Source organism: Protomyctophum bolini (genome assembly GCF_963924005.1).
Source record: "Protomyctophum bolini genome assembly, chromosome: 23".
Classification (NCBI taxonomy): Eukaryota; Metazoa; Chordata; class Actinopteri; order Myctophiformes; family Myctophidae; genus Protomyctophum; species Protomyctophum bolini.
Window position 1 is genome coordinate 11,782,124 of NC_137884.1, and position 67,249 is coordinate 11,849,372.

Genomic DNA, 67,249 nt, shown 5'->3' on the forward strand with positions numbered 1-67,249 from the left:
ATTTAGCAAAATTCAGGAGCTGTTCTCCTATACTATACTACAGTACATCCATCACTAGTGGACACTAATCTAGGCGCTGCTCATTCACATGAGATGTTCTGAATCTAGGCGCTGCTCATTCACATGAGATGTTCTGAATCTAGGCGCTGCTCATTCACATGAGATGTTCTGAATCTAGGCGCTGCTCATTCACATGAGATGTTCTGAATCTAGGCGCTGCTCATTCACATGAGATGTTCTGAATCTAGGCGCTGCTCATTCACATGAGATGTTCTGAATCTAGGCGCTGCTCATTCACATGAGATGTTCTGAGGCCACAAAGTTGCAGCAACCTTGACAACGGGCTTCTTGTCGCTCCAAGTCACTCAGTGTAGTCAGACTCTGTTCGCATTTGAAATTAATTGATGACTGCCGGTCACGCTTTGTCACCTGTCATTTTTTGTGTGAGTGCAGGGTTTAGTTGTATGACGGTGTCCTTGGTGCGGGATGCCGTTATATGACGCAGTAGGCCTATAAATGAGACATTACAGTGCCTGTGCTTTAAACTTTATATGGACTACAATTTCATGTCCGATATTTGTGTCAATTACGGTGTCTTCTCTCTGTCTCTTGTGCGGCTATTTGACTACCAGTTGTGGCAGTTGTTTTCCTACTGTTATCTTTCTGTGTATGACTGGCTAATGGGGTTACATAACATTACTACATTTTTTTTAAGGATCAAAAGAGTTTGACTTTTACTGTGGTAAGGGCAATACTACCCTCCAATTTAAGAATTAATTGTGTTATTCAAGGGCAAGGGCAGTCTAGTTGTATGTGTGAAAATAAGCTATTCTTTCAAATCCAGAAATAAGTAGTTTGGAGTTGCGGACTATTGTTTTACCAGGTTTGAAGAACCAGGACATGTATGAATCCACAACATCCTTTTATGTAGTATCATTCACCATGTGCAGTTTAATATTCAATGGAGCAACCATAAATTTGTCATGATAAATCCTAGCTTTGAAAGAATTATGCAGCTCATCAACATAGGTTGAACTGTCCCAACTCCAGCAATAGCATGCAGACAAAAGTTCCTACAATGAGTGGTGTTGCCCTTCAAAGAAACCAAGGTACTGAATTATTACATTTAAAATGACAATGCTTTGACAATATTTTGCTGTATGCCACTTTTTGTAAATATATAAAGAAAATTGGCCGTGTGTCTTGTCATTTGTTCAGTCCATTAAACTTCTACATCAAAAGCAAACCGTATTCTAGACTTTGACACTTTTATAGATTATCACTGCAGGTTTCAGTCAAAAATGCTACATGTCAGTTTTGAAAACGTCATAACATTCAAAGCTAACTGAATAGAAGGCTTACAAGTTGGTCTATAATATAGACCAACTTGTACATTTCCATTACATACATTCCAGAAGAGGATAAATTAATGCCAGAAATAATTGCCAAATGATTGCAATGGAAAATTGTGCAATATTAAAGTACCAAATGTTTAAATTATTTTGGGATGTCATGATTCCTAAATTGGTGAAATGAGGGGACCCAAACACAATTCCTGTCCTATTTCCTGAGGGGAGATGCAGGTTATCAATTAATCGAGAGGATTGGCTATTCATTCATGGAATCCAGACCTCATTTGTCTGTTAACTGCTTCAGTGAGCAAGGCGTAAACATATCAATATCCCAAAGAGAAAATCTCCCCCACTGACAAGTAACCTAAAGCAGTATAAGACTGAATCAAGTCCACGATCCCTCAGTTTATACATTTTGATTAAAATAAATGTACATGATCTGTTGCTGCACTATTGCAGTAGGTCTGCCTATGACAGCAATTTCCATTCATTGATATACAGTACAGTCGGCAATGAATGAAAAAGGAATTGATTAGTGCCTGGGTCCATTCACAACCCCAACCGCCCCTACTTTATCAAATTGGCGTGACCTATCGCTGTTGACGTCTGTTCACAGCTACGTAGTGCCTTGGGCCACAGAGGTTCCCCCCTCCACCCCACCCCAACAATATAAATAGGGGGTAAGCGATAACGAACACTGTTAGATTGTCTCTCGTCTACCATTTCAGACCAAACTACTCTTGTCCCTTTAGGAGCCGCCATCACAATGAAAGTAAGTATATTTACTTTATAGTCGAATTACTACACTTGCAAAAATGTTTTCACACCCCATGAAGCCTTGAATTCATGGATATTTTGGGGGTTTTGTCACATTCCTAATGTGATGCCCGGCGGAGTTTATCTGAGCAGCCACCCAGTCTGTGAATTATTTATTGGTTTAGGAATGTGTCAAAAACTAAAAACAATCTATAATTCAAGGCTTCGTGGCGTGTGTAATTGATAGAAAATAAAGTCTTTCTTTTGGGTGAACTTTAATAGGCTACTTCAATAGACCACCAAGTGCTAAACCATGCTTATAAATCAAACTACAGTTCACTGGGCAATATTAAATGTGCTGTGCTCTAGTGCTAAACTATTTAGCAAATGAATAATGCTGGGGAGAATATTGTGTAATTGGCTTAAATTGTGCAACAAATTATGGACGATGACACATTGACTATTAGACCAAATATAACTCGCAATATGTTCTCTTTCTGAATCCAATAGGGGTTGAGGACCATTACTTTAGCCTACACACTAACACTTTTACTACTGGCAACCTTTGTCTCACATTCGCTGAGCGCACCGAAGGTAAATATTATTTATCATTTTAAAAGTTCAGGATTTGCGGTTCATTTACAGGACATTTATTTTCAAAAATGTCATTGCAAATATTCAATATATAAGCTTGATTCTTTTTATTTCTGCTTCCAAATGAAAGGGCAGTTTCCAGCGGAGAAACTGGACTCCCCAGGCTATGCTGTACTTAAAGGGAACTCGTAAGTACCCTGCATCTGTTTAATTTACTGTGAACTTTTGTAGCACACGTCACTTGCTTGGTGGACAGAGTAGCCAAAAACTACTCGAGTAAATTATGACAAATAGTACAAATAGTGATCCAAATAATTACTTGCCGAGTTACTGCAAATCATACAATCTAATTTATTATAAATAAATAAATAAATAAATAAATGTATTAAGGATATGATCATATGCATTAATAAGCTACAAGCTTCTGCCTATGCATTTTCGGTTTAAAAGAAAAAAAAGATAAAGTAATGTCTCACTGAAAAAAGCGTATCGAAAAAATGATTAATTCATAAGTGCTTGTCAAGTACAAATAAACAACATTTGGCTGCCATCTCTGAGTGAATTAAACAATTGTATTAAAAGTAAAAGTAAATCATATTTGTTTTAAAGTAAAAAGGATTTGTTTATCGATATCGCCCCCTGAATTAAACGCTTGTATAACAAATGTATAGTCTATGGCAATACTGTATGTGATGTCATTTCAGAGGGACGAAGGTTTATCTCAGAGGACCGCAAAGAAGGAGATGTGTATGACACCTTACACTTAGGTAACAATGAGAATGTAATTTAGATAGCATAATATTTTAACAGGTGCTATAGGTTCACCGTTTACCACCCATGTTATGCTATAGTTGCAATGTATAGATTATTATTTTGATGGCATAATATGCCATCAAAATAATAAACAAGAATATTATTCTTGTTTAGACTGATGCTCTTCTTCTTGATCTACCTGGAATGCTAGTTTTACATCTTATGCATGCGATTACCTTGCTTATTGTAAGTCGCTCTGGATAAGACTGTCTGCTTAATTGTAGGTACAATATACCAATTTTCTTACAAACTATATAATTATACAATTGTGAACTCCTAACTGGAAGTCATCCTAATGAAATTGCGATACCATAAAACCCATTATCCTGAAAATGTATTGTTTCCATATGTCTCTCTCTGTTGAAGAGAAAAGATGTCACTACTCGTTAAAAGAACTGCTTTCTGCCATACTGTAGGCATGTTCATGAACGAACTACGGTCCATATTGTGTGGGTCTGTTGTAATTTGCATGTCTTTGCAGAGACTCGTAGTCAGAACACGGAGAGGCTGAGTGTCAATCAGGCCGCAACTGTGCTGCTCAATTTTCTGCAGCAGGTCAAGGAGGAAGGTAAGATGAAGGAACAACTCACAAATCATCACACGTTGAAATCTTGTATTTCCATATTATTATTATTTTTTTGTATTAATGCAGTACTTCGTTGTATAATAGTGTAGCTATTTTTGCTTTTGGGGAAGGGAAATGTTGAATGAAAGTGGGTAAGTGTGTTTGTGGGTTTTATACATATTGAACCAATGAAAAGCATGTGACTAAATAATAACTGCATTGGAAAACAGGTCCCCCATTTCCTGAAAGGTCAAATATTTGGACATATTGGTTCCACCCAACAGCGAAGAAAGTTATACGCACTCGATACAGAACAGCATCAGTATTGTCTATTCTGTGAATGGATACATGTACTTCTTCTATTACTCAAAGTGCCTCTCTCAGCTTTGAGACGCAGATGGCATGCTGATTTTGTTTGAATACTCTTCAAATACTGTTAGTAATTAGTAAGTATAGAATAATTAGCTTGTGGCTGATATAGTTTTATCTTATTTTCAAATGCAATTCAATGTCATTAGGTTGAAAATCAGTGATGTGGGGTTGCAACATTGCAATAGAGGAATAAAACATTTTCCTCTCTGTGTCTCTCTCTGTCTCTCCCCCCCCCCCCCCTCTCTCTTTCTCCCTCTAGCTGATGAGAGTCCTGATCAGGTGTTCTTCCAGGACCTGCCAATATGGAAAAGGGAGTACTTCTGAGAGACTCCATCCATCGTTGTTGTAAAAATCCTCTTCGCTTATGGATGTCAGAGACTCAGCTCCACATTGAAGGGAGAGAAGAAATGTGTTTTGTAAATATCACTTGGCTTGAAATGTATTGCATTGTTTTAATAAAATGGGTTTGAATTCAGGACAGCACCATGTGCCTGAGATTGCTTGATCACAGAAGAGGACTCATCGGCCGACAGCGTATTTGTACATTTACATTGTTTAAAGTAGTGGGATTCAAATTGGGGTCAAGTGACCCCCAGTGGTCTTTGAGGGGGTTCCAGGGGGTCCCCAGAAAACATTGACATCAGTTTAACTACTTTAAACATATACACACTATTTAAAATAGCCAGTCTGCAAGCTCACAACATGTTGCAATGCCACGTGTTGTGAGCATGTAGATGATATTGTCCCCAAATATTGAATAAATGACTGATTTGACTGACTGTACTCATATTTTATGGTCATAAAGTTTTATGTTTATAATGACATAAAGCTCTAATGCTATAAAGTATTCCAATACATGTATTTCATTGAAGGACATAATTGTTTACTTTAATTGACTGAATTTCAATCGTCCACCATCATACAAAATACTGTCACACAGGGCTGAGTAATCGTATCAATCATTTCTCTTCGTAGAAACAAACCATAGCTGAGAGAATGTTAAAACTGAATTTGTAAGGGACAATGTTGTCAGGCAATTGCCATGCAAGCCAGGCATTTGTTTCAAAGGAGAGAGATTGTAGCCTATGGCAGTGCTTTTCAAAGTGGGGTCCAGGGTTCCTTGATGGAGTTACAAATGGAGCCTTAATCAGACCAGTGTGTGTCCAGTGGAAACCTCGTATGAATCTGATCTCAGGTCAGAATGGGTTAAAAGCTTTGAGAACCACTTGTCTATGGCATAGGTTTGTATGTAGGTATCCAGAATCCTATTCTAGGTCCTAGTACTAGGACTGTTGGAACGGACAAACAACATGATCGCCAGGAATCAGCACTAGAAATGTTCAAAAGGGGAATTTAAAGGAGTATAGCTCAACGGGGTGTGTAATTTATATAAAATAAGTCATTGTTTTGGGGTGAAACCTCTATTTAATTAGGACAATTATTATTATTGAGTGAAAAGGCTTATTTTTGTGGCCTGGCTGGGAAGCTGGAAGCGGCTGTGTAAATATGGTGTTGTGGTTCAGGAAATGTGTAATTCACGAGGATCCTCACATTGATCCTGCCATCCCAAATGTTTTCATCACAGTATATGGCTCTGTGTGCATACATTGTACTTTTCCAGAAGGCGGCATAAACATTTGCTGTTCCGGTTTTCAGTTTCCCCAAGGCTTCGTTTGATTGGCTCAGATCGGCAGATTTGAACTGGAAAACAACACGCGACATCTTCACAGGTGTTTCCAGTTCCAAATCTGCCTAGAAATCAAGCCATCCAGGATACTGGTTAATCATGGCCATAAAACGTTTTGCGGTTATTATTTATCTTTATTTTTTGCAATTATTTTTGTTTCACAGAATCAAACGTTTCATGGTCACGATTCACCAGGATCGTGGATGGCTTGATTCTATAGGCTTAAAATAATTGATACAAATATTTTTGGAAATCTCTATGGGAACAGTTATAGTGGGGTCTGGATCGATGGAACCAGAAAATGTTCCACCACTGCTATGCCCTATATATAGGAAACTGAACCAGGGACCTCCTGGAAAAGGGAACTACAATGAATGCACAGAGCCTGAGTAGTACACAGTAAAATCCTCAGTGTTTATTTCATTCTGTGAAGTGTACAAATGGAACCAAATAACCCCATCTGGTTCCATTTGTACACGCCTCAGAGGTATAGTGTGTTCTGCAAAATGCCCAGAGAGATGCAGGTGGGGTGTGTACGGTATACACACCTGCCTGGCCTTAACGACTCGACGACTACGGCTCGTCCGGGCAGCTTGTCTTGGTGGCGGGAGACTTGATGTTCAGCCGGTCCCTCTCCGCCTCCTCGTCCTCGTCGTAGGACTCCTCCTCGTCGTCGCTGTGGTGCGGGGTGGAGTGGACCGAGGCACAGGGGGAGGGGGGCACGGAGTAGGGCCGGGGGTAGCGGAAGCCCTCCGTCTGTGGACGCAGCAAGCAAGAGATTGATTTTCAAGACCTTTATTCAATCTTTTTCCAGTACATGATAAACATGACAGTCAGGATGATTATAGCCACAGGGTGCCTATAAAATATTAGAGATTTAAAGGTATATTCAGTGATTTCACTTCATTCAAATATCACTTATTTTTTTCTTCGTTTTTGGATCGTCCTCCCTACTATAAAGTGTCCTGACCATATAAGGAGTTCCTCCCTGTCCCCAGTGAGCCCCAGCTGCGGTAAAAAAAAAAACCCTAGTTTCGGTTTGGGCTTTGGGTGGCAAAGCCTTCATCCAATAAGGATGAGAGGGGCCTTCCTCCAATCAATCGAGTGGGGCGGGCCTTGGTGCATGTGCTGTTGGTTTGTTGTAACTTGTACTTCCCCCACTGTAGAGCGTGTGCATGTGCACATCTTGTTACCGGGGCGGACCGGGTTTTTTCCAAATCAACTGAATCACTAAATGCTCCTTTAAAAACACAGAAGTGAAATAACATTTATTTTCTTTTTTTCCTTTCAAAAAACGAAAAAAAGCAATTTATAAGGTGCCATCAATAGTGACTGTGCATAATGCCTCTCCTACACAGTACACACCACACCTGTAGAAACCCCCAATGTCCCCCACCAGACTGTAATAGGCCTTTTCTACTTTAATGCGAGCTGCCATTATCCCCGTTGCCATCAACAGGGGATCAACTGACCCCAAACCCTGCACCTTATTCCTCCTCGTTTTCCAAATTGCCAACTTAACAGATCCGTATACGAAATTGACCAGTACTACACAGGTCTTCTCTTGCTGCTGTATTTTGGACCAAAGATAACATTTTCAAGAGAGAGAGAGAGAGAGGAGGCACGGTTGCTCATCGTGTACCAGGCATACGTCCTGTGTGCGTGTGTGTGTGCACATGCGTGCAAAATAAATATTGACTCCCACACAAATGCAATATCCCCTAACCCAGGGGTGTCCAAACCTTTTTCCAAGGGGGCCATATTAAACAATATTAAAACACCCAAAGGCCAACTACATGATGTACCTTCGGATTTAAACGATTCTATTTAACTATCATCATCAATATTTAATATCAATGGTGTGCTGTGAACAAAAAGTGTATCTCAGCCTTACCAAATGTAGCCAAACAAGGTAAATAATAATAATAATACAAGGAATAAGAAACACTGACAAATTATACTCTGGGAAATGCCCAGGTTAAAAAAATTGTAATGTCTTTAATGTGAACTGACTTTGATTTCTTATTGTATAAGTGGTAGGATATTGTTAGCATTCTTTTAACTAGGGGTAGATTATAATCTAGATTATAGTAAACCAGTGGAACGAAATTCCGTTTAATTATGCATTTTATGTTGAATGACAATAAAGATATCTATCTATTCTATCTACTTGTATTACTACGCTTTTGAGGGCCTATAATGTCCCCACAAGTATAGTAGAATTTGAGAAACAGACATTGCTCATTGACAACCTCAGTATGAGAGACAACATACTTATTCCCTGCAATGCATAAGTATGAGAGACAACGTATACATTTCCCCTGCCGTTCAACAGGGATCTGAATCAGAAGTCTGTCACTCATCCAAATGTTACGCTGTCAATTAAAGCCCTGTTAATAGGTCAGGATGATGATGGTTATCGCGGACCCTAATGTAGTTTAAAGCCCCCCCCCCCCCCCCCCCCCCGTGTACTGTGTCATGGGAGTGGTACGTTTTGGTATTAAACTGGTAACACACTATGCTTTGTACCGTGTACTGTGTCATGGGATGGGAGTGGTATTAAACTGGTAACACACTGTGCTCTGTACCGTGTACTGTGTCATGGGATGGGAGTGGTAAGTTTAGGTATTAAACTGGTAACACACTGTGCTCTGTACCGTGTACTGTGCCATGGGAGTGCTAACTGGTAACACACTGTGCTCTGTACCGTGTACTGTGTCATGGGGTGGGAGTGGTAAGTTTTGGTATTAAACTGGTAACACACTGTGCTCTGTACCGTGTACTGTGTCATGGGGTGGGAGTGGTAAGTTTTGGTATTAAACTGGTAACACACTGTGCTCTGTACCGTGTACTGTGTCATGGGGTGGGAGTGGTAAGTTTTGGTATTAAACTGGTAACACATTGTGCTCTGTACCGTGTACTGGGTCATGGGAGTGGTACGTTTTGGTATTAAACTGGTAACACACTGTGCTCTGTACCGTGTACTGTGCCATGGGGTCCGTCTTGAACTTGTCTGGGAAAGCTCTGCTGAGGGCCAGGCGGCGGGCGTGTACGTAGAACTGTCAATCACAAGCCGACGGATCAACCATGAAACGACATTGAAAACACAAGCGTTAGACACCAAGAAAACCAGGTGTGTCTCATTTATAACCCGATGAATGTACCATTCCCTATTCATTATCCCTTTAAGATTTAAAGCTGCGATACGGAACCTATTTTAATGAGTAAAAAATCTTAACCAATCTAATACAATATAACTATTAGGCCTGCAGTGCTTGGATGTGGTCTCCATACTCTTCCGTTGAGACATTTAGACCCTGGTGTCTGACCCTGGGAGAACACCTACTGGTCGACAAGTAGTACTGCCTGATGCTCATGAGAGCAAATATCTCCCTTGGCAATGTGGCCGGGGCCGGGGATTGCCTATTACATGAGTCATAGAAATTTGGTCTCTCATGCGATCCCAGGTTGCAACCGAAAACGTGTTTACAGAGGGATAAGATCGGCAGCATCGCATTGGAGCAGCAATATTCATTAATCTCATTTCTGGACACTTTTGATATTGTTATTGATTATAAGGAATATATTAGCTTGCAGTGGTGGAAATTAACATTTTCATTTACAGTACTGTACTTTTGTAGTATTTGTCCTTATTTCCAATTCCCAATACTTTTACTTCTACTCCACTACATCTCGGAGGCAAATATTGTACTTTTACTACACTACATTTATTTGACAGCTTTAGTTACTAGTTACTTTGTAGATCATTATTAAAAAACCAGCCCTATACATTTTGGTCCATTTGAAAATAGCGTATACTTGAGCTCAATGTGTCGCACCACGAGTCCGCGACGCATTGTGAGCTTGTAGATCGGCTATTTTCAAAAGAGTTTTATATGAAAACGTGAAATGAGACATGCTGCATAATGAGAACTTTCTACTTTTGGTACTTTAAGTACATTTTGTACACTTTACTGTTGTACTTTTTAGTTAGTTAGTTTTTATTTGCAGCAAAACATAAAATGACAGTTACAGTGCAAGTGTTCAGATACATCACCAGTATACAACACACAACATACAACATACAGTCCATTTATGAATGTCCATCATTATTAACATTGGTGTCGTTTTGTTGATCTCTATAATCAGTCCATTTCTCCCATTTTTCAACGAATAGTTCCTCTTCAATCAATCAATCAGATTTATTGTTACTTCCACAAATATACACTGGGCATACAGTTGTTGAGTTGTAGCCTCAACCCTCAATACATGGGTTAGTTTCTCCATTACAAATATCTCCTCCACAATGCTCAGCCACATCTCACAAGCTGGGGGTTCTGGTTTGTACCATAGTCTTGTAATAGCTTTTTTACTAGCCGCCAATAACACTTATCTTCTCCCTGCGTATTATCCTGTGCACCCAGATACAGCACAACACCAGTTACTGTTGTACTTTTACTCAAGTAAATTCTGAACTCCGGACTTTTATATTTCTATATTTCAGTATTGATTGCGACTGTAGGTCGCAGATTAATGAGCATTTGTGCCTGTCGTAGACATGCGCAGAACAAGTTCAGTCAGGGAACCTCAGTTCAGTCGCGCTGGCCGTTAATTGGGCCGTCGCAGCATCACATGATTCACTCAGCCAATCACACACTCACTCCATCTCATACCGGCTACTTTAACCGGAGGTTTTGCATTGCTTGCTGCTGCTATACTGTATACCCGTGCTGCTGTATACAAGTGCTCACCCACCTCCACCCCAGCTACCACCTGTCGTTTTGGATCTACTGTTTAGGTACGGGGGGGGATTCGGAGTCCCTATGGTCGGGACTGATGCGCTTGATCTGAGTACCGGTACCTAAAAAGCAGATCCATTACATCGCCAAACCATAATGAATATATTTGATTGCTTATCTTATATTCAATAAATATATATATTACATCCTTCTTGAGTTGTCTGACTGAACTATGGAAACCTGCAAAACCTGTCCGTCCGTCACACCTCCAGTAAGGAGCCCTCAGGGTTAGCTTGTTCTAAACATCCACAGGTCGTACAGACTATACACAAAAAATACCTCGATCTACACTAGGCTGTATCATTACATGTTGCAGTAGATCAGTTCTATTTGGTATGCACACATGTGTCGTGTACACATGCAGTGGCGCTGGTGTGGCGGCATGAGATACTGACCCGACCCAGGTATCTCCAGTCCAGCAGGTCGGACAGCCGCTCGGTGCGGTTCCGCTGGATGATCCGCTGGCGCCGAGACTGCTGGCAGAAGCTGAACATGAACTGGGTCAGCTGATTGCACGATTCGTCGGCCGAACGGAACCGCCGGTCCACTATGTAAATACCTGGGGGGGGGGGGGGGGGGGGGAGTTCAATGATGACATACTGTATGGTAGGTGAAAGCAGTAGGTGACAATTGACAGTTACAATTTCAGAAGAAACTAGGATGGCAGCTAGGTAAACCAGGAACCTAGCATCTGTCTAAACAATATACTATCTATAAGAGGAGAGAGACTGTCCGTCTGTCTGTCTGTCTGTCCGTCCGTCCGTCCGTGTGCATACCATAGGCACTGGGATCTGAGACATGCTCCTCCATAAAGCAGCCGAATCCTGAGAGGTTGGTGGTGACGCTGGGAATGCCCATCACCGTGCACTCACCTGGGAAAGGAAGACAATAAAATAAATGAACTGTGTGTGTGTGTGTGTGTGTGTGTGTGTGTGTGTGTGTGTGTGTGTGTGTGTGTGTGTGTGTGTGTGTGTGTGTGTGTGTGTGTGTGTGTGTCATGTACCAATCAATACATGATCTACAGTATCTCGGAGTCTGGGACACCAACCTACACTGTAAAACCATCGGTGTAAGGAGGCATTTGGTTCCCAGGTATCAATCATTTAGCTCAGTGGTTTTCAACCCTTTTCACATCAAGGTCCATTATTTATTCGTCATTTGAGCCACAGACCCATTTACATGCTGTATTGATGAGGCACCATAGGAGAGATAACAGGCAAACGATCAAAATAATAATTATCCGACAGATGTTTAACAATAATTTAACTCTTGGGAGCGTAACATTAAACCAAAATGTGGTTTCAATTTACACTGGTTAAACACTCAATTAAACACTGGTTTAAACTGATGTCATTTTCTGTAATCTTTCCAATAAAGTATTCTATCTATCTATCTATCGACCTGGTGTACAATGTACTGTATGTAGAGTCTACTGTCCTAATATTTGGAAGACGTTTGGTTGTGTACAATTGTACATAACATAAATACACTGTACTGTAAATGGTCTTCATGGACAGAAAGGCAGACCGCTACAGTAAAATACTGCTCCGTTTCAGCTGTGAAACATAGCCTAGCTGTGGAAGACGAGGTGCCGTCAGTATGCTTAAAAGCTACAATATTATGTTAATGATTGACAGTGAGTGCGGTGTCGAAGGCGGAGCATGCATTTCCAACTTGCATCGTTCCAAGTATGCCAGTGCCCAATGTGCACCGCTCTAGTAATTAAAAATATCATATGGGTTTGGTCCCGATTTATAAAATAAATGTAAATTTAAAATAAGATTTAACATATAAACTGCTTTAAGCTCATTTGTTGTCCACCTGTTTTGGTATTCGACTCACTTCTCATTGGAACATCATGTGTGGTTTCAAATAAAACATTGATATGTGTTGCTGTTGTCGTCTCTCACGACACACTCACTCCATCTTCATACCGGCTATTTTAACCAGAGGTTTGCATTCCTCTGCCTTCTTGCTTGCTTGCTGCTGCTGTATCAGCGTGCCGCTGTATACTAAAACTGCTGCTCACCCACCTCCACCCCAGCTACCACCTGTCGTTTTGGATCTACTGTTTAGGTATGGGGATTCAGAGTCCCTATGGTCGGGACTGATGCGCTTGATCTGAGTACCTAAAAAGCAGATCCAATACATCGCCAAACCATAATAAATGTATTGCTCATCTTATATTCAATATATATTCCATCCATTCTTGAGTTGTCCTGACTGAACTGCAAGATCACAAAACGTGTGAGTGTGTTGTGTGGTTTGTCGGGGTAACAAGGCCACCTGGTGTGTATCCCCAGGGCTCATAGTAGGAAGGGAACACTCCGAGATGGCATCCGCGGACAAACTCCTCGTAGTCCATGGGCAGCAGGGGGCTAGTGGAGGACAGGAACTCAGGGTGGAAGATGATCTAAAAGAGGAGGAGAGGAGAAGGAAACCATGACGAAACATGTTTGTCGACTACCTTTTTTCACTGACGAACACGAAATAAAAACTAAGCTAGATGTATCGACAATTTTGTCAGACTATAAAGACAAGTCACATTTTATGTTTGGTTGCGCTCCGGTGTTGTGCTCTTAAAATAGCAGATCTATACAAGCTCGCAACGCGTTGTGTGCTTGTCGACTGGCATTTAAAATGTTTTCGTTTTAGTCTAGTCGACTAAATACCATAAGATTTTAGTTGACTAAATCTACAATTGATTTAGTTTGTCGGGCCTTGATGGTGTTGTAAATCGGCTATTTCATTGTGAAAAAAGGTAGTCGACGAAAAAATGTGGTCATAGTTGTAGTCGACGAAATCAGAAATGCAAGTGCTACTAAAATGCATACACAAGAACATAGCCATAGAGTTAAGCGACACCATCATAGGAAGAAGTATAAATCAGGCTTATGAGGGAACGTGAATGATGATCAGACAACTCAATCACAATGAATAGTAACAGCAGGTGCTCTGCATGTGCATGGTACCTTAACGCGGTCCGTCCTTGCGTTGAAGAGGCCGATGCGTCGCACATTGGCCAGGATGGGGTCGGTCGAGTCCTCCAACATGTTATGAGTGGTCACTGGAGGAAGACTGTGTCTCTGTGCGTGCATACGTGCGCAAAGTGAAAGAGACGAGTGAGTTACGTGGTGAATAATTGTACCTTTATTGGAACTCCCTGGGCCAATGCACAATAAAATACAGGGTGTTCATTACATTCTTTTAAAAAAAAGTTTAAAAATGGACCCTATTAAACTGGTGAACTTTTATACTTTCAGAGTCAAATGAATTATCAGGCGAATTAATTGGTGAAATGGTAGGCGTCGTGTGTCCAGCTCGTGGACATGGGCACTGGGCGAGCAGAGTTTCAGACCGACAACCTTGCCAATTCCAGGACGGCCTCTCTGGCCAAGCCACCACTGCATTTACCTAAAGCTCATACCAAAGGATTCATCTGTTATGAATCCTTAACCACTGATCGTATTGAGCCATTCTTATAGGGCTTTATATGTGACCCTACCATTAACATCCTATAGGCTATATACAAGGCAAAAATGTCACATGCTACATGTACGACATGTTTGCCTTATATAGGATGTTAATGCTAGGGTCACAAACCCCTATAAAAAGACAGCCGGTCAGCAAGTGGATTCATGAATGTATACAGACCATATTTTAGACCAATAAAAAAAAAGACTAACACTTTAAACAAAAGAAGCCTGTTGGCAGCCGGACTACATGGAATGTCAAATAGACTAGTCCCCGATTATAATACGACCCTCCAATGTCTCCACTGTACTGTCACAGTTTCTAATACTATTTTATACTTTGCTGTATGACAATGTCACATGAAAATAACCGTTCTGCAAAGCTCACAACTCGTCATGAGTTATCATTGTGCTATTTTAGAAACATTTTAAAAGGTGTCATGCCCAGAAAAGCGACGCCAGGGTGAAAGTAGGCAAGTTATTCATACGACGCGTCCTCTGTAGACAGGAACTCAGCTCCAAAGCCATTTGTCACCGCAGTTGTAATGTGAGGAAGAACTTTTGCGGGGTGAGTGCAATTTCCCATTGGTCATTAAACGGCGTGTGAAATAAACAAGGCTTTTCAGCGTGAGACACTAATGGAAATAGAAATAACGGGGGACGCAATTGAAAAATGACAAAGGGGGGGGGGGGGGGGGGGGATAGCTAGAGTTTTTCCCCACCAATCAGACTCTTACAGAACCCTGCTATCTCTCCCCTACACACTTGTGGTCAATATCACTCAGCCCTCCATTTCCGACCTCTGAAATATCGGCGTCTGCATAATTTCATCTCATGAAAAGAGCGTCCGCTTCATTGGGCGTGACTTGCTCACGAGGCCGCTATTAAACACAAGAGTGCATACATCACTCCCCCAGCAACGCTCCCAATCTATTGACCCGTGGTCTGGTGCTGAAGACGTTAAATAACTCACCCCGAGCGCGGACACATCTCTGACGTCCATTCAAGAGGGAATTCCCCCCCCATCGTCCCATTCACAATTTATCACCACTAAGAGCCACATTGATCCTGCAGTGCATTGATTCTCCATTCACAAAAATAGGAGCCGATATGGGAGTATACTGTACGTGCCAGAGGCCTCTTCTTCTTCTCGTTTTGGGATATTGTTTTTCTCGTTCCATTTCATTGACCATTGATCTACAACGGCAGGTCAGTTATGCTCTCAACTACTGTGAAGATCCTACACAGTCAGTCAATAAGTACGGCGCGTTAATGTGATTTGCTTCTTTTTATAGCATGTAATAAAGCAAATCTATTTTAAGCCCAGACTTCTCCAACTTAGTTGCATGTTGCAAGGATTTGCATGGCGAATTGTTGGCGAAAAGGTTTGGTTTGGGCTTTACAGTTATCTCACACTGACACATATGTACGAAGCTATCCCCCCTTTGTTAAGTGTTTTCATGCTTGGCTGTTTTCTGTGGTTCATAGTATAGGAATAGTGTTGTCCTGTACCTGAGTGGCGTAGATGGCTCTTTTCATAATGGTGAAATCATCTCTGTCCAGAATGGTGTTCATATCAGGGATGTCTCCTCTGAAGACAGGACAAACGATACATACAGTTAAACTGTAGACCACACCTATATTTATATTACAGTACGACAGCAAATTTAGTTTTAGTCATATTTTAGTTATCTGAAATGATTTAATTTGAGTCTAGCTTTAGTTGTGTGGTTTTCTATTTTGGCCGGCCTTGGTGGCGACATTAATGGTTGTAATGGTTGCACGCTGAAAATAGCTCACAATAGCTATTACTATATACAAGCTGTGAGCTTGTAGATCTGCTATTTTCAGAGAGCAACATCCGAGCGCAATTAAACATAAAGGCCTGGACCGCTGGCATATAGTGGTTCAGGCACCATAGTAGCCTGACGTCGCGGGTTCGAGTTCCGATCACAACGGTCTTAGCTGCGTGTCTCTCCCCCATCTGTCTCTCCTCCTGTCAGCGTCAGTGTCATCTATAATGAAGGCATAAAAATTCCCTAAATAAATAAATAAATAAAACACTTGTCCTTTAGTTCTACTGGATCTATTCTCCACTAGTCCCTCCCTTTTTCCACCACTGTATATTTGTCATATTGACACTTTATTGTTGCCCTACTTAGCTGCAGCCACTAGGAGGCTCTACTAAGAACCGGTCATGCAGGGCCTGGGATCAGTCAGTGAATTTGAGTACAATGATACTGTATGAAATACTTAGTGTAACAATGCATCATACAGCTTTTTCCATGATACTGTATAAGATACTTACTTTAACAATGCATCATACAGCCTTTTCCCGAACTTATCCTTCACAGTGTGAGCCGTATCGCTGTGAGTGACAGAAAGACTAATTCACCTCACATAATATAATAATATTATACAGTATCATATATTGTTTTACACAAGAAATGTGTCTATACTACAAGCTGTGAGCTTTACTAGTGCTTCGAAAACCGTGGCCATTTCAAGTCTGTACTCTCTCTGCCTAAAACATGTTACAGTGAAACTGCGTTCCCCATGGCTTTGTTAGCGTACCACAGTTGTTTGCGTACTGCCTGTCCCTTCAGTGTCTCCACATTAAAGTTGTTGGTTTTCGCAGGCATGATCAAGAATACTACCACTGTCACATCACTCCTATGCAGCTGAAAGACAAGTCAGTTAGTTCGTTAGTGTCTTGGCATTTTGTATCTCGTATTCTAGGTCAGTATACTTGGCCTTTTTACTGTTGTTTTTTCTCTCTTGTTTGTACAGTACCTCCTTGGAAATGTTTATATGCGCCACAGTGCTCTTTTTGTTTTGTTGCCCATTTTCTGTTTGGGGACTACGGATGGAAATTAGCATCCTTGCTAAATCCGACATATTTACATTGCATTGTAGGTGTAGTTAATTAATGTGCTTTCCCTTAAAAATAAACCTATACAAATATAAATATAAATAATTAAGAGAGGCAGACAGAGAAACAAAACAACCAAAGTTATTTTGGTGGAAAAGGTGTGTGTGTGCCATTCTAACAGTGTGCAAAAATACTGATTTAGAAGGCATTTGTAGAATTGGCCTCGGGTTAATGACTCAACTTAACTAAGCATCCTTTCTTGTTGCGTTAAAACAAAAATAAAAGGAGTTGATGCTTAGTTTTTAGTGTAAAACTTCATGTGTAAAATGCGGATGGAAAGCCAGGGCTCTTAATTCTTACCCTGAGCAGGTAGTTGAGTCTGGACAGTGACTCTAGGAAAAGATCGGCTCCCTTGTTGGAGAACTCATAACGTCCAGCAATGAAGAAGTAGAGGGTTTTCTCCAGGTCGAAGTCCAGGTGGCTACAGGACAAACATCACCGGTTAGAGACCCATTACAACCGGGAATGCATCTGAGAGCCATGTTATACATTGGCTATTCACAAATAGCAGATATATAAGCTTGTAGATCTGTTTTTTTTCATAGTGAATATTTTGCAAATCTTTGAATATAATATATCGTTGTTTTTTTAGTTTTTTTTATTTGCATTAATCAGTGCTATTGAACACCCTTTACATCTGTGTGTTGGTTAAAGAAATATTGAACCAATGAATAGTAAAAAGCGCTTTGGACAAAACCTCTTAACTCCATTGGAGTAACTAGAAGTAACTCCACCACATCTCTCCCTCTCATGCAAGTAATTGACAATATAAAGTCACAGCACCAACTTTGATGAGGCATTTCCTGAAAAAATATTATTTTTTTAAATGAACATTTTGGAGTTAGGTGGTTTCTTTCCGACAGCAGAGATATGTTTTGTTAAAGCTAATATCTTTTAACCCAAATCTTTTTTGTTGTTTTTTGTTTTTGTCTCTTCCGGCCTCCTCATGTTTTGGAAGGACACCATTTTTGTATAGGAAGGGGGTGGGGCAGCTAAAATGAATATCAAATATCTAATTACTGAATCAAGTAACTTAAAAACCGTCTGGGGTGTTCATTTGAAAGTGAAATATCCCTTTAAGCTTTTCAGATGACTAAAATATGGCTAAAAGTTAATTTGATTCAAAAGACTAAACTAACAAAATCTAAACACTCATTCGGTACAAGCCCCATGCACTGACCCGTAGAAGTGTCCTCTGATGAACTCCTGGATGTGGTTCTTGTTGGTGGAGTGGAGGTTCTGGAACTCGTGCACAGCTGAGAACTTCTTCACGTTCAGCCCGTTGGGGGTTACTACATCTGGAGCATTCACACAGCCAGGGAACATACTTAATGGACGGGTTACAATATTTCCATTGTGTATTCTATATACCAGTGGTTCTCTAAAAACCCTTTCTCTTTGTTAAGGACCCCCAAATTAATATGTCTTTTTCCACAGGCCCCCATTTGAAAATATTTTGTTAGGGATCCTAAACAAGATTTGGGTTGCTATTCTTTTATTTATTTTTTCAAATATAGGATATTCCAATTCTCTGCATGATTTTATTATTTTCTTTTTTGAGTGTTGCAACCACTCCAAGGAACAGCAGTGTCCGCCTATGTGTCATTCACCTATGTTGGAGCCATGTGTGTCAACGGGAGGGCGGAAGTGCGCTAGGAACAAATTAGTAAGTGTGCCGGAAAGCTACGCCACGCTGCCACTCAAGTGACTACTGGCCAATCACAGAACCCGAACATCCACTCTGTGGCTCTCTTGAGAGCATTCGCCCCAGAGCCGGTGGTGTCTCACGTGGCTCAAGTTCGCTTGAGACGGGCCTCCATCTTGGTCTAGTCCATAGAGTTATATATTTAGGTCTACTCTGCAGTTGTTGTATAGGCGAGGGGCCGAGAGGCGCTTCTGCGTTGGCCACAGAAGTGGGGTGTGGTTATTTTTAGGATTGATTTTAAATTTATTTTACTTGTGTATAAAGCTCTCAATGGTCTTGCACCTTCCTACCTACATGACTGCCTGCCTAAATATGTCCCAAACCGCCCCCTAAGGTCTTCCACTGCTGGCCTGCTCGCTTTGCCTAAAAAAATGGCAACTAAAAAATACCGGGAAGCAGCTTTTTGCTTCTACGGGCCGAGGCATGGAACAAGCTCGCACTATACCTTCGTCAGGCAGCCTCTGTAGACATTTTTAAAGCACAGCTCAAGACCCACTTCTACAACATTGCTTTTAATTGATCTTTTATTTTTTGTTATTCATGTGCTCACTGTATTGCATTACTGCTTGTTTTTTAATGTCGTTGCCTTGCTTTTCTTTTTTTTCTCCATTGCTCTGTAAAGCACTTTGAGCTGCATTTCATGTCATGCTATACAAATAAAGTTGTATTATTATTATTATTATAAGCACAACCTGTGTAGGATTTAGAATGTCAGGTGCAGCCAACATGTGTGTGGCACACAAATGGTTCCCCACATACCTGCCTTCCTGTGCAGCATGTGTGTGGCCTCCACGGCAGTGATCTGCGACACAGTGGTGAAGACGTGTGCACAATGGACGGCCGCTCTCTCCAGACAGCAGCGATGGTAGATCTGCCTCTCGCCCGCTTCCTTGTCAACGTTGAACTGCAAAACACACCACCAGTGTTCATTTTGACAGCACATCGCTGTTTCAGTTTTTGTCATAGTATTTTGAATGAGATTGAATTTTTGTCATCTGAAAGGTTTTAGTTTTAGTCAACTAAAATCTTATGATATTTAGTTTTAAGCAAAGATTTAAGTTAAAAAGAACTCACTGCTTTAAAATATATATTATTTCAAACTGATTTGCACAAAGTTTCACTTTCACTTTCATTTTTCAAAAATAGCAGATCTACAAGCTATGAGCTTTTATAACATTTTTTAATAGCCAAAGCATAACAAATGGCTGAAATTTGTTTCCCGGTCTTAAAGGGATAGTTCACCCAAAAGAAGAAAATGAAATCTATAGATTACTCCCCCCATGGATACAAAGGAGACTCCTTTGTGTCTCCATAGGGAACCAGTCTGAACCACTATATGTGTTTGATAAATACTTAACCAATGAAAGGTTTTTATTTAAATTACATTTTTACAAGGTAAAAAAAAAGTGGGTGAAATTCATTTTTGTGCATAGTTCCCATCATATCGTTATTCCAAAAAAGGGAAGAAGAAGAGTAGGGGGAGCAAGTGAGAAGAAGATCAGACAAGAAAACAAGAAATAAAATGTACACGTGTGTGTTGTTGTGACTAATAACTATAGTGGATCTATTGAAACAGAGGTTGTGTCTCCCCACCTCCCCCACATTTCCTGATAAGTTACCGTTTTGGACATGTCTGGCAGTCGGAAATCGAAACTCGGACTGCAATGACACGCGAGTGTGAATAAATAGAACCGATGGCATCGATTCATCTGGACACGGATGCTTGTTACACTCCTATACGAGGCCCGGCTCCATGCAGCTGCCAATCACTCATCCAGCCACAGTGTGTGACCTTTAGATGCAACCTTTAGGCTATGAGGCGGAGGAGGAGGCCCAATTACAAATATAACAGCAAATATGGAAACGACTTAACTGAGCCTTCCTAATGCAACACTTTACTGTGTTAATGAGGCTTTAACCACCCTCTTGATGAAAAAGGACCAGCTGAACCCAAGTTCAGTCCTAAGTTATGGTGAAAGTCCCTCCCTATAAGTAGTAACAACTACTTGGTTTTTAACTAGTGAGTTACTGAATTCTGTTGCAGCTATTCACGGCATTACTTAGCTATGCCCATGGTGGATTTGTCGATTGGTCTTTCTTGAAGCAGGTCTACATCGCGTAAATGTCAACATCATCAACATATAGCCTACACAGACAGACGGGTGCAATAATATAGTGCTATCTCGCAAAGTGCGTTAGCGAGGATGCGGTCAGGTTGGTTGCAGTGTTGATTTTGACGGCAATTTCATCATCATATGTTAGTTTTTATTTAGTTTTTATTCAGTGAGAAAAGGTAGTCGCCATAGTTTTAGTTGATGAAATTAACAGTCTGATTGTGTGACTGTGTGGGCAATGTCAACGTATGTTTTCTCATGCCAATAAAGCCCTTTGAATTGAATTGATGATAATTATCCAAAGAGTGTCATATCTTGAACCTTGAACCTTATGATATTTGAGTGGCTTTTTGCCTTTATTGATAGATATATAGTAGGTTTGACAGGAAACAGGGAGAGAGATGGGGGGGAAGACATGCAGCAAAGGTCGTCGGGATCGGGACTCGAACCCACGACACGCTGTCAGGCTAGGTGCCCGGACCACTAGGCTGGCCCGAAAAGGTGGTCACCTCATCACCTAAAACTGGAGTATGAATGGGCCTTCCGTCCTCACCTTGTCCAGGTTGTTGTAGAAGTCGACGTTCCCGGCACAGAGGTAGCGCCCCAGCAGCGTGGCGTGGGTGGTGAACACCGTGGCCATGGGGATCTTGCGCGAGCGGCAGAAGATGAGCCCTGCGCCCGCCTGCCACTCGTGGAAGTGGCCGATGACGTTGGGGCTGTCCCCGAGCTGGTCCGTTAGCTGCGAACAGAAAGACGATGGAGTGCGCGCATTTTTATTTATTCATAAATTAGTAAGTACATTTTGAATACAACAGACCATTTCTACAATAGGGTAGTGATACTTTTACTTAAGTAAAAAAACTGAGAGTACTTCTTCCAACACTGCTCATTATACAGCTTAAGTGGAAAGAAGCTTCCTCTGAATCAGTGGTTCTCAGTCTCAAGTGGCGTCAAAGTGTGTGTGTGTGTGTGGGGGGGGGGGGGAGCACATGGACCCTACATGTGCTCTAGGTTCTCAAACAGCAGATCTGAAACTGAGAGTTGTCTGTACACATGGATTACAGGTCCATTTGGTTGTATTTGTACACTCTCTGAATTACTGTACATTAGGGTCACAACACTTGTTTAACCAACTATTTCATGTCAACATAGTTGTTGTGAAAAGGGTCTATTCTTTTTAATACAAATTAACAGTAATTAAGAAGTGTAATTTGTTGTAATACAAATTCTGATAATAAAGACTTCAGCATGAAGATAACCTAGCTTTTGAAGAGCTACAGGAAATCCTCAATCAAATTAACTGGCATGAAATTGGGCCATTCATTGAAATGTATAGCCATTAGTAACAACACCTACACAGTATGAAGGATGTAAGGCAGTGGCCCCATGTCATGCCAATATGGCTGCCATGCGTAGAGCCTAAAATAACAGCTGACCTCTTTGAAGAACCAGGCCACCAGGGAACCCAGAATGAGTGAGTCGCTGGCCTCCCGGTCGTGGAAAGGCAGTCCGATGCCACAAGTGTCCCACAGGTCCCCTTTCCAGCGGTCCAGGTTCCAGGCTGCTGAGCCGATGTCAAACAGAATCACATAGGGGCTGCCTTCAATGAGCCAGCGGCCACAATGGACCTGCAACACAAACAAACCTATCATTTTCTTGTCCCACTTTCTTCTGTTAAACAAAACGTCCAAAACATGCAGTTCAGTGAGTTGTAGACAACTTGACTTTTGACTTGTTTTCATGAAATCCTTCAACGGTTCGTGGCTGCCATCTTGTGGCTAAATTGAGTAATAGCCTGCTATCTGTTCTGTTCCATTTAGTGTAGCAGAGCCACAAGTCATGCAGTGAGCCAACATGCACCCTGACTGTTTAAGCTGAATGGAAGCACAACCAATAATTAGAAGAATTGGTAACAATTCTACTACATTCATCAACCGCTGTGTGTGTTGCACAAGCATACAGACCTCATAATTTAATTAAAATTGTCCTTCAGATCTAACAATCAAACCTAAAAGCTTCTCTGACAGTACTTCCTTCCCCATTTGACCTCTCCCACCAGCTAACCTGAACCAGGTCACAGCACCAATGGAACGCCCGATATTCCACCGCCAGACCCAAGGGGAAATCCCTCAACTTTTGGGCTCTCTGCTACGCGCATGATGACATGCACACATACAGTACAATACCTGGCATCCGTTGTCGATGAGTACGTCCATGGCCTTTCTGATGGCAGGGTTGGGGGACTCACAGGCCTCCACCTGGGTCTTGAAGTTGTGTTCGAAGTACGGCCCCATCATGTAGTAATTCTCCCCCCATTCGTCCACTGTTATCTTGGCCTTGGTCTGAATCACCGTGTAGATTCCCCCGACTGAAACACACACACCCCATGCTCTGTAAAATCCTCATTGTTATATTGATCCTGAGAGTTCCATTTGTTCACTCTCGGACTTACAAATGGATAAAAGGCAAGAATTACAGCGCAGCCTACTGTCAGACTATGATGATTATTCCATTCATATATTATATTCCTTTGAACATCTTTTCTCTGAAAATTATTTCTCTGATATAGAAAAGACTCGTAATTTTGAAGAGCATCAGTGGCTACTATGTGACTAAGGTGAGAGATTGCAGATTGGTTGGTAGGACGGCTTCATAACAAAATTCATAATGAAAATGATGTCTTCTGCAAATTACCACCATCAGATTTGAAATTGCCTCGCCTAAATATATCCCTGAGGCCTGGTAATGACGCATGTTTTAAAAACATTAGTGAAAGCAAGGTTTCTGTGTGGAGATTGCATGTTCTCCCTGTGTCCCCTAGGGTAGATACCCTCACAAAAACATGCAGTAATCCTGGTCTCTAAAACTACCTCCCCCTGGCCAGCCGGGGCGCCTGATGGAGGGGAAAGGAACTGGTCGGAATAACGTGTCCCTTCCACGCACTACGTCCGGCCGGGGAAATTCCCCTCTGTCAGGTGAAAAGAAGCAGCTTGGACTCCTCATGCATAGAAGGAGGCATGAGGTCAGTCCGCTGCCCCCCCAGGTTGGCAGAGGAAGTGTAGCGCCCAGGATTACATTGGACAATTGGCACTGGGTGAAAAGAAAACTGGGTTACAAAATCGTGGGATAAAAATTTAAATTAAAAAAAAAAAAAGAAAAAAAGAAAGCAAGGTTCACACAAATTTGAAAAGAGCTAAATTGTAATCTAAGAAAGGAACAATTTAATCTGCATAGTGTAGTGTCATAATATGCTACTTTGCTGCTTTGTCACCAAAGCATAAATCAGGCTTTAGGGCGGAGGATGGTAGCGGTCAGCATGATGCCAAATGGAAGGTGGAATAACCTACTCTTGTGTCACAGTCGCATCGGTGTAGCTACGCTACATGGGATGTGACTCAGTGACTAAGACACACTGATTACTGTCATCAACTGTCCCACCGTCCATTGTGACAACAGCACATGGTGGAGTGACCATTCTACACGGTACAATCCTCATTGTTCATTACGTGTCCATTTGGTTCCATTTGCACACTTGTGTGGTTCCGTTTGGTTCCTAAACTATCAATCAAATGAATGCTGAGGATTTTATTGTGTACTGCAACTATAGTCTCTACACATTGAAGTTATTGAACACTATTTATATTCCGATATCCCAGTACTGAACATTAATTTACACCCATTCACCCTCCTTGTTAGGAGGCATGCAGTACTTTACTAGTGTTTTGTATACACAGCTCTGCCAGTAACAATATATAATAGGACAGACATATAACATTCATAGACACTACCTGCACTGCACATATCTATGCATTTGTACTAAAGCATTGACTGTATATCATGTTGTGTAGTTTGTGATACTCTTGCGTATACAAACACAGACGTGTTTGTTCACACTGTATAGTGGCGGTGTAACTGTAGCCAAAACACGTGGAAAACATTCTAAGAAGACAAATATTTGAGGATGATCACAGTCACAAAGACGTACTCTATGTGATCTGCATCAGACTGGCACTGGCGTACGTACAGTATGTAATAGTTGAAAGCCAAGAGCAAACATCCAGAGAAGAAGATACGCTCTGGGCCTGTCCACAACCACAACCAATGACCAAATATAACAACCATAGAGTTTTCCATCCACGCCTTCCACGGCAGCCCTGAATTATAGCACCTTGTCAGTACATAAATATTGACATTTTCCCCCTCACTATATGTCAGGAAGAAAACTTGAGACAATGTCCATTTCCATTACAGGACAGATTAAAATTAACTGTATACTTGAAGTAACAAAGATATTTGGTGTAGTTTGAAAAATAATGCACCAATTACAGTGCAACACAGGTGTGTTTATCTACGTCTAGAGGCTCTAAGGGATTAAACTGATATTGATGAATTCCAAATATTATAAAAAGTATCAAAGTAAGTAAGTTCTGCGGCACCCGTGGACTTGTGTCACGGGCACGGCACCCACTTTGAGAAACCCTAATGTACACTACGGAATCAAAATAATCAGCTTTCAACTCAAATGTTATGTCTAATATGGACGAGAGCTAGTAGCAGGTTATGGGTGTGTGCACTCCCTCAACCTCTGAAGTACATGGACTCTATGTCAGTCAGTTGTTCTCAAAGTGGGGTCCAGGGAGTCACTCCCAGGGCTCATTGAGAGGGTCCTAGGCGGTCCCCAGCAAATGGAACCACTGCCTGAGTGCCTGACTCCCGGGCACAACATATTTTCAGATGGGGGTCTGTGGTCAAATACATAATTATTAATTTGGGATGTCCTTGAGGTTTGCGAACCACTGCTGCATGTGAACTCAGACCCCTCTGAAGTATTCAGTATTCAGTGGTCTGACTGAACACAGTTAACAGTCTTGTATTGAGTTGTGCTTGAAATGTACTGTAATTCTCCAAAACTGTTAATACATTTTTCAATCAATCAGCTTAAGTTGCTTAAGACAGGGGAACCTTTCTGTTCCATGTTGGTCCACTTTAGTTAATTTCATGTAAAATACATGCTGAAGATGTGAAATGTCCATAACTTCCACCAAACTGGCCTCTTTATGATCCTGGGCTGCCATTTGTTCACCTTGCAAGCTAGCCACAATTTGCAACACTAGATTTGGTTTAATAATGGGTTGAATCTAGAGTTGCAACACCAGCTATTGACAATCCATTCATCCAAACAGAAAAGTCTGATGTGTTTATTAAACAACGTTAAACATTGCAGCTGTAAGGGAAGCTCGAATTATCTTCTTTCAATCTGCAAAGCGTTTGTTTCATAAACATCCACCATAGAGATGTTATGAGCTACTTTCTGTCAAGACATTCTGTGCGGGTGATAATTATTTGTGTTGGGCTTGAGTGATATTTTTTGGTTAATACAAAATGTTTTTGTTGAAGGTTAAACCACTATATTCTGATAGTAATAATTGTTATGTTTGTTCAGTAAAGGGGGTCTCCCTGTCTCTCCAATGAACAGAAAATAGACCCTACAGAAACGTGGGCAAAAGTCCTTGATTATGCGGGTTAAAATCCTTGATTTTGCGGCTAGGGTTTGGAAGCAGTCGTTTTCATTAACGCATTGTGCTGCTGCTTCTTGCATTGTGAGCATATTTGAAACAGGTCGTACGCAGGGTCGTTGAGTGACTTCCGATGAGTGCTTCCAAACTTAATTTAATACAAGCAGTTCAGACTTTTCTGTTTGGATGAATGGATTGTCAATGGCTAGTGTTGCAACTCTAGATTCAACCCATTATAAGAACAAATTGCGGCTATTTCAAGCATGTATTAATCCACAAATGAATAGGATTATGATCATTATCATGATGGTTATTATAATTATTATTATGTCTGATAAATCCTGCCACTTATTAGTATCTGAATAAGTAGACATGACAGCTAATACTCTCCAGGTCCTGTAGGCCTACTTATCTTTAGCTTAATATTTAACAGATGGCACGATACTGTCTTCACTTACCTTGCATTTCAATATTTGCTCATTTAGGGGCAAAGACTCACAGCATTGCACAAAAAATAGCAGTGCTTAAATATCATTCAACTTTCATGTTGCAAAGTCTGTGCACATAATATAACATGAGAGTGCATGGAAACATATACCACTATACAGTTCTATAGAATAAACATGCTAGGCCACATGTGGTCACAAGTCACCATACTCTGAGAGATGGCTAACTGTTGCTCTTCATTGCGTTATGATTTTTGTTTAAGCACAAATGCAAAACATGAGTGTGAAAAAAAGCCACTGGATGATAAAGCACGTTCAAATTCAATGCAAGAAAAAAATCCAAAATGTCATCATTGATGCTTTAGACCAGTAAAATACTCAACACCGTGTCACAGACACACCGAAACAAAACTACTAACAGATGACTGAATTTATAGTGAAGCAGGATCACTATAAATCAGTGGTTCTCAAACGTCTTCGTGTAAGGACCCCCAGTTTGATATGCATTAGGCCATGCGGACCCACATTTGACTTCCCCAAGCTACATAGTAAAATATTCAGATTTATTTAGTTCTTAGAGTTAGAGTCACTCTCAGAGTTACAGACTCTTAATTAAGGTTCAATTTGGATCCTAGACTATCAATCACTTGACTGGGGACCCCCTCAAGGACCCCTGGGGGTCCCAGGACAGACCCCACTTTGAGAACCACTGGTATAAATAATAAAGGAAAGCTAACCTTTGTTGGTGACCTCCCAGGCCACCTCAAACAGCAAACAGTCGTCAACAGGCAGCTCATCCTCCTCCCACTGGGGCAGCACCCCACTCAGTGACGTCATGGATAAGGAACGGGACAGGGGCATCTTGAGATGTTGGCAGCAGTTCCCAATGCACAGCTCGGACGATCCTATTCTCCAGCAAAAGCTTTTTTTAAACGGCTCTGGGGCTGTGCTTAAAAAAAAAAGAAATAGATGACACTACTTGGCTGCTGAGGGACTGTATAGGTCCTGGCAGGAGGAACACTATGGGAGGCAATGAGGTTTGGGGCCTACTGTGTGCCAAAGAAGGTGCAATAATGCAGGGGTCATGTACGCTCTGACAGCACCAGGCTGAAGTCCAAAGAGGTCGAGGTGAGGGATTTGGGAGAGCCATTTGCGCTCACGGTTGGGAGAGCACATTGGTAAACTGCATGACATGTGTAGACACATATTGCGAAATGCTCGTGACCTCAGGGCCTGTCGGGAGTCGGGACAAGGGAAATCATTGAGAGAGACACGCGCACACACACACACAAAATAACATTATTCATTTGAGTTGTGTCCTGTCAGGCTGGCCACTCAGCTAACCAGTTCCACCTGTGGAGACAGCGTTGCAGTTTGGTAATCATGAGGTTCAGGTGCAATGTGGGTAATATGAAGGAGTGTTTAAGTGCAATATATGTGATGTTATATTGTTAACCTTTGACTGAATGTTTAACAATGACCAACTGTGAATCAGTGTGATTCAGACTGGGCTGGAAATAAAAACGTCTGGGTTTCCGAGGCTGTAGTCAGGATAGCAGAAGGGGGCGTGATATGCTTTTGTGATTGCTAATGTATGTTGTAGTGTGAAGAAGGAAGTTCAAGTATTATATAACTTGTGTAGTTCATGGAGACTTGTATACTTACTTGTATTATTGATAGCTAGGTATGTAGTTATTGTATGTTCATGTATTTATGGTATGCTCAAATACACCCCTGAGAATGGTACAGTCCAGACGCATTAGTTCAGAAGAGCATAAAAGGCTGCAACAGTGCACTGAAGTATGGGCTGTGAGTGGACTCGGAGCATCAAGTGTTGTGCTTGTCACTACATTTCATTATGCTTTAAGTAGCATGTGACGTGTCAAACTAGAGGGGTTTCATGATTCGTAATCCATTCCAAGCATTAGTTTTGCACGAAAAACACTCCTTGTGCTAAAGACAACATTTGTGATGAGGTTATCACATTTGGGCACATTGGGCAAGTGGCTATGGCCGAATGGTGGTGTCTCATGGTGTCTCAGAGAAGAATAAATACAATATAGTAAGACACCCTGAGGGCGAGAAGCGACCTTGCCCGTGCACGCATCCACCTGGGTGACAGCAGACTGCTGGGTGAGCGCTGGCACTTTGGCATGGGGGGTCAGATCAACATATCTGTCAATTATCCGATTCTAATGTAATCCTGGGCGCTGCACTCTGCCAACCTGGGGGGGGGGGCAGCGGACTGACCTCATGCTTCCTTCTATGCTTGATGAGTCCAACCTGCTTTTTTTCACCGGACAGGGGAGACTTTCCCCGGCCATACATAGTGCGTGGAAGGAACACATTATTCCGACCAGTACCCCGGCTTGATCAGGTGCCCCGGCTGGCCAGGGGGAGGTAGTTTAGGTCTGGCCATATATGGAGCGTGTCTTGAGTGTACAGGGGTTGATGAGGTCAGATCAACATATGGAATGTCAGAACAGGTCAGCTCCACATATGGAGATCTAAGTGTGGCAGTGGGGGCAGTGTCTTGAGTGTACAGGGTTTGATGAGGGCCCAGGTAGGGCCGGGTCTTAAGTTTCAGGCCTGCCGAGCGCAGTTGCACTAATAACTTTGGGTCGGGCCTGTCTAGTTTGAATGGATAGATAGACATCGAAGAGGAAGGACGGGTGGGGAGGGATCAACATATGGAATGTCAGAAGAGGTCAGCTCCATATGTGGAGATAGAGGCGTGATGTCACAATGCGTGACCATATATGGAGGTGTGATGTCACGAGGCGTGACCATATATTGGAGGTGTGACGTAACACACGGAAATGCATAGTAAATGGTTTGACCAAACATTTGTGTTTGATTGCTGGTGGTGTTCTGCCCCTCCCCCCCCCCCATCAAACAAAAATGTTTGGTCAAACCATGTGACTCCCATTGGAAAAGCATCGTGGTGGCCTAAAAAAAACAAAAGAAAGAATGACCAAACATTTGTTTGATCGGTGTTTGATGAATGAATCATGAATCATTCATGGCAACTTTTCACAGGAAAAGCATGAAGGGAGGATTCCAAGAATGACGTTGTGTGCTACTGACTAACACATGACCATCTTCAATGTCAATTCATTCCCCCTGGTCCCCGACACAGAATTCCAGTGATGGACAAAGTATAGGAAAGAAGTACTCAACTACTGGTCGTATTAGCCTACTCAAGTGAATGTTGCTCAAGCTCACGTTACAATGCAATTGTGAGCTTGTAGATCTGCTATTTTCACTATATTTGAAATTCATGTTGAATCAAAAGTAGGCTACAATAGTTGTCTTTGAAATGTAGTGGAGTCAGAAAATGTATAGGCTACTTAAATACAGTAGGCCTGGCTAGTCGAGTAAATGTACTTCACTACTTCTTTACCAGTGCACAATTCCATGATTGAACATACATGGTGGTAAGCAAGCCAAAGGACGCGATTGTTTTCTCCTTTCCGTCGGTGGCCGAAATGCTTTCAGCGGCGAGGTGAGCGACAAACAATTCCGAGAATGCATTACTACTAATGAATAATGCATTTCAGCGGACATTTCGTGGACAGCTCCGCAATTTGTCACCCGAGAGACGCGAGATCGGCCATCCTATTCGCTGCCATGCACCCCACTCATCGTGGTCACACTATTGGGAGAATATAAAAAGCACTGGTAAACACATTTGGCCTGATACGTTTTCTACACCTGCTTGGTGTGTGTGTTAGGTGACCATTAACAACAGTCGCGTGTTAACGTTGGTTTGATTTGGATTTGTAAGCACAAAATGATAACTTTGGCACTCGTGGCGGTGTGCGTGATTATTCGTCTGGATGGAACGTCGGGAGCCTCTCTGCATGGCTTTGAGGAGCAGTCGTCACAGTGGACACATCATGCTGCAGGTGAGTCTTCAAGAGGAGACAATAATACAAGGCTACAAATTAATCACAATTTGTAATTCACAAAATGCGTAAGAGAACCAGGCTTCTTCAACATTCAGTTTAGACATACTGTACGCCTGACTGAGTAGCTGCAGATAGGCTCTTTGAATGTATTTTTCTCATAGCCTCAAGCCATTAAGCTTAATAAAATAAATAAATAGTCCCCACATTATTATTATTGTGATTATTTTTCCCCCAGATTCCGTCTGAGAAATATGGCATAGCAATGGGCTTTTGGACAACAAACATTTTAATGTAGCCTATCTTTTTTTTGAGGGCCCTCCTATGTCCAGCTTATAGTGTGTGTGTGTGTGTGTGTGTGTGTGTGTGTGTGTGTGTGTGTGTGTGTGTGTGTGTGTGTGTGTGTTTGTGTGTAAAAATCAATCTTCATATGACCACCGAGCTCTGACAATAATGGTGCGTCACCCGTTCAAAACATATCAAAATAAAGGGTAGTGGGTCGCACACACCAAGACTGAAGTTCAAATATAGTATTTTTAAAAATATTTGAAACAATTGACACTTTTGTCACTTTTTTTTCAAAATGCGACCCACTACCCTTTATTTTGATATACACACAAACTTTGTCCTAACACAAACATTAAATGCCATTGATGGCCGTTTTTTACTGCACGTCCTAGTGTAAACACAAACTGATATGAATGATGTATGACGCTATAGAGCGCCCCTCAGCCTCACTTCACACGGGTGTGATTTTTATTATTATTCAAAGGCTGTTTTAAAATCAACAATCAATAAATGTTATAGTACATATCCGATAAAACAAATAAATGAATTAATTGGAAACTTTATAAAAAAAAACAATATCAAGTAGCCTAACTTTTTTGTAGGCCTATCTGAAATCCTGGTTTGTATTTCGAATTAATCGATGTATTAGCCTATGCAATTGCATCAGTATAATAATGTGTTCATTTATCCATTTCAGAGTACAAGAGTAATCAAATTGACCCTCCACTATGTAGGCTACACTCTCAGTCGAGTTATAAGTACCGTAAAACAGTTGAGCTATAACTACATTAACAATTAATTGAATGAATTTGACCGTGTTTCCCATGCAGGACGGTGGCCAGCCAGCTTCCCGGAGCTCTCGGAGTCGCTGCGAACAGAGAGAAGAGATGTCGCGGATGTTTTCCCGGAGGAGTCCTACAACCTGTGCTTGTCTTTGAGGGAAAACGACGAACAACGACATCTTCTATGCAACGACCGGCGGAGTCAATTCAACTACAACCCGTTCGGGCTCCGCTTTGGAAAGCGTTACAACAGCTACCTTTACAAAGACAGCTTCACGACACCCAGGACCAGTAGATTATTGCCTATTTCACTATACCCGCGAGAACTCGAGGTACCAACCTAAACCAAGATGTCCCTTCCCCAGTCTCCTCCCCTCCCAATTGTCTAAAATGCTTGTCAATGTTTTGAGTCTACTTCATCAAGTGGGCTACTACATTTGTTTGTTATATGTGTCAAATGGCTGCAGACACATCGGACACAGGTTTTCTCTGAATTAAAACTTTTGTACTTAATATAGCCTCTGTGTGCCATGAATGCTACTGATGATGAAATCTGTCACGAATGCACAATGAATAAGTGATCTCTGATTGAATCAATATTAAATTGTTCAAGTATAGTTTAGTTAAAATTCTATGTGAGGAATATTTTTGTGAAATATGCTCTTCTCCCACAGGAATTTCAAGCTTTCTGTGCAAAAATGGATATATGTAGGCCTATATGTACACTATACAAAAACAGTGCAAATCAAAGGTTAGTTTACTGAAAGGTTCTTCAGTTATCTCAATCTAACCACAAGATGGCAGTGTATTACCTGATATCAGCTGGCTGCTAACATTTGACAACACAAAGACCACAGGCTTCCATAAGGTTCATATTTATTAAGTTACTCATCACTGTTTCACACAACTCACAACACGAGAGTGACAGCTACAGTCAGTGTTCTTTTTTTTCTTTTAGAAAACAAGTCAAGTTTGGACGTTTAAATCCGCCCCCATGGCTCACAATCTCTTTCCAGACAGTAGCCTATACCAGAGTGACAGGGATTTCGGATCCACAATGAAATTCACATTGTTCTCAAGTGTGCCAAAGTCTCTCGGTTACAAATTTTCAGTTTGCTAGACGAGGACAGTGTCTTTCGGATTGTTCTTTAGGGCCTACAGTGTACACATCAAACATGTTCAGGAGAGGTCTTTTGTTTCTAGGCATCGGCCAGGAGGAGGCTGAAATGAACGACACATGTGCAAACAAAGAAGCAGCAAATGAAATGGCGGACACTTTAATTTTGTCTCTTTTTCTTGTCCTTTCCTTATCCTTTTTTTTGATCATGGCCCAAACAAAACAAGGGAGAAAAAAAAAGCTGCGGCACAAAAGGATTCATGGAAGGTAAACCAACTCATCCCGGGAGCATCTAAAACGGCAGTTTTGTTTCAAAGACACCAATGATACAGTAACCTCGGCGTACTGGCGGAACATGGGAAGCTGATAACATCGAGTGAGTGAGATAACAGACATGGAAGTTAGAAAAAGGAGTGTATGTGTCTGTGTGTGTGTGTCTGTGTCTGTGTGTGTGTGCGCACGCATATGGGAGTGTTTGAATGCACTACTGTATATTTGCTCTTTTCCACTACGGTTAACCCAGAACCTTCTGTGAAGTAATTTAGTTTACGTCCTGATTCAAGGGGGAGATCTAAAAATCATTCAAAAAAATGAAAATACTCAATCTATAATGCAATAGGATGTATAATGCAATGGGATGTGAGCTTGTAGATCTGCTATTTTCAAATACATTTGAAAGTGTCTAAGGTCTAGGTTCCCAGAGCTCAGGGTTAGTACCACCTCCCGAGCAGGACCCAAATTAGGTTCTGAGAACCTCATCTGAAAGCGAGCCATAGCGTATGGAAACCCACCCAGAACCTGTGAAATACGTTTCATGGCACGGCACGGAACGATTCACTTTAGTTCTTGTAGTGGTAAAAGAGACAAATGGTGTGTATAATAGCCAGTATGTGTCTGAATGATCTCGTGTACTACGTGTGTGTGTGTATGCTCGTGTTGTTCGGCCCTGCGGCAGGTTGCTTCAGGGGGAGGGGGAGGGGGGCGGGGGGGGGCATTTTGGCGAGCGGGGGGGGGGGTGGGGTGGTGTCTTTAGAGGTCCTTCAGGTCCGCCTGGATGCCCCAGAGTGTGTCAGCGCTCTTCTTCAGCTGGCTCACCTCGTCTGGGTTCAGGGTCATGTTGACCACGCTGCTCACCCCCCCGCTGTTCAGCACGCAGGGCAGCGACAGGAACACCTCCTCACTGATGCCGAACATGTCCTGGAGGAGAAACAAGGACACATCAGGGTTTTTATAGTCAAACTGAAACAAAATAACTACCACTAGAACTGGAAAAAACACTTTTAGTTAACTGAAATAAAAATAAGGCTTTACAAAAAAAAACTTGTATTGTGGTTACAAAACAAACAGAAACTAATCATAAATATGTGCAATTACAAATATCACCCTTTTTATTTCCTGAACACGGGCCAATTGCGGTGATTTCGACCTAGGAGTGGGTTCCTACAGACGCACGCAGTCACGCGCTATTTATTTAACAGCCAAATGCGGTAAAACACCGTAGAGTAGCGCAGCGTGTCTCTCACACTGTTGAATGGAGTAGCCTACACAGAGTCACAGACAGCTCTGCTGCTGTTCAGTGGCAGTGCTCCGCCTCAGCAGCACAGCTCTGCATACCGGTATCAAACTCACAAAAAATCCTAACGATACCCATCCCTAATTCGGCCCCCAGACTCCATGGTGGTGGGCAGGTACTTTACTACTGCGCCACCCGAGCGCCCGGTGTGTGTGTGTGTGTGTGTCTGTGTGTGCGTACGCGTGTTTAAAATGTAATATACTATGCGGCACACTTGATATCAACTCCATTTATTATCCACTAGGTTAGTTTAACTCTGAAATAAACAAGCGTGCGTCCGTGCGTGCGCGCGCCCTTGGGACGTACCTTGACCATGGTGGACACAGGGTGGATGCGGTTCATGTTTTTGATGATGCTCTCGGTCAGGTCGGCCACACTCAGGCCGATGGCCCAGTTGGTGTAGCCCTTCAGCTTGATCACCTCGTATGCACTGCAACACAACGGGAAGGAAGCTCCGTCACAATCTGCACACAGCGGCTTTCTGGGTCGAGTGTTGATCAGCAGACCATTGTCTATGCTCACACTCAAAGTGTGAATAGCACATGAAGCAAAACGCTGCAAGTGTAAACACCATTTATATACACCGTATCACATATACGGTAGTACGGTACGTTATCTGCTGGATATCGTTGCTGTCGGGCAGAAACCTCTTATCTCAATATTCAAACTTTTTGTGTTTTTTCCGTAACGTAACGCCCGGCTTGTTCACACTACAGCGGCACAAAGCTACTTTTGCTGAAAAGAAATATTTTAATCCTGAAAAGCAACAGTTTTGGACATATGAGGTTTCAACCTGACATTATGTATATATATTTATTTGTTTTATTTAACCTGTTCTCTTTCCCTTCTGCGCTCACTCCGCCTTCCTCTTCTCATGGAATACTATAAAATGATGGAGCGAGCATGAAAAAATTACACCTGTAAGTAAACCTGTGATGTGGCAAATAAACCTGATTCTGAACCGAGTAAAACTAATTACTGCACTGTGACAATCATGCAGTGGTGTCATGCTCATACCTTGGACCGGTCACCACTTTCCAAGAAGTACCCAGTCTAGGTTTCTTGGGTGCGCTCCTCCTATTTTCACACCGTGTCAAGTACCCACTACTTTGCATAACAAACAGCTTTAGCTGTTTACCTGAACGCACGTTAATGGTAAGCAACACAGCACAGCAGTATGGCTGCAATAGGCTAACGCTTCTGTGGTGCTGCTGCACTCATCCACCATCAAAGAAGAGATTCGTCCAAAGCAAACTTTTATTTTCGCCACTGCAGGCAGCGCAGTATAAATAAAAGTGTCTGATTGTTTTAAGTCTGTGTGTCTAAAACTCTCATACACTAACACTATAAACAATATAGGCTATCAGCAGTTCTGTGCACATGAGCATATGTAGGCGTGTGCGTGCGAGTGCAAGTGCGTGCGAGTGCACGTGCGTGTGACCATGGTACCGGGAAGAAAAAATACCATTACACCACTGCAATCATGGTGTACATTTAACTCTCTTAATTAAGGCTTTCCCGTAACTAAAGACTTCCTCCTAAGGGACTCTTAAGTGTTTAAAATGAGGGGTCACTGGAGGATTTTAAAGTTCTCTAGAATAAAACGTTGTGACCAGTATCGTAGTTTGTAAATACATTTTGACGTTTTCCAGAACTTTCTGCAGAGAGAGGCTGCAGCGATTGTCCCTTTGGGGCGGACACAATGTTGTCAACTTTGACGTTGTCGGTAAAGTAGATTAGTAGAGTTCTCTACCACTGCACTATCATAGACAGCACATGATAAAAATCATGGCGAAACTTACCTGGCTGCAACTTAATACCTACTGCTACTACAGAGGTTGAAAGAGAAGCCCCATGCACACACAGTGCATGGGGTAGGTAGGACCCATAAACCAGTTATTAACTTTCTTCTGTTCTCATTCCATCTGACTTCCTATAAATACTAGTACTATACTCAGAATAAGACTTGCGTTAATAATACGATTTCAATACGAAGTCAATGCAAGTTTTATTTTGAAGTCCACCTACTGAAAGTGCACAACGTCTCTCTCTCTCTCTCTCTCTCTCTCTCTCTCTCTCTCTCTCTCTCTCTCTCTCTCTCTCTCTCCTCTCTCTCTCCCTCTCTCCCTCCCTCCCTCCCTCCCTCCCCCATAAACATGGAACAGCCTCTGGGTCCTACCCCAAGATTCTTTTGTGAAATGAGTGTAATGTTATGAACACTAATCATCAACATTTAAAGCACACCAAAGCTGTTTACGCCTTAACTCTTGATATGCATAATAGTAAGAGGCACTTGTACAGTACAGTATATCTATATGAGGCAGTCGATTATGGATTGAAGCCAATACTTGTAGTAGAGTCTCACTCTCAAAACACCACACTGCAAAGCCATTAGGCACTTGAGTAGTCACTCGGTCAAAGGCCACATTCGCGTAGGGGGCAAACACACTAAATATATAACCAGGCTACTATGGTATTGCCAGGCACTCTGGAAAATACTTCTCTACAACAGTGGTTATCTAAAGTTAAACTGGAATGCATGTTTTGCATGGCTCAAGTCGAGTTCATTCAATGTCTATCTAAAATTAGGGCAGAGCAGAGCCTTCAACTCAAAGAACAGTATAATTGTATTCCATGTGTTGCAATAAAATTAAAAATGTTTTCCATTTGTTGCAATAAATGGTTACATTTCTGACTGAGGTTGTGTTTTTTCAAACAATATGGTTGTAATTGTTGGGTTGCAAGGGTCTTAGCTAGGCTTCGAGACGGCCTTCCAATATATTTAGTTTAGGAAATGTAAGCCCTTTACTACAATCTAACTACCTGGCACGTAGAGACTGTAACTCTTTGTCAACTCTATCACTGACATGAGTTGACATAAGTTCAATCAGGAAGACTAGTCCATTCACAAAACCTCTCCCACATCTGTGTCATTCACCACTACGCTAAGCTAAGCATTTACAACTCCCCCTGGGTTTAAGCCTCCACCCGTTCTGTTACATAGATTATTGCACGTCACATTCTCCACCCACGGCCTCCCACCACCAGCATCAAGACCATCCAGTGTTGGTCATGTGGGGATTCTACGCAGCAGACCCATTATAGGTCTCTTTCCCATAATCTGTCATTACTCCCACATCGTATTGTATAATGTTAATTTCATTCTGACGTATATATTTTTCAACAAAACCAGTACCTGTCGACTACAGCTTTGTGCGTGGCCTTCCAGTGATCTTTGTCTGCGTCTGTGCCAATCTCAGGGTTCAGCTTCTGTAGGTTGACTCCTGCCACGTTAGCACCGCTCCACACGGGCACTGAAACGCACAACATGGCACTGCATGAATAAATACATTTCGTGTGATCTTTAACAGTGGCTCTCAAGCTCTTTCGTGTCAAGAACACCCCCAATTTCATATGTATCTGGCCGCAGACTGCAGTCTGAACAGATGTTGTTCCAGGGACGCTGTTGTTAAAAATGCTTCAAGCATCCAGTATTTCAGACATTTACATACAAGCTATCAAGCTAATACCAAATAATGCTAAATAACAACTACAACAATAATGATAACACTAATAATACACAAACAAAACAGTGAGGGTGGCTTATACAACCAGCATGCCTATTCTGGGGGGAACGTTCGCCAAAAATAGCAGATCTAAAAGCTCAAAGCGGCTTGTATAGATTGGCTAATTTTGGATGAAGGTATTTGGTGTATACAGAAAAAAGCGCTCAGCAGTTAGTAACACAAGTCCGTTTCTCTAAGACTAGATGGTTTAAGTGGTTAAACCCTCTATGCTTAGGTGACTGGAATGGAGTCCCCCAGGGGCATATACAGTAGAAGGCCTCGTCCTTCCCGTCCTTCCCCTCAACACTATATAATTTCCGAAAATAGCTGATCTACAAGCGCGTTGCTTAACTTAAGCAACATTTGAGTACTTTTCCCCTCCACTGTCCCTCTCTGTCTATACGTACCACTGGTGTCTCCGTGCTCTCCCAGCACCCAGCCGTTGAAGGAGGTGGCGTGGATGCCCAGGCGCTCGGCCATCAGGTAGCGGAAGCGGGCTGAGTCCAGGTTGGTGCCGCTGCCGATGACGCGGTGCTTGGGCAGACCACTGAGCTTCCAGGTCACGTAGGTCAACACGTCAACTGAGCGGAGGGTTGAAATCGCACAGATCATTAACACACACAGGCCTTATCTCGCTCTCTCTCTCGCTCTCGCACACACACACACACACACGCACACACACACACACGTGCACACGTGCGCCGCGCTGTGCGTACCGGGGTTGGAGACGACGAGGATTGTGCAGTTGGGGCTGTACTTCATGATCTGAGGGACGATCATCTTGAACACGTTGACGTTCCTCTGCACCAGGTTGAGGCGGCTCTCGCCCTCCTGCTGGCGCACGCCCGCCGTCAAGACCACCAGGCGAGAGTTGGCCGTCACAGAGTAGTCTGTGAGAGAGAATGAGTCATTACGTGCAGTACTTTAGTACGTGTACTTAGTTACTAACTTTCCACCACAGAGTCTCAACATCAAACACACAGGCCATTCCACCCAAAGAACTTTGGTTCTAGAACTGGTTCTAGAATCTCCAATGTGGTTGGGCGGAGGTCTTTCTGCTACAAAGCCCCTTTTGATTGGAACAATCTCCCTCTATCTCTTAGAGACATCTCATCATTTAGTAGTTTCAGGACCTCCTTATATTCACATCTAGACTCAAATTGTCTTTGCTTCTAACCAATAATGACACTGAAGTATTTGCACTGTGACCTTATTTCCATTGTGCAACAGCTGATTATGTGGTGGTTGGTGGGGTAGGTGGAGGAGGGTGAGCAAGCTATTTGTGTATGTATTCGTATATCCGTTTGTATCTGGGTACTATATGTTTTGTGTATTTGTGTACAGTATGCTTTTTTGTATTTTGTTTGTTTTTTGTTTGGTTCCAGTTCCGAAGCAACTTTCAGGGTTCTGAACCCAATTCATTTCCAGTGGAAACACACTCTGGAACTGGTTCAGTGGTTCAATGTTAGGCGGGGAAAACATAACTGAACCGGTTCAACCCCCCGGTGGGAAAAGGCCATAGGGTTGACTGTGTGTGGTCCAGGAGGACCAACCTTTATCGGCGACGATCTTGGAGGTCTTGAGGAAGAGGCTGCCGTGCTGCAGGTCCATCATCTCGCCCTTCAGACGGTCCTCCATCACGTCAACCAGCGCCAGCTCGTCAGCCAGGTCCTGATGGCAGCAGCAGAGCATTTTTGATTGAATACTTTATTATTTAAGGACCACTTCACCACTTTTCAACCTATCTTCATATAATAGGTCCTCACTAATAATCATGGAAAAATAGTGCAATTCTTTTCTACTCTGTCTGTGTCTCATAGAAGGTCTGTGGGCAGTTCAGAAACAAGCTAATAGAAACTGCAGGCTTTCTAGTCCTGAAAAGTTGAAATGCGAAAATGGAAGCCATCGTTCTCACGATCGAAATATTTTGTTTAAAAAAAAGATCTGCCTAATGATGATGTCACTGGAAGACGGTTTCTAAACTGCCCACAGCCGTCCTATGAGACACAGACTGAGTAGAATTTTTTTTTGCCATTTTTTCATGATTATTAGTGAGGACCTATTATATGAAGATAGGTTGAAAAGTGGTGAAGTGGTCCTTTAATAGTTTGCAGAAATCAGCACAGGAAAGTACAGTGCAGATATGTCAAATAACAAGAAATAATTGACAATGACCGGTACCAAAAATCAAAATAAATTATGTAGTACAACAATATTTAATCAGAGCTATTTCCGCTTGTTTTATATATGTTTGAAAATGTATGAACATTTTCAACAGATTAAGAATGGAAACGATTCTGACGATTATAATAATAATTCTAATAATAATAGCTTGAATTTATATAGCGCCTTTCATGAACCGAAGGACGCTATACAAAATGTACCAACAACAACAATCAACAACTATATGCCATAAGCCTGAGAGCATAAGTGTCTTTTCAAGGTGGCCTTAAAAGAGTGTTGGAGCATGGCAAATCTCTATTGGCAGAGAGTTCCACAGGGTGGGGGAGTGGGGGCTGCCACACTGAACGCTCTATCCCCGAAGGTTCGCTTGACTGCTTTGGGTACAGAGAGGAGGTCCAAGTTTGTGGACCGCAGGTTCCGTGTCACAGGAGGTTTATGGAGGAGGCCTGAGAGGTACTGTGGAGCCAGGGCTTTTTGACATTTTGTAGGTGAGAAGGAGGAGTTTATAATTGATACGGAACTTGACAGGAAGCCAGCCAGCCGATTATGTATAATAATTGCGATTATCTCAAATAATTGCGATTAGGTGATTATGTAATAACTGTGACAGGCCTACTTATACATAATTAAGAGCTACGAGTATAATAACAAAGAATGACAGAGACTTGCATGTAGCATATGGATGGAATACTGTACTGAACAGTAAGTATGTCCTGTCCATCTGTCCCTTCTCAGTAAAACCCAATGCCAAGCCTGCGGGATACTCAGACAGACAGACAGACAGACAGACAGACAGACAGACAGACAGACTTCTTACCCGCAGCAGGATGCTGACGGCACAGGCCATGCCCACCTGGCCCACTCCTACCACCGTCACCTTGTTCCTGGGGGGCTCCAGGGGTGTGGTGTTCAGGGGGGTAATGAGTTTCTCCAGCACTGAAGACATGATCACAGCTGTATGCGTGTGTGTGTGAGTGTGTGTGTGTGTGTGTGGGGGGGTAAGGGGGGGGGGGGGGGGGTAAGGGAGAGAGGTAGAGAGAGAGAGAGAGAGAGAGAGAGAGAGAGTTATAATTACACACCTATCAGGGAGAAGGGGGTCAATTGAGTCAAACTACAACTGCTGCTCCTCTGTGAGAGCTCACGCACGCATGCGCTGGGCAGCACAGTCACGCACACACCACACACACTTGCACGCACATGCGCGTGCGGCCGTGCGCACACACACACACACACACACACACACACACACACACACACACACACACACACACGTGACACTCACACGGTCTGTGCATAAACATGAATTCCTAATGCAACACCAAAATGGGATGTTACCACATGACTGTATGACCTGCATTATCCAACAATATACAGGTCAAGGGGTTGAATGGCGATTACGGGTTTACACTACAACTACAGTCAATATCCTCTCTCTCTTGTTCACACTTCCTCACTTGCTCCAACTAGTTCTGACCAGCCTGAAACATCATCTGCTAAACCCAGTACAGAATGTAGCTCGCTATATTTCCAGTCCAGAGGCAATTCAGGTCAGCAACTGAGGTGTCTGTGACTGTAGTCTTGTTCTAATCTAGACCCACGACTCTCTACATTTGATAATTAACAGCAGTCACGTCTATGTACGCGTGTGCACGCCCCTTGCAAACGCGCGTGTGTGTGTAAAACATACTAGGCATTGTCCAAACACAGTATGAGCACCATCATGTAATCTAATCTGTCATGGTTCCAGTACATAACAATGCATAGTCATATCATCACTCATATCCATCCACCATGTTCTTTGTACCACATTGACAGGGTTGACAGCTGTCCCATTTCATCAGGATATAATCTCCCATGATTTGCCCTGAGGCAAAGGAGAAATATGAAAACACAGCCAATCGGGGCAGCCAAACAATTGTGCCGCGAGCAGGTCTGGCTATCATAACATCGTAACATTTGATGTTAGCATTTAATTTAAGGCATAAACGGCAATCAGATTAATCTAAAAGCTTTAAGCAATTGGATTACAGTGACAAGACATGTTTTCTTATTGTCTATTGTCATTTGTACTAAAGTGTACGTGATGTGCTAGTAGTAGTAGTACTAGCCGTATTGACACCAAGCCACAATAACTTTCATGAAGGTTTATTTAGCTGATCATATTTCCTTAACTTTGTTGTGTCCACAACGGTGTGCTTCCCCCAGCAAGCAACACCTACTTCCTCTTCCTGTTAGATCCTCACATAATGTGCCTGTTCCCCAATCCCTGAAATTTGACACAACCATCTCCTTCTCTCTTGCTGTACTCTAGTCTACTCCTATATGCAAAAAGGATTTGCTTCTGCCAGTAGGAGAACCATGAATGTTGAGTAGAAATGATAGCCTATATAGACAGGTGTTGCAGGCCAAGTTATTAATTGACATTCATTACTAAAAGAAATCGGCACTATGTGACACTTGAGCACTGGTCATGCTTTAATGAAGGCAGATATGCCTATCATTTCATAACCAAGGTCAGTTATAACAGCGGTACAAGGGAGGCGTCCTTGCCAATATAAGACAAGGATGTCAGCTGTTGTGGAAATATGAAGGTTAGGCCTACTTAATAATAGACCAAATAGGGGCAGGAAAGAACTGCTTTAACCATTTTAACCTCATTTCTGGTTCTTCGACTTCCTCAAATCCAATTATATTACAACAGTATATGATTATAATGAATATAGATTTGTATATAATATTATACTACTGTACCTACTGTACAGTCGTGACATTGTGTAGGCTACAGGTTACTGCAGAATGCTCACACGACAAGAAGACGAAATATCGATAAGTGATATACTGTATTTTATCAGACCAATGTTGTCCATTCATTGTTATTTTCTATTGCTATTATGTAACGGGGCTGCTGAGTCCTTCATTCGCTCTTGCCAGGCCCTATAATGGAGAAATGGGCGTTCTATCTAGTGGGTGTTAGTTGCATTTTGCACGACAGTTGTTTCTGCATAGCCTACTAGTAAAAAACGAACCAGTTCAACACAACAAGCATGCCTCTGTAAATACGAGGGCAAGCATTCCGGATACCTGTATAATAATGGGACTGCTGGGATATCCGTGTATTATTTCCTGATGTCGACATTCGTCACTCTCCGCAATAATCACCGCCGATTTAAACTTAATTGACATTTGACAGGTCAATTCAATTCAGCTGTTAAACTAGAAACTGGTTAACATGGTCGGGTGACATCTAAACCTAAAATAAAGAGGGTTTTTTAAGTTTGGTTATTAATGCATCGCCTCGGGTAGTGCCAGTGGCCACTGGCCAGAGGGGGCCACCCAGTCCACTGTACAGTGAGCAAATACACACACACAAGATTATTGAAATAAATTGTGGTACCGGGTCCGACACTTTCGTTTTTAACATTCTAAGAATAATTCACACATTTCCTGCCAAACATACAACCCATGGTTCACCGACACACGCACAGAAAGGTCGCTAGCTAGCGGATATATTCCGGTATAAAATGGTTTCCTTGCTTCGTGCATTCCATCTATTTAGACTTGAGCATCCATTGCTGCTGGTTCGATGCGCACGCTTCACAAGTTCACATAAATACGAACCACTGAACCAGTGTAGAATAACTGAATCTTTGAAGAAAAGCCGAGTATTAGATGCAGTACGTACATTTTTGAAGATATTTCTATGAGAAATATATCCTTTTTTTGGTCCAGGGGGAAAGATGTTGCAGCGTCGACAGTCGTCAGTGAGAGAGGAAGACTTTGTACTAGAGCGGCAGAGCTGAAAGAGACAGGAGGAGGAGGAAGAGTGGGTGTATGTATCACCAATCACGACACACTCTAAATTATCAATGTGACTTGTGACCACGCTGTCATCACATGAGATGTCATTATATAGGAGACTGCTGCTCTGATGCAAGACATTTTACAATAATGATTGATTTATAGCTGGATGGATTTGTTTGTCTCCCTTTTTCACACTAAATTGGCTCATAGTGTCAGACAGTTGAGTTGTCTTGTCTCTCTCATAAACCTTCTGGGAATCTATCTACTGTAGCCTGTATGTATTTGTTTGTTTTGTTTGTTTGTTTATGTATTAATTCATAATGATCAGGGACAATACACATTACTCAACCACAAGGTAAATAGGGTCATACCTATGTTCCCTCAGCCCTATGTTCCCTCATCCCTATGTTCCCTCAGCCCTATGTTCCCTCAGCCCTATGTTCCCTCAAGTGTAATTAATAATTAATAATTATTATTATTTATTAATCAATTTAATTAATAGTGTAATAAGTAGTAGTGTAATAGTTTAATAGTGTAATAAGTGTAGTAGAGTAATAGACCAGTGTTAACCAAGGAGTTTAATGTTCAACTCTTGTCCATACAGTCACATCATAAAAACATAAAACTCATTATTGCGTATAGCCTAGACAAACATAACCTAGATGACTATACTATAGCCATTATCTAAAAGACAAGAGAAAAGATACAGGCAGGTCAACACAACAACAGACTACCTCCAAACAGGCTGACAGACAAAATTGTAAATGCAACTTTACCCTCCATGCCCTCACTCCTCAGTAACCCACTTGACAAATTACTTAGAAAAGGTGAGCGACACCCACAGCCACGATACTAGAGGGAGTGTGAACAACGATCTGGTGCCACCCAAATATAAAACAAATATGGGAAAATTCACCTTCCACAGCACTGCTACTCAGGCGTGGAATGCCCTCCCCCCTTCCCTCAAAACAGATCAGAGCAAATCACTGGCTTCCTTCAAGACAGGCCAAAAAATGCACTTGTCAGCAGGTCAAAGGGAGAGGAGGTGATCGCCCCCGGCCACCACCTTATCCTGATTATCCCCTTCCCATTTACTTCCTTCCCAACCTGTACATAACATATATCTCATGGTTAGAGAAATTTCACATGTTGTTATTGTTTTGTGATTGTTATTATTTTATATCAATTGTTGTTGCTATTCTGGAGTGTTGTTCATGTCATGATTGTGTGTGAGTGTATGGGACCCGAATGGAAACAAGACCGCAAGGTCTTGTTTCCATAGTCCATATTCATTCAATCAATAAATCAATCAATCAATCAATAAAAAGTACATACTGCTATATCAGTGGTTCTCAAACATTTCAGGGCACCCCTGTAAATAACATTTTCATCCATGGCACCCCTGAATTACATTAATTGTTACTTTACATTTACATCACCTTACATTTATGTCATATATTACGGTAAACCCTGGAAACCCTGGCCTGCTGCAGGTATAATATGACAAATGCAGAGCAGCAGATTAACATGCAAGCAAAAATAATGCAAGCATGCCATGTACACATGCAACGGGGACAGTAGCCTATATATGAGCAAGCAAAGCCTGTTATTTGTGATATATAATTCATCATAGGATCCACACTGAACTGGTTCCACACTTATACTCACAGGCCGGAACTATTCTGAGAGTCTCTGGGATTATGTCTCAGAAGTGCCCTAGTTGGTGGTCCGTTGTTGTTCTCCCTTTACATGCTCCCATTTCCATAGCTATGTTGATGACACCCAGCTGTATCTATGTATCTGCAGTGACTCAAGTCATCCTCTGCTAAACTGCCTTTCCAGTATACAGTATTGTGCAGTGGATAAACAGCCATTTTCTCAAATTAAATTAAGGTGAAAATTGATGAGAAGTCGTCGTGTTCACACAACTGATTGGCAATAAGCAATTCCTTAAAGCAGGGGGTTTCAACTGGTGGGCCGAATTTTAAAGCTTTTACCCCCACACCACACCTATTCATTCAAATGTGTTTTTATGGAAAAAGGGGGCTATAGTACCCCATAAAAATTGGTCCGTGTCCCAACCATGGGTCTCAACCCACTGTTTGGGAAACAGTATGACTGAGACTTGTAAGAGAGCACACAGGATTGTTGGTAATGTTGTCCCACTCCCAAAGTATACCATTGCAACTACCGGTACTTTACATAATCACGCACCTTGACACAGTGGTGGGGCCTTCCTTCTATCTGGGGCCCAAAACTGAGGTCAAGAAATACTATTCTTGTTTGTTTGTTTGTCTGTCTGTCTGCATGCCTAGTGTTAATTTATTTTATGTGTCTGGAGTGACTCTGGCCAGACCCTTACCGGACACATTTAGAAAAAAGTGGAAACAGACAATAGAGGGTATGCGCATGCATAAAGTGAATGGCAAATCGAGTGGCAAAGTGACAGGCAAATTGAGTTTAACATTGTTTAATGTCATTTAATGCAATCAGACAGGACTTTTCTGTTTGGATGCATGGGTTGTCAAGGCCAGAAAGTATCTTTTGCCACTCAGTAGGCATTCCTGCACAACTTCCTGGTTTGATGATGATGTCACGCTCATACCCTCTATTAAAAGATACAGAAATAATTACAATAATACAATAAACAATTCAAAACTACAAAACAGACAAAAATATGAGGTCAAAATAGAGAATGATAGAGACAAAGTGTTGCAGCTATGTTGTTAGAGGAGGCAGACCTATTTACATTGTCTGGGTGTGCTGGATTAGTGTGGACTTTAACCTGCAGAAGCAACAGACATGCTTCAGTAACATCAGGTGAAAAAGAATAATTGCCTGAGCTGAACTTCAATCAGAAGTGCATGCTGTTTTACAGCACGCACAACTGTCTTGTGAGACATTGTGTCCTATAATTAGAGAATGAACACGCTGAATGAACATGGGCAAGCTAAGCAAGCCACTGGGTCTGAGATAAGAAACGTCATATATCATAATATATATGATAAGAGAGTTGAGCCAGAAGGCAAAGCTCTCTGTCTATACCGAGCAATCTTCGTTCCTACTCTCACCTACAGTATAGTCATGAAGTGTGGGTCATGACCAAAAGAATAAGGTTGCGAATACAAGCGGCCAAAATGAGTTTTCTTCAACGGGTGGCTAGCATCTCCCTTAGAGATAGGGTGAGAAGTTCAGTCACATGAGAGAGACTCGGAGTAGAACCGCTGCTCCTTCGCCTGGAAAGGAGTCAGCTGAGGTGGTTCGGGCATCTGGTTAGGATGCCTCTCGGGCGCCTCCCTAGGGAGGTCCTCGACGTACATCCTACTGGGAGGAGACCCCGGGGCAGACCAAGGCGCAGTTGGAGGAAATACATCGACTCACTGGCCTTGGAACGTCTCGGAATCCCCCAGGAGGAAGGCACTAATGTTGCTCTGGTGAGGGAAGTCTGGAGCACTCTGGTAAAGCTGTTGCCCCCGCGACCCGACTACGGATAAGCGGTTGAAGATGGATGGATGGATATATCATAATGCCTCATATAGTCTGTCCTGAGCACACATAAGTGCTGTATGGTGCACTACAGCTTAAAACAATAACTTGGCTATAATATAGGCTATTGGGAACATAGTGTGCTGTGTCCTGCTGTCTTTTCATGCATTATATGCATTTTACTAAACTGCCGTCACTGCCAATATTTCCCCCATAGGTGCACTAGAGTCTAGTACATGAAGCAGAGAGCTATGACTGTCTAGTGACTAGACAGTCATAGCTCTCTGCTTCACGTACAGTAAATACAAATGAACATGAGTGTTCATTTATCCACTTGTAACTCTGAGGTTTTTACTGTGAGGTTAATTAATAATTTCCCCACATTAACAGCTCAACCCACTGTTGTGTTACTGATACAGTATATGGACAATAAACCTGCACCACGCTGCCCAGGCCTCTGAACCTTTGTTATTCACTCACACAGCCACACCTTAACAGCGTGGGCTCTGGGCATGGCAATTATGGAAATGAAAATGGAAAGTGTCTTGGTAGACAATGACAAGCGTACAAAGTCCAATGGTCACTGGGTCAAGCAGAGAAAGAGAAAGTCTGTGAAAAAGAGAGACAGAGAGAGAGAGAGAGAGAAGAGACCTTCTCTGAACATTCTCTCAACGATGACAGCTTTGAGGGGAGATTGAATATTTCCAAAATTCTTTGATTCATATCACACAATCGACATTGTGTGATCTTCTTTTATATAGGCGGCTGGAACAAAATGTTCCTAAACATAAAATGTTGCCTGCAGGTTTCAATGTAACACGCTGCTGCTCCCTCCATCCCCCCTGGATGCTGCAGACGATCCTTGCATGATGATGAGGAGGAGGATGATGCAGCCGGTCTGACCCAATAGGAGGCTGTAGTCACGCCTCACTCCTCATCCAATGAGGTTAGAGGATGCTGGTCACTGCATGCCAGACGCCCTGTCGACCGCAGGCAAGGGCATTGTGTGTGTGTGTGTGTGTGTGTCTGTGTCTGTGTGGGAAAACGTAGGGCAAGGCAGCTTGCGAGGTCACGGCGTGGAGGAAAGCGATGAGCAGCACTAGATTGGACTGCCTATGTGAGAGGGCGTGGCTATGAAGCTATTACATAACATAAAGACCCCCACAAGCCGACCTACCCGTCGTTATGATGAGTCTCTTTGGCCCTCTCCTCTCCTCTCCTCTCGTCTCAGTCCCTCAATACAATCACATGGTATGTCAAAATAATTAACATTCACTCATGATGCTTCTCCCTACAGTCTCACCATCGGTTGATGACAACGAGGACAAACTAGTGACAAAATAAATGTGGACATGCATGCTGTAGTTTCGGTCTCTACAAAGCTGTCTCTGACGAATGAACCCAGGACCCTATCAGTCCTCAGCTGCTCATGTGTCATGGTGATTAATTATATTATCGACCTGTGGATATGAACACATATACTGTACTGTATGTACAGTGTGCTGCTGCTGCCGCCCAATTAAAAAAAGTTCTCTTTGTTCTTAACCAGACAGTGGCCTTGTGTTTAGAGTGTCCGCCCTGAAACTGGGACGTCGGGGGTTCGATCCCCGGCCGGGTCATACCAAAGACTGTAAAATGAGACCCAATGCCTCCCTGCTTGGCACTCAGCATCAATGGGTTGGATTGGGGGGCCCGGGGTCAAATCAACTAATCAAATGATTCCACGAGGGCGGCACGGCTGCAGCTCACCGCTCCTTGGCTGCGGCTCGCCTCTCCCAAGAGATGGGTCAAATGCGGACACATCTCTTCTCTTCACATCACATCACATCACATCCACACACAAACACACACACGTGGCACAAAAACCAGTCAGAACAAGCTCACAGATTGCATAACGGTTCCAGGCAATTGAGATTAACAGATTGTGTTAGCATTTGTCCAATAAAAACGATTTAATGGAAGGTTATAGTAGACTAAACAGCAGAACAACGATCTGCGGATGAGTACTAGTGTAGAGGGGGGAATATTTGTTCAAGGCCATGATCTTGAACAACATAACATATGCTATTATGGCTGCATATATTCCTTTATTTTGAGTATAGGAAAAAAACAACATTTCGCACTGTCTAACATGTGTTTGATCGTGTGTTTGGGAAACCTCTGAGTGGACACTTCAGAATACTTACTGTTTACTCAGCAACACGCTCTATCAGTATTGGCTTGACCTTGGGCACAGCTAAAACCCATGGGAGATTTTCGCAACTTTCTACCAAAGGCTTTCAAATACTTCTCTTTTGGGACATGGAGCTGTCATTTCACAGTGCTCAGAGGGCCCACATGGGAATTGCAATTATTTAATATACAATAATACAACTGTGGGAAAATAAACAGGTTATAGTGTAATCGATGATCAGAATGATCTTTCTAATAAATGTTGTGCAATTTGCTGATTCATTACATAGCAGAGTCACTATAGTGTTTTTGTTCAGAAAACTGCTGACTGGAAGTGATTGCTTAGGGTCCAAACAATGTCATGTCAGTGTTTTACTAAATCTTAGGCAAGATAAGAGAAACAGACATTGTTTCTCCCGTACTCTGAATGATGTGTGAAACATCAGAAATACATGATAGTTTTACAGTGAGGGGCAACAACTCCTGCTTAAACAACCAAGATTTCTAAAGTGTGACCTTGATTATAGCTTTAATCCCTCTTGGGAATGCTTTCCATTGCATTACTCCTGTAATGAGGCAACACAGTTATGACAAGCTTGGATATTAGCTTTGACTTAGCTTATACTGTTTATCAATGAAGGTCAGCCAATGAACATATATATACCATATAAAACTGTTATGTTGATGCTTACATAAAATAACTATGTTCTGACAGCTAAACTGATTTCTAATCAATGTTACTTAAAAACGTTTAACTTCAAGTTCTTACCAAATTGTAGCCTACTCCATAAACAGTCTCTTAAATTAATTTATAAGGATTAAAGTAGTACTTGAACAACTTAAAACCTTTACAAGCAACATAATTGAAAGGTTGCAAGTGGAAATGTAGTATATATGAACTGCACGCACTCTGCGTAGCCCAATGCCCATATTATTATTGTGTGTTGAGGCAAAATGATAAACGTTGAGTAGATAAACTGCATGCATGCTTCGTTGTTGAGTGAAACAATGGCCTGTCCATGTAGTTATTGGTGTCAATAAGAAGTGAAAGGACCACTATATGCCAGTGTTTTCAAATGGCTGAAATTCTCCAAGGGCAACCCTATGACCTGCCAGTGCCGTGTCATGGCCACTGACCAATGAACTACTGTCTACTTCCAATGGCAATGAATGCTTAAAAATGTTCCGGCAATGATAAATCGTACGTGTAATGTTATCAATGAGGCACGTTTTATCACAAAGTAGAAAGCAATTATGCTTCTTAGTCAACACATTCTTTTAGATAATAAAGTTTAAAGCATTATACAGGACATTATGTCACCGATTATTTCTTAGTCTGTCCAACCCATGACCTGTTTAGTCCTGCACAGACAACCTAAACACTTTCCCAACATCTCTGAGAGAGCCTGGGATCAAACTGATCCCTCCTCTGGCAAATTCCACTCCTACAGACAGAGCCATGCCAAGCCTGGCCCATGTGACTCACTATGAACACTACTGTTTCAGAGTGACCTCCAAAGCCCAGCACAAGGGGAGAGAGAGAGAGAGAGAGAGAGAGAGAGAGAGACAATGGGCCAGACGCCTGCCTGCCAGCGTCCATGCATGAATGCACTGCAGCCACGCATGCGCCGGTCCTTGCCCTTGTTCCGCTCTTGGGGCTGGTCGAGACACTATTAACTGTTTCTTTCCTTCCTTCCTTGTTTCAGGAGACAGAGCACCAGAGAGTTGATTTCGTCGACTAAAACTTATAGCTATGATGACTAAAACGAAGACTAAATATATTGACAATTTCATCAACAAATAAAAACTAAGACTAAAATGTTAGGGAGGGACTAGTGGAGAAGAGATCCAGTAGAACTAAAATAAAGAGAAAGCAGAGAGAGAAAGCACTAGTGTTACTTTTTACTACCCTTTAACTGTGCTCGGGTGTTGCACTCAAAATAGCAGATCTACAAGCACACAGCGGGTGCAACACAATTTTTCTGCATGCAAACAAGTGTAAAATCAGGCATTAGAACCCATCAAGGCCTGCCAACATACATTTTAGTTGACAAAATCAACTGTAGATTTAGTCAACTAAAATCGTATATTTAGTCGACAAAAACTAGACGAAACTAAAACATTTTAGAGGACAAAGAAATTACTAAAACTAAATAAAATGTTGCTGTCGAAATCAACACTGCACCATAGAGAAACTACTAGTTTCAAAACAAAAGCTTCCAAACTAGCAAGGAATGATAATTAATGACAAATCACAAGTAAATTTGCAAGTCTGAAGTGTATATTATGCATTTTAATTAACACACACACATTAATGAATGTGTTCAATTACTGAATGCTTTGAATTATGCATTCATTAATTTGTTCATTTTCAGATGCAGTGGTTCCCAAAGTGAGGCCAGGGGACCCTCAGCGTTCCTTGAGGGGGCTTCAAATGGACCCTTGCGGGTCTGTAACTTTTGAGAGTGTACAAATATTTTTCATTTGTGCGCTCTCAGAATTATAGGGGTCCTTGAAATGAAAAGGTTTGACAACTGTCTACTGCTCAAAGGTTTCCATTATTATTATTATTATTCAGCATATCTGCTGACGTGGCTCTTATTGGACTGTAGGAGCTTAACTGTACCTGACTGAGAGCACAGCTGTTTGATCCACTGGCACTCTGACCTCTAAATAGACATACTTTAGTTGTGCTTCCATTATCACAAGCTTCTGGCAAGCTGGCACACAGTGACGAGGACAATGTCAATGTGCACAGCTGATATGCTATCAGGGGCTTGTAACATGAGCTCTCTTAAAGCAACTGTCAACTTGTTGTAGTGTATTTATATACAGTACAGTAGAATGTACAGTACAATGCAGTGGTTCTAAAAGTGGGGTCTGTACGACTCGCCTCCCCCCCCAGGGGTCCTTACCAGGGGGTCCCCAGCTAAATGTGTTAATATAACATCACAATCTGTTTAACCACGTTAATCCTATGTTATACTTTGTTCAAACAATAGTCAGTCTTCAAGCTCACAACGTTCCGCAAAGCTTTGTGAGTTTGTAGATCTGCCATTTTTGAAAATCTTTGAAAACTCTGCTTATTGAAGAACAAAGGGGATGTTCTCAAATGTTCTCTTCTGGGACAACCTGGCACAACATTTTTTACAGATGGGGTTCAGTGGCCCAATTCATTTTGGGGTCCTTGCCATGAAAATGTATGTGAGAACCACTACCAATGTGCACAAATGGAACCAAATGGACCCCATTTGGTTCCATTCGTGCACTCTCTGACTTACAAGTTGATAAAGGATTACTGGGGATTTTACTGTGCACACGCACACCGCAGCAAATACGTCCATTTCCTAATATGCCAATGAATGAACCTGACCCGAGGGAGGATATTTGTGCGTAATATGGCCACTGTACATCATTCATAGTCTTGATGATCAGATGATGTATATCTGAGTCAGAGAAGCAGTGATATTTGGATCCATTACAAAAGCATGTTGTCGGAAAAGGTTACACAAAAAAAGAGAACACTAACAAAAATGGAATCCATTTCAGATGACCCCTTTCAACATCTCACAGTGAGTGGGGGCCCTTTTAGATTGAATTCCTGTTCATGGAAGGAACACTGCGTCCTTGTTTCCAAGCATCAGGTGCACAAATCGGCCATTTTTATGTGTAACCAAATGGATTATAATGGCAGCAAGAGTTTCCGAGTCCCAGAAGGATGTTCAGTGCAGTCTAGCAGGGGGGATTAAAGGTTCTAGTCACTGACCCCGTGTGAGGCGGCCCATTAGATAATTCATATCTCTCTGCAGCAGGCACGGAGCACATGCTCACCTCCTCACTCAGATATGTACCGTGCTAGATTTGTCATTCATAAACGACTGATGCCATTGGAGGACAGCAAGGGAGTACATTTACCCGAGTACGGTACTTTGAGTATTATTATTTTTTTAATCCATGTTTACTCCACTTCCAAGCTGATAAGCTGATGTGTTTTGAAGTGACGTTGCTAGCTGAAATTGTACAATTTATCCCCCTTCACTTCAACCTCAAGTACAAATTTGACAGAGTAACATTCACTTGTGGAGTAATGTTTGACCAGGATTCTGATTAATTGAAAAGGGTGGACCCTATTGTAAACAAGTGTATAATGCTTTCTTCCACAGTTAAGTTTTTATATCGAGTTGTGCTTGAAATGTACTGCAATTCTGCAAACTGTTAATAGATACTAATGGGGACCCATTAAAAGACCAATAGACCATGTGATAAAAAACATCTGTTCTGTATTGTCAATCCATCCATTCTACCAGCGTCACAAATTAGAAATGTGTGGCAGTCTGGCAGAGACTTCAAACAGGAATATGGGTGAACAAATGCCAAATGAACTTCAAATGCATTACAAACCACTTGTATGCTGCAGTTAAGAGTTAGAGCTCCCTCTAGTGTTGATGGGTCACAATTTATTTTGACCTTTATTTTATTATTTTAGCGTTTTTACAATGCCCTAACCCCTAAAAATGAGTTAGGTAGTACAGCAGCTCACAGTACACACATACACACATGCACTACAGCCGTACAGCGAGTCATCATATCATGATAAGAGAGATGATTACAGTCAGAAGCCAGAAGTTAAGTTCGGGGGGTGCAGTGCCCCCCTGCACCCCCCCAAGCTCCGCCCATGTGGCTCAGGTGCGCGTGTAAATTATGTGTCCTTGAGCAAGACACTGAACACATAACTGCTTGAGATGAGTAAGTTAGTCGTTAGTGACTTGTATGGCTTCCTTCACATTCACACACCAAAAGCAGCGAGCACACATTGTAAAGCACTTTAGAGAAAGGCACTTATATTGCCAGAACAACTTAAAGTAGAATATGATTACCCAATCTAAAAATCACCCATGTGAAGTGAGTGGTGCAACTTCGTGGGGTGCAGGCTTTAGTTCCGACATACTATTGATCCGAAACCTCAATCCTAACCTAACCCTAACGGCAAGCACAGGAGCAGCACATGTCGGACCATCGCTTTTCCGCATCGCATGTCGGAAAAGCGTGTGCACCCCACTGTGTGTATTAGGCTGCACTGCACAACAGTGACACTTGGTGATGAAAACCAACCAAACGCTATTTTTGTGCTCGGACACGGGGACAGCCAGGCAGACAAAGCTCTGTATAGGACTCAAAAAATGAACATAACTACCAAGTTTTCCAGGGAACGCTTTATTTTAATTATTAGAATTTCCACTTAAAACAAATGAGGATTTTTGATAAAACCAGATAGTTTCTAGACATAAATACTTTCACAGCCATTACTTTGGAAAGCCCAAGGAGTGGCAGATACCATTCTCTTCTTAAAATATACATCAGTAGCAGCGTTGCGTTCAGTTACAGAGACATTGAGCTGGAAGGAACATAAATATAGAAAACAACTGTGATGCGCTGCAGAAGTCAGGAGGGAGGGCCTCAGGTGATGTTGACTGGAAAAAAGCCCCTTGAGGTGAGGCCAGCTGTGATGGAGGGGGCGCAGAAGGTTTGAGGGTACATTTTACTCTGTGAGGCCGAGCTTCTTTTTGAGGGACTCTGGCATCTCGGGGGGAGGGGGGCGGGGCAGACGGAAGTAGACCTTGACGGAGTCGTAGATGAACCACTGCAGGGCGGTCAGGGTACCGATCATGATGATACGGGCGACCAGGCCCTTCCACACACCTGAAGAGAGAGATGATATGCATTATATTCTTCTGCCTGAACCAAAACACAATGTTTAAACGAAGTAAACAGGGCTCAGGTCAAGGTTAAGGGTTCATTTGAAACAGTTAAGGAACCTGAATCGTTAAAATCCTGAAAAAGGATCCCAACCCTAGTGGTGCTCATACTGACCTTTGGGTCCCAGCTTCTTCAGCACCCCCAGGGCTGTGCTTCCCGACTCCTTGTTCAGTACAGACACAACTGAGTCGGCAGGATGGGACACGATAGCACAGAACACACCAGCTGCAGAGAGAAGAAAAAACAAACAAAGGACATCAGACATCTGCCACCCAGGAGGAAGGTCTTCATATTTCCTAGTTAATGAATGAATGCATTTTAAACATGCAAATATTTTAACTAGGCCTTTGTGGCAGCACATTAAACGCACACGAGCAGTGCTGAAGAGATTCAGCACTGCTGTGATGAATCCAACCTTTAAAAAAAAAAGTTGGTTTGACTGCAGCATTTAATTAAAATGTCAGAAAACACATCATACAGTACCTGATATTCTGTATGTTTCCCTGACATAGGATAATAATAATTTCTAATAGGAGTTTAATTACATTTCAGTTTGTCTTAAGGAATGACACATCTTAATCAATATTGCTGAGCAAGTAACTGATCTTCAACTTGATGAGACTAAAACATGCCTGTGAGGAAGAGCTTTGTAGAAACCAAATCTCTTCACCAACAATAGCTCATCTACAAGATGTATAGATCTGAAAACTTTACCTGACGAGTGCCCCCGAATAGGGAGACTAACGCCAGGGCTCCACTGGGCGCGTCGCGTCTCCGTCGCGTCCTGCTCGTGTCATGACAACGTCAACGTCACGCTAGAGGTGCTCCACCGCGGGCTTTTGAAAACTGCGCGTTAGCAACATACTTTTATGTTGCTGTCAACGCGTGCATGCGTCAAAAAACGAACCGGGGCAATTTTTTTGTCACCGAACGCAGCACAACGCAACGCAACACGGGCAGTGGAGCCACCCTCCATTGATTAAAAGGGAACATTCCCGACGCTGACGGAGACTCGACGCTCCACAGACGCGCCCAGTGGAGCCCTGGTGTAAGGGGTCACATTTATTCCAGAGGTCGACCGTGCAACTTGCGTTTCTGCTTTTTAAAGTTACTCACCAATGTAACCGGCAACGAAGGTGACCACGAGCTGCTCAGACTTTGAGCACTCCGCGCGAGGCTTGGGCACCGCATATTTGTAGAGCAACTCCACTGTGCGCTCAAAGCAGGCAAACTTCATCATTGTGTAGGGGATCTGCCTCATCCATAGCGGCACCACGCCCTTGTAGAATCTGGTTGGGACAGAAGAGACCGAGTGGTGAGGAAGAGAGGAGGTGGACACTGTCCACCTCAGTACTGCGTAGTTTATGCTCCTAAGATAGCTGATAGCTGAGCTTGTAGTATAAATTGGGCTTTAAGTGAGGAACAGTACTAAATAATCGGGTACAGGCTTTAGTTCTGACACTATTACTGGTCCGACAGTCATTAGGCCGACAACCAACCTCAAACCCTAACCTAACCATAACCGCAAGCACGGGAGCAGCGCATGTTCGAGCGCTAGTCCGACCGCTGTTCCTGCATGTCGGACTAATGCTCTGTCGGAATTACCATCGGATCCCAAATAATCATGTTGCCAAGGGGAAGGAAGACAGAACAACAGTGGTTCCCAACCGTTTTTTGGACCCGATTGAAAATCTCAAAGCTGGTTGGCTGGCGTGTTAGGGGTCTAACCAATGACTAGTCTAAACTAAGTATGCACCCCGTGCTAAGATGGTCTGGCCATGAGCATTTTCAGAGCATGTTTATTTGAACCGTCACATACAGTGCCAATGAATGGATAATACTCCTAAATTAAAGTGTACTGTCCACCCCCCAGCCTAGCAGCAGTGGGATCTCCCTGCCCGTGGAGGGCAGGGCTGCCAGATCAGGTAGACTGTGAGATCAGGTAGACTGATGTCACACGCCAATGACTCAAGCACCTCCAACTGTACAGCCAGCAAGCTGCTGAGGAGCCCTGCTGCTTCCAACTGTGGAGCCACAGCGCCCTCCAGAGGTGGATCTAAGGAATGTGTGTCACTGTTCATCTGAACACTTGGAACAGTGGTAACAAAAATAAAATGGTTTACAGTTATGGTCATTATGTATAACATTCAGCTAAATAGGATGCTCAGACAACAATGAAGCTTCATTGTTTTATAGGCCATCATTGGTCAAGGACAATACTTACACCCAGGCGCCCTCCTCTGCGTACATCTTGGGGAAACACTCTCTGAGGGTGTTGGCATATCCTGGCTTAGTCTGAATGCGCACTTTACATGCCTCCATGGGGGCCAGGGCGATGTCGGCGAAGAACTCTGCGCTGGCTGAGGAAACCAGGTATAACGATGTCCTCCAGAGGTAGGTGTTCTCCTGTTGGGAGGAGAGACGACCGTTACAGATACAGCATGTCTTCACAATTACAAACTTCAAGTTGTCATTAAAAACAAAAAACGATTTAATTGTGTTTTTGGTGTTGAACATTTGGAACATAACAAATTACTAATCTCTTTTCGCCTTTTAGGGACAAAATCTACAAAAATAAATAATCCACAATTTTACAACACATAAAAAATATCAATAACTGTGACAGGCCTAGAACCAAAGAAAATCGCTGATCTACAAACTCACAGCGAGTCGCAAATGCACCACGCTGTGAGCTAGTATATTTATTTGCTACTGTGAAGCAGCTTAAACAGGATGGTGGATGAACAGGTATTACAAGAGGTTGATTTTATTTATAAAATAAATGCAGGCATGGTCAGGTGCCAGTTACACCTGCACAACATAGATTTGTATTCATTTATAAATATGTATTCTGCCAATATTCGCACACATTTTACAGCCCAGGCAATTTGTAAAACTGACTACTCAACTGCAGTAAGGGCATGACACCTCAAAACAGAACATTACTTGCCATGGCATATTAGAACGACAGATGCACACAAAACAACTGGTTAACAGACTTGGGCACCAGGCTGATTTGTTCTACATTAAATTGAATCAAACAAAACAAATGTATTAATTATGTAAACTATTTTCAGTTAAGAAAAAGATAAGCAATACATTATGCAACTCAAGTGTCCATGTTCAGCAGTAAGACCCATCCACAAGGGATACAAAAAATAATCATCAGACTTGTCTGAACTGAGTGGTGCTGTACTGTATAAGCTCTCCTCCCTGGCCTGTGTGTGTGTGTGTGTGACACACACAGCCAAATGCAGAACTAGCAGGATGACAAGACGTACCGCTGCTTGCCATAACTGCACAACATACAGCACAGTCAGGTAGAACACCAAGCCTGCACCTGGACTCACCTCGCCAATAAGGTCACTGTAGAAGATCTTGAACACCTCATAAAATCCAAACTTGCACAGGCCCTGCATGGAGTAGCCAATGAACGTTGGAGCCCAGCCCTTGCCAAGGCCTCTGAACCCATCTTCCTTCAACGTGACTTTAAAGCCATTACCAATGTTCTTGTATTTTTCTGGGTCCACCTGAAGGGGAACAGAATAACAGCAGTGATTAATCATGTTAAATAGGCCTTTCGCCACTTGGTGGAGCTACCTCAAGTACACCACTAACATCTAAGGGTGTCGAATAGCTATCCTACAGTATACTGTAATACGTTAATGATTTAGGTAGTTGCTAATGATACTTTGCAGAAGTGTGTAGATAGACACCATTTTTTTGACCACAGATGCCTAAATAGTATAGATTTATATAAAATAAGTTTACTTGAATGTGTTTAACCTATGCCAAGCATGTTCCTTTTCATGCAATTTGGTCTAATTGCCTCTACCAACAAACAACCTGAAACATTGTTTGTTTTCAATTTATAATTATTTTTATACCCCTTTTCTCCCCAATTTAGTTGTTATGCCAATTAATTCATCCCCACACACATAGCCGTGTTTTCACTGCTAGTCGTTATGCCAATTAATTCATCCCCTCACACATAGCTGTGTTTTCACTGCTGCATCACCTGCCAGTGAGGAGCTGCCACCAGGACGTAGAGCCTTCGTCCTACTCCTCCCTCACAACACTCCCCACAGACAGGTGCTGCCCCAGCCCATAAGAGTACATGCGATGGCAATTATCACCCACACGGCTTCCCAACCCCCGAACTCAGGCAAATTGTGTTTGTGTAGACGCCTGACAAAGCCGGTTGTACCACGGTGGATTCGAACCCACTTGTGGGACTTAACCACTGCGCCACCCAAGCGCCTGTGAAACTAAACATTTAACAGGATCCCAACTAGAATTGGTAGTACCTGTAGGACTATGACGGTACATGTCACATTGGGGTTTCACTTTTCAGTGCTCACTATGGGCTGCTACATCACGCTGACACGCTTGGCTACTGTACAAACCTGAAGACGACACTTGATAAGGTCGAGGGGTACCACTATTGTGTGAGTGAGACCGCAGCTCAGGATACCCCCAAAGCCGCACATGGCATAGTACTGGGCTGAGCCAAACGCACAGCTCTCATCGTCTGTTTAAATGACACAGGACACACAACATACATGCAGCATGCAGGGTTACAGGCAACGCAGGTAAAATCACCAAACTAGAACCATGTCAAGCAAAGGCTGTGTCACCAAGGAGGGACCTTAAAGGCCTTAAGTGACACAACTCTTACAATGAACATGGCTCTGACACCAACATGCCAATGATTAGGAGAACAAATTAGGGGTTAATGTATGATCACAATGATTAAATGACTCAATGATGAAACATGCTTGTAACAATTGTATTTTTCAGCCCACACAGACACCATAGCCTAAACCTCTTCCCCCACCATACCATAAGGCCCATGTCTTATATAATGTACTTTGACTTTGTACAACACTTAACACAGAAGGTTAAACTGGTAGTATAAAGCCCACTATCAGGCAATGTGTTAATGAACAAACAGGAGTCCGTCTGGAGAATGCCAGCATTAAAGTGCTACATTCATTCATGAGAATCATGTCTCAGATTATAAGAGACAATAAAATAAAAAGGGGGTGGACAATTTGATGGTATAAACAAAAATAGTACGGTCAAAATTCTGGCCATATTTTCCCTTAGTGACCTTCAGACACAGGAGGAGAAGGAGTGATAACGTTGTGGGGGTGAAAAGGAATCATTAGCCACACATGAGAACACCACAGTTGGATCACACTTACCATGCTGCCATGTTGATCAAATTAATCCAAAACATTTAACCGTGATTGCAGTGAGGATCAGTGGATGATGACGATGACAAATATGCTACTGCTTTTATCCCATGCAAATTAATGCAACAAATAAATACAACAGTTAGGGGTTTGGCGGCGGGTTTACAAATGGCACCGAGCCACAGAGACAGACCTGCATTCTGCATTTGACCAGGTCGAGGGGAACGACAGCTGTGTGCGTGATGCCACAGCTCACAATTCCACCAAAGCCACACAGCATCAAATACTTCTGAGAGCCGAACTCACAACTGTCTCCCTCTGGTAAGAAACAAATGTATAACTTTTAAACGAGGGAACTATAGAACGGCAAAGAAAATGGGAGGGGGGAGGTTGGTCGAGTCTAAAAAATGTCATGGCTTGTAAGTTTATGAGAAGATAATCAATGCAGGATGTTTTTTATTTTTATTTCAGTCCACCTCAAAGAGTGATTTAATGTTCAAAGTTCAAACTATGAAAAATACAGAGCGGGTAGGTTGCACTTGGTTGGTTGATTTAATATTTCATAAGACAACAAACAGGTTTGTTTAGTATGAAAACAAAGCCAAGCTAAACTCTATAATCCAGTTATTGAGTATAATGTAGACCAACTCCCTAGTTACATGAACAAAATTTGTGACACTGGGATATGGTTTCAAGTTCAACTTTCATACAGCTCAAATGGTTTACATTTATTGATTGGATACTTTAACAGTTTGCAAAAAGTAGAGGTACAGTTATGCAACAATGCTAAAAGGATCACACAAAAGTCCCTGAGGGTTCGTTTGATCGTTTCTATTATGGTCCTGTGTGGTCAATAATATGGACGGTTAGTTAACTCTTTAGACCAATTATCCAGGAGGAGGACTGATGACTTTGTGGCAAGCACCGAGACGTTTCAAAGTAGGGATAAGGGGGTCAAGTAAAGACATTTCTGCACAACTTTTTAAAGGCAAAAGCCTTGCAATTCAACACTTTCAGCTTCCCTAAGACAATAACCATTAGGGGTTAATACACCAGAAGACAGGCTTCCTGCTATGCAAGGACAAAATTGTGGTTTGCCCTTCCCTTGTCCTCCACAGGTAGCATGTCATAGCCAGGGCCCTAGCTTCTACACGGCTTGACATTCACATTTGTATTAATAGCTCGGTTTGATCACTTAAAAACATCAATGTTCAACACAGGGTTGCAGTCACTCACAAACAACGGTTGTCTGACCCTGCTATGCTAAATCCAGCAGACGAGGTAATTAAGGTCAGGCACAGCTAGCAGAGCTAGCCAGCTATGCTAAGGCCTATAGTACCAGACAAGCAGTCCTGCACCAAGTTAAAAAGAAAATCCTCCTCAGCCTTTAATGTATCAATTTGTAACTCAGGGCAAAAAAGAAAGAAAAAAAAAGTAACCAAATGGACCATATAGTGAATTTGGTCACATTTGCATGACATCTTGAGTTAAATCAACTATTGTAGCCAATGCTAAGGCATACTGGACTAAGCCTGACCTGCTTGCACCAAGGGGAAGGAAGGGGGGACACCATGCAAGAAGGGGCTTACCGGCTGAGGCAGCAGCCAGCCTCCGGGTGCTGCTCTCCCCATGGAGCTTCTGTTTGGGCTCCTCGACCTGCTGCAGGGAGAAGAGCGGGGCGCTGAACGGGTTGGACCGGGACAGCTGGGTCAGGGTGGTGGGATACATGGTGTCCTGGACCTTCAGAATGGAAAAGGAAAGGACAACAACCGTTACAGCTGCTATGGTCTGGAGGGGGTTTAGCCTGTCACACACAGTCCGCCCACCTCTAGCACTGACTGAACACAGACGCACACGTGACGCATACAAGTGACAACCTCAAACTGACATTTGGTTGACATTTAAATGGTCGGAGGGAGATTATATAAAATATATAGATTGAGGAAGGTAATTCGGCGTTGCAGACGTCATTTCAACGTTGTTTAAAGGGTAATTTATTAACTTAAATAAGTAAGTAAACAGCGCGTTTAGCTTTCCAAAAGCTCGCATTTACTGTTATCTGGCTTTAGCATTAGCATGCTAGCCCCCTTGACCGTGACAAGGACGGGCGGATGAATGGGAACGCAGAAACTAAACACAAAGCGTGAGCGAAAACGCAGCGACAAAAAAGCGCACGGCTTCAAAGATACGCGTGTGTGGTCTTCGTGTCTTGTCAGCGGCGATTTCCATTCATTTTTATTATTCATTCATTGAAATAAAAGTCACTCACTGTGCTAGCGTCTTTAAGATGGCGCCTCCGCTGTGTAGTGGTGCACTGTCTGCAACCGGCGGCTCACTCACTCAGAGAGGCCCAATGACCTCCCGCTAAATCTAATGTGTCCTTCCGTGACGTCACCTAGGACGTCACCCGGGAACGCTGGGGACGGGGCGGGTTCCAATCTCCGTTCTGGCCTATCCGAGACGAGACTGCGGCCGTCAATCAATAAATACTACAGCGTTTCCCAAACAATGGGTCGGTACCTTAGAGTATATATTAATTAATATCTACTCTAAGGTCGGTACCCATTGTATTTTTATTTTATAAAAAAAAATAAGATGAAAATGAAAATAGCTGAATTAAGCGTACACAAGCTTAGCCTGGATCCAGCCCATAGACCCCGCCCACTCTCTGAGTGGACTGCGCCTCTTGCTGGGGGCCTCTGGTGTGACTATTCTCATGCCAGACCCCTGCCCTGAACAGTTTTTGTGTCAAGTCTGATGCTGATTGGAGAGACTGCGTGCCTGTGGCCCCCTGGGGCCCCCACGTCACGTGAACCCTGGTGTGACTTCTCATGCATGGCTGTTCTATAAGTTTGGTGGGGATGGGAGCATCCTGTTCTCTTGGTGCCCTTCGTGAGACTATTCTCATGGCAGACCCCATGGACAGTGTTTGGTGCAGATTGGAGCAACAGTGCACATTTGGCCCCATGGTGTGGCTATTCTTACGGCAGTCTCCTGCCAAGTTTGATGCGAATTGGAGTATCTGTGTGCATCACAAGTCTAGATGTTATGTTTGTGGCCAGGGTTCATGCTGTCTTGTGGACATTTTGGTCAAAATATAAATATATATTTTTGCCACAGACATACAAAATGAGCGGACGATATTACCAGAAACACATAAAGAGCTAGCCCTGGCTGAAAGACCATAACTCTGAGGCCCCTTTTCCACCAGTTGGTTCCCAATGGGAACCGGTTCAGTACTTTTTGGTTTTTAGTCCATGAGCCAGAGCTCCAAAATTGGAACGTTAATTATGAATTGAGTGTGCAAAACCAGTCTATATTAGATTGTTATCACCATGAAACTTCCCCAATTGAGTACTTACACGAAGACAATGATTTGTTGTATTACAATTTTTACATTTTTAAATATGCAAATTAGGCATTATGTAAAATAATCGAAAATATGAAAAAGCTACTACTGTGGAAGGGTTATCATGTATTAATTTACTTGTATTGATCCTATAAACAATTTAATATAGGTCTAGTTTGCCCACCAATTTTGGAGCTCTGGCTCATGGACTAAAAACCAAAAAGAAATGAACCGGTTCCCATTGGGAACCAACCGGTGGAAAAGGGGTCTGAGTGTTCAAATGGAACCAAATGGACACATAAGGTTCAATTTGTACACTTTCAGAGTTATGGGGGTCCTTGCAAATAAAACATTTGAGAACCACAACTAGTATACTAGTTGGACTGTGGAATATGCCGTGTCATAAACCAGTGTCATACTTATTCTGTAGAAAACCTGGAGACTGACATCACTCTTAGTTATGATCAAAATAAGAACATAATGATGTGTAAAATAGAAAATCAAAAATGTCCATGCATGGACAAGGACAAGTCTTTGCCAGAGACACGTCTGTGTACGGACATGTTTGATGACCCCTGCTCGCAACTCACAAGCCCGGATGTTATGTCTGCCCACCGGCCACCCTCTAGTCAATGTTAACATATAGGAAGTAAAAGTACCAATACCACAATGTAAAAATACTCTGTAACAAGCAAAAGGCCTGTATGCAAAATATGATATGAGTTAAAAGTATAAAATCGTGGTCAATAGCATATACGTTTTGCTTAAATAATATTAAACTATATTAAAGTTAGTAACTTGACAGCTTTAGTAACTAAAGCTGTCAAATAATTCCTGTGTAAAGTATTGAAAAAGGAAAATACTAAAAGTAAAATGGTACTTACAGTAAGTATAGTACTTGAGTAAATGTAGGCTACTACATTAGTTACTTTCCACAACAATCAACATCTGTGGGGCCCAATTGGCTCAATGAAGCACACATTTTGAGTGGTTCTCAAAGTGGGATACGGGGACTGCCGATTCCCAACATGATCTTGAGGGGGTTCCAGGGGGTCCAGTGTACAACTATTGATAGAGGAATCAAATGAATTACAACACCGTGGGCTTCAAATATGGCAGCAGTGAGGGTCTGGAGCAGAGCTGTGAAACTAGCTTGGAGGTGCGCTACCACCACCAACTGGACTGTGGAGCAGGAGATTATTGCAGGAGGGAAGGAGGCAGGTTGCAGTAGAAACAGAAAGTGTGAGGCTCTTCTAAGTAGATTATCTGCATTCTATTCTTGTCCTTTGTACGGTCATCGAACCTGAGAGCAAAGCCTTCATTCCTTACTGAGGTGTTCACTATGTCACTGGTTCTTTTAATACCAAGGACCTCCAAATAAAGTATGTATTTGTCTGCAGACCTCCATCTGAAAATAGTTGCTTTGTTTAAGAGAATAAATTGGGTTGTTAAATATTTTCTTAATTTTCCCAATCGCCAAAAAAAAAAGAGGTTAAACTGTGCCTCATTTGGCTGGGAACCCACTGGAACCCCCCCCAAAAAACAGCTTTCAATCACATACTGTACACACTGAAGGCCAAGTGATACAAACATACATTTTATTCATACATTTAACAATTTGTGAAAATTAAACCCTATTCAGGCCCGCTCCCTTACACAGCACAAGCAAATAACATGCATCCTAGGTCACAAAACTATTCCAAGCCGTTCTAAATAAGCATGTTCAATGTCAATAGTTCATATCCTTAGCTTATAAAATATCTAGGAATCTGAAAAACTGAGAACACATTCATGATTTTAACCATTGTCCCCTCAACCTTTGTGGATTTATTGCTGGGTTGGGGTATAGGTCCCAATGAATTATACAGTAGAGAAGATCACATCAAATTATATTCATCTTTGGTTTGTATGTCTAGAGATTGACTGATGAAGACAGTAGGCCTATAAAGATTTTGGGTAAAAATAAAATTTGGGTGAAAAATTAAATGTAATAAGTGATTTACATTTATCCATCACTGTAAAGGCAATAAACCATATAATATAAATGATAATACAAAATATTCAGCAGCGTTGTATACTTAAGACATTCTGTATATCTGACTCTTGTCTTGCAAATATGTTCCTTCCGTTATTGTTAGAACCAAACGTAGTTTTTAAAGTTACCTTCCTTTAGGTTATTTAAGGTCAAGCAAGAATTGTGGTTTACAAGGGGACAGAAACTCCCATGTGTTGGTAGACTAAATGTGTGAAAAATATGTGAATACAGCAACATATATATAACCCATTTAGGACTGAGAAAATGTCTTCTAAATCCTAAACGTTTTCTGAAAAACCAATTTTCTATGTCAGTGGTGCTCAACCTTTTTCATGTCAAAAGGACCCCCAGAATTATCTGTATTTGGCTGCGGACCCCCATCTGAATATTTTCAGATGGGGGTCCGCAGCCCCCAGAAGTAAGGATTGGAGTTAAAAACATTAGCTCTGAAAGAATATACAGGTCCATCTCAATTAATTAGAAGTTCATTTTCTTCAGTAAAATAATTAAAAAATGTGAAACTTTCATATATTCTCAATTCATTGCGCATAAAGTGAAGTATTTAAAACCTTATTTTGTTTTAATCTTGATGATTATGGCATACAGCTCATGAAAATCAAAAAATCATATCTCAATGAATTAGAATATTTTATGAGAAAACTATAACAAATTATTTTTTTAAACAAGAAATGTCAACCATCTGAAAATGTATGCAGTTAATACTTGGTCTGGGCTACTTATTACAAATTATTTCATCAATGGGGCGTGGCATGGAAGTGATCAGCCTGTGGCACTGTTGAGGTGTTATGGAAGCCCAGGTTTGCTTTGACAATTTCATTTGTATAGTTCATAGTTATGTCTCACATAAGACTGCTTTTTTTATTATTATTTGCTTTTTTTGCTTTTTCT

At 42.2% G+C, this 67,249-nt stretch overlaps 5 protein-coding genes across 8 annotated transcripts in view; 2 read left to right on the top strand and 3 right to left on the bottom strand.

The window, feature by feature from the left end:
• golt1ba (golgi transport 1Ba) overlaps positions 1–1,193 on the top strand; it is a 6,506-nt gene extending 5,313 nt beyond the window's left edge. For both annotated transcript variants that reach the window (XM_080757243.1, XM_080757242.1), the window contains one exon: positions 1–1,193. This exon is cut by the window's left edge and continues 1,171 nt beyond it. The gene's annotated coding sequence lies outside the window, so the exon portion shown is untranslated.
• Positions 1,194–2,118: 925 nt separating this feature from the next.
• spx (spexin hormone) lies at positions 2,119–4,776 on the top strand (the record flags this gene model as incomplete). The annotated part of the gene is made up of 6 exons (XM_080757025.1): positions 2,119–2,124; positions 2,619–2,702; positions 2,833–2,890; positions 3,407–3,469; positions 3,997–4,083; positions 4,712–4,776. The coding sequence occupies 6 exons, from the start codon at positions 2,119–2,121 to the stop codon at positions 4,774–4,776; spliced, it is 363 nt and encodes a 120-aa protein (XP_080613151.1).
• Positions 4,777–6,712: 1,936 nt separating this feature from the next.
• gys2 (glycogen synthase 2) lies at positions 6,713–28,054 on the bottom strand (the record flags this gene model as incomplete). The annotated part of the gene is made up of 16 exons (XM_080757026.1): positions 27,862–28,054; positions 23,349–23,530; positions 22,599–22,790; positions 21,716–21,901; positions 19,808–19,952; positions 18,524–18,641; positions 17,644–17,764; positions 16,986–17,092; positions 16,720–16,779; positions 15,924–16,002; positions 13,911–14,024; positions 13,225–13,351; positions 11,715–11,810; positions 11,334–11,497; positions 9,118–9,198; positions 6,713–6,895 (listed from the first exon to the last, which is right to left on the bottom strand). The coding sequence occupies exons 1-16, from the start codon at positions 27,983–27,985 to the stop codon at positions 6,713–6,715; spliced, it is 2,079 nt and encodes a 692-aa protein (XP_080613152.1). The 5' UTR covers positions 27,986–28,054.
• A 4,907-nt stretch (positions 28,055–32,961) lies between these two features.
• ldhba (lactate dehydrogenase Ba) lies at positions 32,962–44,368 on the bottom strand. The gene is made up of 8 exons (XM_080756892.1): positions 44,225–44,368; positions 41,360–41,496; positions 39,912–40,029; positions 39,075–39,248; positions 38,766–38,939; positions 37,989–38,106; positions 35,099–35,222; positions 32,962–34,416 (listed from the first exon to the last, which is right to left on the bottom strand). The coding sequence occupies exons 2-8, from the start codon at positions 41,486–41,488 to the stop codon at positions 34,249–34,251; spliced, it is 1,005 nt and encodes a 334-aa protein (XP_080613018.1). The 5' UTR covers positions 41,489–41,496; positions 44,225–44,368; the 3' UTR covers positions 32,962–34,248.
• Positions 44,369–55,199: 10,831 nt separating this feature from the next.
• slc25a3a (solute carrier family 25 member 3a) lies at positions 55,200–63,321 on the bottom strand. Of its 3 annotated transcripts, none has more exons than XM_080756904.1 (8): positions 63,226–63,321; positions 62,546–62,696; positions 60,165–60,289; positions 59,109–59,288; positions 57,983–58,164; positions 56,875–57,047; positions 55,873–55,983; positions 55,200–55,701 (listed from the first exon to the last, which is right to left on the bottom strand). In XM_080756904.1, exons 2-8 carry the CDS (start codon positions 62,682–62,684, stop codon positions 55,541–55,543), a joined length of 1,071 nt encoding a protein of 356 aa, XP_080613030.1. In that variant the 5' UTR covers positions 62,685–62,696; positions 63,226–63,321; the 3' UTR covers positions 55,200–55,540. The 3 variants fall into 3 exon arrangements, with proteins under 3 accessions (XP_080613030.1, XP_080613028.1, XP_080613029.1); XM_080756902.1 differs by lacking the exon at positions 60,165–60,289 and adding an exon at positions 61,150–61,274; XM_080756903.1 differs by lacking the exon at positions 60,165–60,289 and adding an exon at positions 61,150–61,274 and having other exon boundaries at positions 62,546–62,699; positions 63,226–63,319.
• Positions 63,322–67,249: the final 3,928 nt, after the last annotated feature.

Coding starts and splice junctions, on each gene's coding strand:
- ldhba (XM_080756892.1), bottom strand. CDS start 41,488: ATGTCTTCAGTGCTGGAGAAACTCATTACCCCCCTGAACACCACACCC. Junction 38,107..38,765: donor AGAGCACGGAGACACCAGTG/GTACGTATAGAC, acceptor TGTGCGTTTCAG/TGCCCGTGTGGAGCGGTGCT. Junction 35,223..37,988: donor CACAAAGCTGTAGTCGACAG/GTACTGGTTTTG, acceptor GTTGTGTTGCAG/TGCATACGAGGTGATCAAGC.
- slc25a3a (XM_080756904.1), bottom strand. CDS start 62,684: ATGTATCCCACCACCCTGACCCAGCTGTCCCGGTCCAACCCGTTCAGC. Junction 57,048..57,982: donor GCAGAGGAGGGCGCCTGGGT/GTAAGTATTGTC, acceptor TGTCCCAACCAG/ATTCTACAAGGGCGTGGTGC. Junction 55,702..55,872: donor GAAGAAGCTGGGACCCAAAG/GTCAGTATGAGC, acceptor CTCTCTCTTCAG/GTGTGTGGAAGGGCCTGGTC.